A 60948-nucleotide genomic window follows, 5' to 3' on the forward strand; every position below is an offset into this window, starting at 1 on the left:
TGATGAAATTGTTAATTATTAAATCAAAATTACGATTGAATCTAATGTTTTAATCGTAAAAACAAATTTTTACAATTAAAATTTTCACATGTAGATTTTTCATATTAATAAACTCACTCACAAGTCACAACGATAATAATATTATAAAGTAGTAATCATAGAGAGTTAGAGCATGAAAGATAGCAACATGTCCTTACCTCTGCATTTACTATAAGCTACTCCATGGATACAATATTACAAACGTTGCAAATTTGAGTGAGTATGAAAGGTTTCGACCTTGGCAGGAGTTTATATTTGTTGAAATTTTTGTTATAGAATTTTCAAGCTGAAGTAAAATTTTCAAGCTCTTGTAAGTTGAGCTGGATGCATAAGTGGCCAAATTATTCCATAATTGAGTTTTTAGCCTTTATTATTTTATCTTTGTATTCTATGCTATTCTTCAAAATATTAAGGGGTGTTTGGTTGAGTAGTTTGAGATGAGATTTTTGTAGTTTTTTGAAATTTGTGTGGATGAAAAAGTATGTGAAAATGTGTGTAAAACTGTTTAAAATGTAAAAATGTGAGTTTGGGATGGGGTACCAAACAGACCCTTATTTATTAATACAATAAGCGAAAGTTTCTCAAAAAAAAAAAAAAAAAATATATATATATATATATATATATAATACGTGAAAAAAATACTTAAATAAAAAGAGTAGAAGTTTATATTTTTTGAAATTTTCGTTATAGAATTTTAGTTGAAGTAGAATTTTCAAGCTCTTAAAACATATATCTAATAGAATTTTACTTAAACTAAATTATTGTAACACTTGATAAGATAATTACACGTTGAAGAGAAATAACAAATATATAAAATATAAAACCTAAAATAAAAAGAAAAAAATAGTGGTGACGTGAAAAATTGTGGGAGTTCTCGAGGCTTCAGTTATATATATATATATATATATATATATATATATATATATATATATATATATAAATGAGTGAGTATGAAGGGTTTCGACCTTGGCAGAAATTTATATTTGTTGAAATTTTTGTTATAGAAGTTTAACTGAAGTAAAATTTTCAAGCTCTTGAAACATATTGACATTAATTAGCATTTGGATGTTTGTGAATTGTAAGTTGAGCTGGGTGCATAAGTGGCCAAAATATTCCATAATTGAGTTTTTAGCCTTTATTATTTTATCTTTGTATTCTATGCTATTCTTCCGAATATTATTTACTAATATAATACGTGAAAGTTTCTAAAAAATATATATATATATAATATGTGAAAAAATACTTAAATAAAAAGAGTAGGGGTTTGTATTTGTTGAAATTTTCGTTATAAAATTTTAGTTGAAGTAGAATTTTTAAGCTCTTGAAATATATATCTAATAGAGTTTTACTTAAACTAAATTATTGTAACATTTGATAAGATAATTACACGTTGAAGAGAAATCATAAATATATAAGATATAAAACTTAAAATAAAAAGAATCTAAAATAAAAAGAAAAAGAAAATAGTTGCGACGTGAAAAATTGTGAGAGCTCCTAAGGCTTCGGTTATATATATATATAGATTATAATTGAGAGTTCTTATTTCTTTTAGTATTTTGTATTTCCAAAAAAATTTAGCTGACACCATTTTTGTAGCATAAATTTTGCCGTAAGTTTGATATGGTTGATTTAAGTAGTTGAAAAAAAGTGTTGAATCTATGTAAAGATGATAGATAGTTGCTTATAATTGGCTACATCAAAAAACTACAATAGCTCTTTTTTTCATGTAATTTTGGTGCACATATATAATTCCGTTTCAAAGAACTTAACTAGGGCATAATGAACCAAGAATGTTTCCTTTTGGGTTTTGGACTTGCCAATTTTTATTCAGAAAATGCTACAGCAGATAACATTTGGCTATATAGAACTGTATAATTTATTTTAAAAATATATATATATTTTTTTTTATACCTTCCAACAGGTGTACGTGGGAGGTGCATCGACCACATGGTACAATTCATGGAAGAAGCTAGTGCATCTGGTACCAAAGCCATCGACGTTGGGAGGTTTTTCTTCTTGATGGGTTTCAATCTTATAGGAAATCTTATGTTTTCAAAAGATTTGTTGGGTCCCAAATCGGAGAGAGGGGCAAAGTTTTTCTACCATGCAGGCAAGGTGATGGAGTATGCTGGGAAGCCGAACTTGGCTGATTACTTGCCAATTCTAAGGTGGTTTGATCCACAAGGTTTAAGGAGGAAGACCCAATTCCATGTCGAAAGCGCCTTTGAGATCGCGGGAGTGTTTGTCAAAGAGAGGATGGAAGGCATGGAATGTGGAATTACGGAAGAGAAGAGGAATAAGGACTATCTAGATGTGCTTTTGGAGTTTCATGGTGATGGTGTGGAAGAGCCCTCAAGTTTTTCTTCAAGAACCATCAACGTCATAGTCTTCGTAAGCCTTCTTCTTCTTCTTCTTCTTCTTCTTCTTCTTATTATTATTTAACAGTTAAAAGAAATTTATATTATTTCTAACTTAAGATATCATTTTCAAAATCTTTTGTAGGATCTAATTTCCATGTAATAGCCACAAATATTGCGTACGTATCTAGGTTGGTTTTGGGGTGGGTTGGAAATGTTTACTAATTCTAATGAAATTGCTCCAATTTTAATGAGATAAAAATAAAATATAAAGAAAGATGATAACTATGAGAGTACTAAGAGAGAAATAAATACTAGTGTAAATTTTACTTTATAACTATAAATAAGTGAAATATAAATTTTAAAAAATACATTAGGCATGAGATGGGGCTGGGTAAGCTGAGACAGTGGAGCAAAACTCATCCCTATCTCTGCCAACGCCACATCATCTCTTTAAGGCAGGGAAAAACCGCACAAGACGAAATAGGTTAAGACCGGTCATGATGTGCAAGTCATTTTGGCCATCCCTAACTATGAGAATATATGTAAAATTTTTAGGGCATGTGGCAAGGGTCTTCATACTTGGATGCTACGTCGCAAATCCAACTAAGGGCATTTGCTTGTTTGTTCGTTTATTTATTGATAATCAAGTAAAATTTTAATATAACACAAGCTGAAAACCAGCACAATTACAAAATTCACACAGCCCATAAGACTTGAGATGCAACCACAAGCCCCAAGAAGAGACTAACAACAGATAGCAATATCAAAACTTGAGGAAAAAAACAAAAAACACTAAATAACTAGAAGCAACCGATGGCATATTATAGGCTTTTGCTTGTTTGTTTTCGTGTATGTATAGCTGTTGCGGTTATGCAGACATGCACAAAATACTCATTAAAATTACTACGTTTTCAGGAGATGTTCACTGCGGGGACTGACACAACGACAAGCACTCTGGAGTGGGCAATGGCAGAGCTCTTCCACAACCCTGAAACGTTGAAGAAAGTCCAAGCAGAGCTGAGAAGCACCATAGATCCTGATAAGAAGCTCCAAGAGAATGACATTGAAAACCTCCCATACCTAAAAGCTGTCATAAAGGAAACACTAAGGCTACACCCACCTCTCCCTTTCCTAGTACCACACATGGCCATGGACTCTTGCAAGATGCTAGGCTATAATATTCCAAAAGAAACACAAATCCTAGTCAATGTTTGGGCAATTGGACGAGACCCCAAGACGTGGGATGAGCCTTTGGTTTTCAAGCCAGAGAGGTTCATGGAACCAAATATGGTGGATTACAAGGGGCACCATTTTGAGTTCATACCCTTTGGATCTGGGAGACGAATATGTCCAGCTATGCCACTTGCCTCTCGTGTGCTTCCACTGGCTCTAGGGACTCTCTTGCACTCATTTGATTGGGTTTTGGCAGATGGGCTTAAGCCTGAGGAGATGGACATGACCGAAAGGATGGGAATAACACTCAAGAAAGCTGTCCCATTGAAGGCTATACCAATTCCATACCAATGTGATTGTTCAAAAGTAGATGATCTGTTAAATGAGAAATTATTATTTACATTAGAGGACGGTTGATGTGGTCATTCTTGACCGATGAGATGATGTCATTTATGTAAATGTATGTGTGAGCTCCCTAATTAGTACAAAGAATAAAAAATAAAAATTACTAGATGATGTCACATTTGCATAAATAACATCATTTTATTAGTTGGGAGGTCAAAAAAGACTACGTCAGCCGTCCTCTTGATGGACCTAATAATTTCTTGTGTTAAATAGGTTTTTGGGCTGAAAAATCGCAACAAGCTAGCTACTTGCATTTTTCTTATATTGGTTGTTTGTGTTGCAGTGTGAATGGTGAAAAACTGAAAAATCATAACTATATATATATATGATGAAAGTTGTATTTCTGCCTACACTTGTTTGATTTTATCATGTTAATGTAGGAAAAATTGGTTTTGCATCTCATACAAAACTCACAGCAAAAGCAACACAAGGTTTTACTTCATTCATGAGAGATAACATGTAACCTTGAATTCTAGAATAAAAGACAGAAAGTGTACCTTAATACAGTAAAATTAAAAAACAAGACTTGAGAATATTTTCAATTTTCATCCCAATTCTACATGGTGCCCAAGGTGGGTGGTCTCTCAATCAATTCTTAAGTATGTTGATTTTCCAAAAGAAAAGTGTTCTTAAAGATCACGTACATTTTAATTGACTTGGCAGTTATTTTATTTAATAACTCTTATGAAATAAACAACTGAGACTCTAATTGAGTTAGTCTTTTAGGCTAGCCCAATTGGGCTTTAGTATGTGGCTTGAGATGGGACCAAAGGGACAAATAAGACTAAATCGTACAGTTTTATGAAACCATGTGCTATGGCTCGAATCCGTAGTCAATCCTATTTTCGATAGGAATAGTTGACAATTGAATCCAATTTTTCCTATTATTTTCGTATTCGTAATAGTGCGAAAAGAAGGAAGGCCTGACGCCAAGCTCTAATGGGTCTCGGGCTTATCCGTCAACTTTTGACAAGCCCAAAGTTACCATTAATTATATAACATGTACCACTATGAAAATATGATTGCACTCTAGGCCTTATTAATAAATTATATCTCAAGACTCTAATATGATATCATTTGAGCCGTAAACGAAATATCCATAGTGAACAAAGTCATAATAAATTGTCACTTTGTAAACAACTATTTTATTCCTTGAGTCCCCCGTTTAATCTTTTAGTAATTCATATTTATGAAATCTAATTTCATTAAATATAAGATTTAGTAACTCCTGACTAAAGTAGCTGGCTCTGAATAACCAGTTCCTATTAAACTTATCTCAAGGGGATATTTGGTGTCTCTATAAAAGACATTAAGGATTCCATCATAAGAATGTATTCCCTCAACACTACGTGCGGTTACCTAATATATTGAGGTTTTGACTGTTAAATTAAATCTCACTCCTGATAAATCAAAGTAACTTACATTTCATGATCGGGTTCACCATACTCTCAGGATTGAGAGTCTATGAAATCAAAAATTGTGAGATTAATTATTCAGGTGACAATTGTTAATTGAATAATTAATCTTACAACGGTCCAGTTCAATATGTCTTACACACTTAAAACACATCAACACATCAACTAGAAGTCTCTATTTTCATGATCAACACAAACCATCTTAGTTGATGTGTTATAGTTTTCGCAGATGAAAAACCTAATTTCATCACCGACTACGAATTACTTTTTGAATTTACAAGGAACTTGTGATTTATATCTTCTGTAACTAAATCACATACAATGCATCTCAAGGACTATAATAATGTCCAATTAGTTCACTTACAAATAGTCTCATATAATTAAACAATTTAATTATTTATAACATGCTAATAAATTAGATTTTCGGGCATAAACTCTAACAGTTAAGTTGGAAATGTCCTCTCTCTCTCTCTCTCTCTCTCTCTCTCATAACTTATGCCAGATATCAATTTTTATATCTTATGTAAAGTAAAAACATTAACTATGTTATAAGAAACATCTTTATTGAATATTTGTGTGTGTGTGTCTATATATATATATATATATATATATGTGTGTGTGTGTGTGTGTGTGTGTTCATCCAAGACACAAACTTCAAACCCAATTTGGCTATCAACCTCACATTGCATAATTCAATTACCACATATTTTCTAGAACTAAATCATTTACTTTATAATTCAATCAAAGTAAACAACAAAAACCCAATTTGGGCATTAATGCATAGAGCCATAGACTACAAAGACAAATAAAAAATAGTCCCAGATCTAACACAATTCAAGAACTTAAACTAAATTCCCACATAAACATAAATACAAAGCAAAATTCAAGCTTTATCACAATGACCCATCAAATCTAAGTCAAACAGAACGACACAAAAGTAACAAATTTCAGATTTAAAACAGAATCAATTGCCACAAAAAAAAAAAAAAGTGATCCAAAGGACCATAACATAACCAAAGCATTTTAATACACTACTGCAAATGATTGAATCAAACCATTATTAAAATTAGCTAATTAAAACACATGTTGAGGAAAACGTTGGAATTTACAAGCCAACTCACTCAACAAAGGTTTCAAGTAAATTCCACAAAATTCCAACATACTCGTCATACTTTCAGATTCACTACATAACAAGTCAGCCCTTTTGTAAAAATCGTTTTGGTCCATGAAAAGTTATCTAATTAACTTGAAATTAAATAGGGATAAGCTCTTATATCTGTAGTACGTACCATTAAAAATTCAGCACAAAATAATTTTTCTATAATTTATTAAAAATCACTTATTGTAGCTGATTCAAATTTCCCCTTGATAGATTTAGGTTCCCAAAAGAAAATTGCTATAGTTTTAAAACTAGCCCAAATGCTTTGAGACTTTATTCACATTAGAACTACATGTTAAAGAATATTAAAAACATGGAATGAAACCCTTTATCTCATATAAACAAATACCACAACAAAAAATCAAGAAACCAAAACTCATAAATCATAGAGACAAATAATCAAGGAACCTTGGAATCATGTTGGGAGAAGGCAAAAGTTTTGTAAGGCAGGTTGATAGCAGAATATCCCATTGCAAGAAACCAAAAGGCCAAGAGAAAGAAGAGACACTACAAGGCACTTAAACTTTCATGGTTAACACTTCATTACAAATTTGTTTTAAAACAAGTTTATAGCACCCAAACCATCAAAGTATCACATACTCACCTCTAGAGCAAAATAATTTAAACAAAATTTTAGATTTCACAAACTTTATATACATACATACACACATACGTACATACATACATACATACATTCATACATACATATATATATATATATATATATATATATATATATATATATATATATATATATATATATATATCACCTAGTTCAACTTCAAATTAAATAATCAACAACAAACAATTAAACCCAACTTCATAACTCATTGAGGTAATATATCAAACACTTTATGTGCAAAAAGCAAAACCTCAAAGCACTTAAACTTTCATGGTTAACACTTTATTACCCATTTGTTTTAAAATAGGTTTATAGCACCCAAACTAGCAAATTATCATATACTCACCCCTCCACACCACCAAGACCTCCAAATGCTTCAAGTATTGAAAAAAAAAGGTAATCAACAAATATAACTCAATCAAAACCTAAGGCCCTAAAGCCTGACTTTACCATCCTAAGACGAATACCCCTACCCAAATGGGAACCAAGCAAGCATACAAGAAACATATAGGCTTTAATACAACCAAAACCTTTTATTTCCCTACCACAAACAATACGCATTTACTAACTTAATACAAAGCATGTCATTACCAAACCATGATAAAATTAGCCAAAGTAAAACACTTGTCAAAGAAAGCACATATGAACTTACAAGATAGACCACACAACAAAAGCTTGTAGGAAATTCCTTATAGTCTCAACATTCTAATCATACTTTCTGATTAAATTTGCAATAGGTAAGCTCTTTTTAAAAATTTGTTTTGTCCACTTAGTTTTATCCAAAAAGCTTAAAATTAAATAGGGAGAAGCCCTTATATGTCTAGTATGTACCATCAAAAATTTAGCTCAAAATAAATTTTCTATAATTTATTAAAAATCATATAGTGCATCTGACTCAAATCTATATAAAGTCACAAAAGAAAAATACTATAATTTTAACCCTATGCCAAAATATTTGAGACTTGATTAAACCTTAAAGCTACATGTGTTAGTACATATAAAAAACTAGGATTACAACCCATAACCTTATATAACAATCATCACAATACAAGTCAAGAAATTCAATCTCATAACTCATATAGACAATTTATCAAACATTTGGTAAGCAAAAGACACATGCTCATATTACTTGCACAAATTTATAGTTAACACCACAATCACAACCACATATGCCAAAAACATTTCAAAATGCAAGGAAACCCTTTTTCTAAAATTAACCCAATCTCCCATATAAATCAAAAACCCAAATGATTTCTCAAGAAACCCAACTCACATGGTTGCCAAACAACAAAATCCATTTCATAACTCATATAGGCAATTTGTCAAACACTTGGTAAGCAAAAGACACATGCTCATATTACTTGCACAAATTTATAGTTAACACCACAATCACAACCACATATGCCAAAGACATTTCAAAATGCAAGGAAACCATTTTTCTAAAATTAACCCAATCTCCCATACAAGTCAAAAACCCAAATGATTTCTTAAGAAACCCAACACACATAGTTTCCAAACAACAAAATCCATTTCACTTCATTAAATTAAAAACCTCCAATAAGATTTTAAATGTACCAACAAACACAACAAACTACTTCTAAAACAAAACCCACAACATAAAGAGCAATTCTAACAATATAGGATAAAAACCCAAAGATATTAGAAGGTGGGTCATGGAGATTTTACCTTAGATTCATGTTAGGAGAAGTCAAACCATGGATAAGAATTTGATGACTAAAAATCTAGTAGAAGCTAACCAAGAGACCAAGAGGGAAGAGAGACTTGGTAGAGAGAGAGATAGAGGGATGTGTGTATTTGTGTTTGTATTTGAGTTTGTGTTTGTGTTAGGGAGTGAGTGATAACGAAAGAGGGAGGGCTGAAATTTTTTTAAGTGAGTGGGTGGGAGAAGTGAAATTTTATGTGGGAAAGGAAAAATGTTTTGCTGAAATTTAAGCTGTATTCTTTAGCGACGAATATAATTTTGTCACTATAACATACTTTTAGCCAGATTTTGTTACGATATTTAGCGACGAATATAATTTTGTCACTATAACATACTTTTAGCCAGATTTTGTTACGATATTTAGCGACGAATATAATTTCATCGCTATAGCATACTTCTAGTGACGAATTATGATTTTGTCGCTAAAAATATGAAATGAAAAACCTATTTTGCGTGAATATTTTTAGTGACAAAATTCAGATTTCGTTGCTATAGCATACTTTTAGTAACGAATTATGATTTCACCGCTAAAACTATGAAATGAAAAACCTATTTTGTGTGAATATTTTTAGCGATGATAGTTTTTTGTCGCTCATGCTCCCTTTTAGCGACGAAATGATTTTCGTCGCTAATACTATTCATAGCAACACCTACAGTGACAAAATCTTTCGTTACTAAAAATTTCAACTTTTAGTGACAAAATATTTCGTCGCTATAGATTAATTAAGTTCCTGCCACAATTTTCCCCTTTGGCACTCATATTTTAGATCATCAATAGTGACGAAAATTACTATTCGTTGCTAAATGTTATAACTTTTTTCATTATTAGCGACGAAAAATATTTTTAGTGACAAAATATTTCCTCACTAATTTTTGTTTCTAAAAATACATTTTGTTGTAGTGTATACTTCCTATTGCAAATAGAATTCACAAAAATAAACAAAAGCCAAGTCTTCAACTTATGGTGAAAAAATTAATTATACGAAAAAAAAGGGAAAAAATTTATATTAATTTATAGCATCTTTTTGTTAAAGACTTTAAAAGCATGAAATCTTAGCTTTACAAATTTGATCTTACAGCTAAGGCTTTATAATTCACAGAGGCACTCTTTTTTTTTTCTTTTCTTTTTTTATTGAGAGAGAGAGAGAGAGAGATGGACCAAATGGACCGAAAGTGGAGCAAATGGCTGCAATGGATTGAATTGACTAAATTAGACCAAAGTGGACCAAAAAGGACTGAAGTGGATCAAAATATGCTGATGTGGCTTAACAAAAGCGTAACAATAATAAACGGCATACTTTAAGTTTGGTAGTCCTTTATATATATACGTGTGTGTGTGTGCGTGCGCGCACACACACTTATGGCCTACAAATGCCAATTAAAATTGTAATTTATCTATAAATAAAATTATTTGGTTAAATTATAATGTTTATAGGAATGTCTAATGTGTTACTTGAATATGGTCATCATCCTACTAGTGATGAGTTGTCTTTTATATGTTAATCATACAATAACCTCCACTTGGTGGATGGTGTTGCTTCACTAACCTATAATAATAATAATAATAATAATAATAATAATAATAATAATAATAATTAATATTAGTTAGTTATATGCTAAAGAGTTGTGCCATTTGACTAAATCTTATCTATTAGCGAAGATACCTATCTTTTACCAAGAGATCTGAGTAAGTCTATAAATATAAGGACTCCTCATTTGTGTCGTCTCTAATCTTTCTCTCCCTGCAAATGCATTGGTGGTCACCACTTTAACAAGACTACCATCCATATTATGGACCAATAACATATAATAATTACTTAAATTAATTTGGTATTCATATTATGGCTTTTAGTTAGCTCGATTGGTAAAGTTTTTGATGGTTGAACCCCGCTTATACCAAAAACCGATTGGTGTCTTGGTATGATGATAAAGAGTAATCATTAGGAATAGACGTAATAGTTTAAAACTCTCTAAAAACAATTACAATTTCATTCTATGAGTTTTCATATTTTAAAATTATTACAGGATAGTTCATTCCCAATTGTCATTATTTATAGCAATGTGGGTAGGTGTGACCATTTTATTTTGTTAAATTTGTATAAAATTTTTATTTTTATGCAATTGTCACTATATATGTGTGTGTGTGTGTATATATATATATTTTTTTTTAATAAAAAAATTATACTAAATGACAAAACTCAACCCATTGTCACTGTATTAAATTGACCCACACAACCATACTCATCCACATATAAATAATACACTAAATGTTTACTTAATCAATCAAATGCTTGAACAATACACACACTTTACTATTTTTTTTTTGAATCACTAATTTTATAACAAAAAATTATTATAACATAATAACAACACACACACACACATATAACAAACATTATGTATTTTCTAATTATTAAATTATATAAAGTTATATTATATTCATAATATATACGCACACATTCACACACATAACAATTCACACAAATAACATTATAACAAAAATAAATTAATAATTAATAATGCACATAATTAGTATCAAACTCATTCCTATAAATTTATACTCCGTAGTAAAAAGAGAGATAGTCACAACTCACGAACACTCGCTTTTTACTCTTAGGGATAAAGATGCCGAGATAGTCAGATATAGAAGCTATTCATGAGAGAGAGAGAGAGAGAGAGAGAGAGAGAGAGAGAGAGAATATGTGACCTATGTTGTTGTAAGGACACAATTTGCAGCATAGCCCAAATGGCATAGACAATGGCTTAAAGAGCCCAAAACAATGAATTTGTTAGAGAGTGGGCCTGATATTGAACGTTCAATGAGTTAGATGATGGGTTAGTTACTGCTAGAATAAGCAAGACAAGCAGTTTGGACAAAGAAGGATTACTCATCCCAGCCTTCCACTTGTAGTTCAGATTACTAATCCTCTTGATACTTGTCCTATCAACACCTTCTTGAAGTATCTGTGGGTAGCTGTAACGCTAGAAACTATTGTTCAGGTATCATTTTCACATTTTTGCGGCCAGGAGGTTAGATGCAGAGCATTCAATGCGGTGGTAGTAGCCTTATGCCCAGATATTTCTCATCTCTCTGGTGACTCACCTCTCAATTTTGTATCGCACCCCGATTTTCTTCTTTCTCTTTCCCACCCATGACATAGCTACACACTGGAGAAGCCAAGGGGGGACCCATCAGATGGTAAATCGTTCAATCCGTGGCCCTCTAAATCTAAATACTAACACACAAAAAACCCCACATAATATATTCTAAATCATCCTAAATCATTATTAATAAAATAAGAAAAAACAAACCACCTAAGGGTCAGAACATAACAACTTTAAATACAATTTTCATAGCATTAATTTTCCCTCTTTCTGTCTCTTCTTTTCCCCTCTGTCTCTTTCACTTGAGTTTACCAAGCTACTGTGCAAACAAAGAAGAAGAAGAAGAAGAAGAAGAAGAAGAAGAAGAAGAAGAAGGAGGAGGAGGAGGAGAAGAAGAAGAGAGTTACAACAAGTGTGGAGAGAATCTACAAAACATCAAGAAACGAAATTAAGCAAAGTTAGTAGTTAACATACCACCATTCAACTCAAGACTACCGCTACCCTCACCACTTCCACAAGGCCTCTTCGTCGCTACATTGTTGTTATCAAAAGCCATAACTGTCACACCATCAGTTCGAGCCTTCCTTGAGATCTATTAGTTTTTCACAATCCTTTCATGAAACAGACGCTACAAATCTCTTCTTTGGCCTTTGATTTGCAGTCCCAAGAGTTCGATCTCCATTTTCAGAGGCATGCACCGCCACACGTGGTGGCCGTCGACCCACGTGCCATCACATATTTCTCGTCGACTGGTGGTTCACGAAACCAACGCCACAGATCTCTTCTTCGGCCTCCGATGTGTAAAACCTGAGAAGTCGATGTCCATCTTTAGCCTCACGCGCCTCCATGCGTGGCCTGAAGTTTTGCTGTCGACCCACACGCTGTCGAAGACCGCCATTGACCGTGTTGCTCCGATTCCGGAGAACCCATGCCTTCTTCCTGCACTTTTATCTCAAAAAAGGTTTGCTTTTGCTTCAATTTTTGAAAACACAAATTGCTAGTTTCCTAACCATTGGATCATTATTTTTACACATGTCACTCATCTATTTTAAAATGGGAGGACACAGGAGGTTTTGAAATTGAAGTTGATCCTTTCCCATAAATACCCAATACAGTCAAACAAACTTTATTAAATTAAATGAAATAATAATCAATACAACCAAACATGCCCCCGAACAAAGCTCAAAATTTAGCATAATAAGACAAATGCAACACTATTAAAAAAAATGTCAAATTAAAGTAATATAATAACAATAATAATAAGGTTATTACTGACTCACATATTGGTAAAACATGTAATCATCACAGAAAAAGGTGACCCTTTTCAAAGAGTTATGCTTGTGCCACAGTTCACCCACATGGTAAGTTGTGAGTGGTAGGAGGTGATAGTGGGTCCATGTGGGGACACTCCTCTATCACTCACAACTCGCCACGTGTGTGAGTTGTGGCACAAGTTATGCCACTTTATGTGGCACTAGCATAGCTTCTTTTCAAATCCAAGGTCAGAGTTTTATTGAGATCATTCAATGAGAGCTTGAAGCTCAACAACTTCTCCACTCACCACCACACCATTCACCATAGCTTCCACATTCTTCCTTGCCTCTAAGATCAGATTATCCCTAGAATCGCAAATTGCAACCCCAGCACTAGCCACATTCACCACTATTCCCCTAACCCTCTCTTCATTCGCCAAGCCCTTGAAATACAGCTTGAAACACTCCGAGTCAACCAAAGACTTTGAAGATGAAGACAAAGACGTGGTCGTATGGTACGGGCGGTGGTAATTGTCGATGTATTTTTCCCATTGTTGGTCCAGGATGTTGTGGATATCAGCGGCAAGTATTAGATTGTGGATTCGATGGTCGAGATCCTCCTTCAATTTCCTCATCTTTTCCTCGCTTTGCTCGCAGTCCTCAAGTTCTTGCACAAACCTGTTCATGTCTTTGAGCATGAGTGTTATGGTTATGTCCAAAACGTTGTCATTCAGGGATTGTGGTATGAATACGACATCGTCGTCGTCGTTGTTGGGTTGTGGATGTGGATGTGGAGGAGTGCGTGAAGAGCCTACAGTTGCAGGGTAGTGAAGAGCAAGAGAGGCTTTCATGGCCTCTTGCATTTGGAGTTGATAGGCCAAGTTGAGGTTGGAGTCTAGGGTTTTCACCGCCACGAGCTCTCAGCATTGCTCTGAGAGTGTGGTGTACAGGTTGTCCATGTTTAATGCTCTCTCTCTCTCTCTCTCTGTTTTTCTTTTGCTTTGGAGGGAAAGTGTATAAGTGAGGAAAATGTTTGGAAACTATTTGATTTTAGTTCTTTCAATGCAAAGAAGTATCCTTGCCAAAGAAGGTTTTTTTATTTTATTTATTTATTAAATGATTTGAACTTGGTAAAGAAGATTAGAAAAAGAAGGAAGTGAAAATGATACGATACGAAGAAGAGTTTGAAAACTAATGTGAGTGTGGTCCTATTTTGTAGATAGTGTTTTACGTGGGAGTTAAACAGTGAGAGTTAAGAAAGCATTTTTAACAAGTTTTACCCATATTTAAACGTAGGTTATAAGGGTATTTTGGAACCAAAAAAATGTTTGGTCCAAATAGGAGAAGCCCTTGACATAAAGTAGCGTCGCCCTGACTAAGGTTGAGCTAGTATAATGCTTAATTACTTGTATAATTGCAAAAACATGTGCTTGAAATAGTGAAGAAAGTATCAAGAATAAAAAGACCTATGTATTACCCATGTATTAATTCATTGATAAACAACAAGTGCTTAAGTACCTGCGCACTTAGATTTAGAGAGAGAGAGTTACAATAATGACATAAGTGTGATCGATCATGTAGTTATCAAAACTAACATAACAACCACCACGCACCCTTAGTGCGGTGGTCACTCCACAAGTATAAGTGCTTGTGGGGTGTGGGAAGTAAAGGCTGGGGTTCAAGTCTCCAAAAAGGAGTTTCACACACATATACACTTAGACTAGATTAGAGTAGAGATTCTATCTTATTATTAAAAAAAAAAAAAAAAACTAACATAACAAATTAACAATGATTGACGACACAAAAAATTCATTTTCTAAAACTTTTCAAAACCTATTGCTAGTAATCTCGTAGCTTATGTTGATAAGAATTAAGAACACACACCCACAAAAAACCAAAAACCTTATATTGCTCCCACAAAAATAAAAAGAAAAACCTCACACAAAAAAAAGAGAGCGGTAAAGTATAAAGCAAAAATTGTTACCAAATAAGAATATCTCAATAAAAGCCAAAATTGGATAAGAAGGAAAGATCCCTATATTAAAAATGTTAATAAAAAATTAATGGTAAAAGAAAAAACAATAAGCACTTTATTAAGGTAGAAAAGTAACAAAAGTTAATATCAACAATTAAGCTTTTGTGCCTATCAAAAAATTGATAAAGTAGTAGAGAAAAAATTGATAAGAATAATTAAGTTGTTTATATTTAAAAAATTGTTGCAATTTGGTGCAACCACTTGGCAATTAAACAGGATAGTCACTTACTACAACCACGGCTTCAAAGCCCTGCTATTATTATATAGTATATAATGTAAATGTATCCGTTGTGCATGTGCATAATGTGTGTATATATACATATGTCTATAGATGTGTATAAATGTACATAACTTTATATATGTTAGTTCATGTATCCAACATTAGATGAAGATAAATTAATTTATTTCATGCAATTCCTCAAATATTCAGGTTAAATACAATTTTTGGGATTTTTAAAGCTTAAACTGGAATTTCGTACATAAATTTATGTCATAAATCAAATGATGTTCAACTTATTCGCATTAGAATTTAAGCATTTACAAGTGATTTCAAATAATAAAAGTACTAACTTGCATTCAATTATTTGAAAATTCATAAATTTAATGAACATTTTCTAAACAGGACAATATGTTTATACATTAAACATGTTGTTAAACATGAACGCAGTAACGCATGAAAGAAATTAAACAAGTTAGGTTCATTCCATGCGCATTTTTCCTCTTTGGCTTAACAATTACCAAATATACATGCCACTATTGGATGCTCATAGTAGTAAGACTTGTATTTGTCATTTTGTATTGTACATATTGACATCAATGTTATTATTTGTTTCAAAATTCTCACTGCCTGAAATTCAATGTTTTTTAATTAATCTTAGCATATTAGGACCATTTGTACACCCTTGATTATTATGAACTCTCTCTCTTTCTCTCTCTCTTATTCATTTTTTTAAATGAACTCTGTTAGTTTTAATGAACTTCAATTTAAATCTCTATTAAATGTTTGAGACTTGAATTTTCCTACTATCTTGACTCTTTTTAATGAAATCATTAAAAAAATAGGTATGATTGTCTAATATTTTTATATTGCCGAGGTTGCTGGGCTATGGCATAGTAATAAGTTGTTGTGAATATATTGTATAGTTTTTCAAAATCTTGCCTTGGGACTAGCATTAACAGTTGCGCCACTTTATTTGAAGGAGTCCGCTTCTATACATATCAGAGAAACGGTGGTTCGTTCATATGGCATTATGGCAAGCCTAGGCCAACTGGTTTCATACATTATGCATGTACAATTCAAAAAGGTGATTACTTCTTCTTGATTGAATTTTGTGTATATTTGTTCGTTTCATTTTTTTATTTGTTTAACTACTCAATTTTATTATTTTAGGTTGTCATGACAGCATGCCGACATGACTAATTCAACATATGAGCATCTAATTGGTATAAATTATTAATCTCTAATTACATTATTTATATCATCTTCGTCCATTAACAAAATTGAAATTTTTTAAATTAAAATGATTAGTGTAAACTGTATTTTAGTAATTTCCTATTTTAATGATATTTCATTCGATTTTAAGCATGATCTTTTGCCTATGAACAATCAAATTGACATGAATTTCATGATTTTTAATATAGGATCAAAATTAATCTGATCAAATGGTCATAGTTTATTTAAAACTGATCACCCAGATTTAGTAAATCCTATTAAAATTAATGAAAATAATAAGCCATTATAACCATGTAAACAATTAATTTAAATTCCATCAAAATCCAGTTGTAGACAAAATTTTGTAAACATCTTAATACCTAATATGCACTAAATATGTCACTTTTTTTTTAAGTCTCAATTAAATGAAAAATTGTTAACTACTCTTTTAGATATTGACACAAATATTATATCAAATGATTGTCAATTTATACTCTACATAATTTAAACTTTTACAAATAAGATCAAACAATAAATTAAAGTACCAACTTGCATTTAGTTATTTTTAAAAGTTTAACAAATTTAACCAAGATTGTTCTGAACAGGAATATATGTTCATACATAAACATGTTAAATATAAACGTGTAATGCGTGAAAGAAATTAAACAATTTTGTTACGTTCACTCCCTATGCACATTTTTAGATGCATTTTTATACCGTATTTGTTTTAAGGCTTTTCAAGTGTCATCTTAGCCCTAAAAATAGCTTTTTTCAAGGGTTTTGACCCTCGAAGAAAACCAACATTTTTGAGGTTATGTCCCACCTAAAGTTAAATTATGGCTTTACCATAGAGTGAGATGTTGGGAGCCAAATATGGGTCATAAATAATGTCCTTGATCAACTAAATCTTTTCGTCGCTGGGCGTCTGGCTATATAACAAGTAATTGCATCACAAATAATTATTCAAAACAAAAGCATATCCTAATATCACAAATAATCAATCACAACAACTATTAAGTTTATACACCTAGGATTTGGAGGATATATTAGTAAAATTTCATTTATTTAAACAGGTCAGATGGGTCAAATGGATTCCATGTGTTAAATCCTAACCCAACCCGTTTATTAAACGGGTAATCATGTTGACCCGAATATGACACAAACCCATTAAACCTCAATCCATAACCTGCTAATATCATGTCGTGTCATGTCGAGTTTGCGGGTCATGTCCAATTTTGCCACTCTTAACTATAACATTATTGAGCTAAACAAATTGACAAGCTACCATCTTAATATGTAAATTTCATAATGACGGTGTTCCTTCAACTACAAGAGAAGCTTATTGTCCCTTTCCTTGAACATGTTCTATGCAACCCAGTGACCCCAATAGGTTACACATGGCTTATGTTAGTTGATTCTCAAATAAAAAGGCTTATGTTAGTTATATAAAATTCTCCAACAATTTTTTTTAAATAAAATCGTGGTTTTGTACTATTTAAGAGGCTTCTCTTGTTTGTTTGTTTGTTTTGTTTATATATATATATATATATATATATATATATATATATATATATATATATATATATATATATATATATATATAGGAAACTGAAATTTCATCAATTTGAATTAAAATAAATTACATCATTTGAGAAACCTGTTTTAAAAAACAAATGCTCTCTTTTAATCCAAGTAACAATTTGCTAAATACCGTGAACATGTCTTGCTAATAAGTGGGCTACTTGATTACTATTCTTACGAACATATGAAACAGAAAACTACGTACAATTGAGCTTCCCCTATTTAAGATAGACATTTAAGTGGTTCAAAAACACGCCTAAATTCTAAGTTTAAGCAGTGACAGAACTGGAGGATAACCCAATAAAAGTACATCTCTAACTCTCTTGTAAAACATTATCTACGAAATTGGACCACTCTCCCGTTGGTTTTAAAATTGAGTTTTTAGAGATTTGAATTGCTCCAACTCTCCTACATTCCTTCATCACTACAAAAAAATCATCTTATTGCAGTGTTTTTTTCCTGGCGCTTTTAAAAATCGCCTTAATAGAGAAGCCTGTACCAGCTCTTTTTGAAACCGCTGGTATAGGAAACCCTATTACGGCAACTCAAAATCGGTACTTTATAAATCACTGCAATAGGAGGTCTATAAAGGCGGTTTCCAAAAACGCTGGTATAGGATGCCCTATTGCAGCGTTTTATAACTGCTGCTATAGGTTAGGTTTATCGTTTTTTTTTTAAATTAAATTAATTTTTGAAACTATCCTATCTTAGCGCTTCAAAAGCGCTGGAATGTGGTTGTTCTATCCCAGCGCTCTAAAAGCGCTGGAATAGGGTTACTAATTTCCCTTATGGGAAAGACCTATTCCGGCGCTTTTAAAAACGCTGGCACAAGGTTAACCTATCTCGGCGTTTTAGAAAAGCACTGGAACAGGGCTATCTTATTCCCTTATGATGGAGACCTATTTTGGAAGCGCTGGAATAGGATTACTCCATTCCCTTATAGAGAGTGACCTATCTCAGCGCTTTTGGAAACACTGGAATAAGGTCCACCTAAAAGCGCTGAAATAGTATTATTCCAACACTTTAAAAGCGCTGGAATAGGATTATTCCATTCCCTTATGGAGAGAGACATATCCCAGCACTTTTGAAAGCACTGTCATATGTCACCTATCTCGGCGTTTTTGGAAAAGCACTGGAATAGGTCACCTATAGGTCACTCCACGTTTTTGTATCTAATTTTGTGCTAAGTGAATTATTGCGGGGAAAGATCAAAGAGTCCAAACTCAAAATCCAATTAGATTCTAAATTGGATTTCAATTGGAGTCCAATTCTATGCCACGTGTCCCATCTAATTTTTTTAATTTTTGTGGTAAAGTAAATTATTGGATGCAAAAAAACGAAGAGTCCAAATCAAATTAGATTCTAAAATTTATATATGAGAAGCCATTACATAATTTATAAATTTATAGCTTAAAAAATGTGTAAGTTATAACTCTTATACTATATATAATTTGAACCCATATATCTGTGTGTAATTGAGATTGTTTTTAATTATGCTCGTGCATGTACACGGAGTTATACACTAGTCTCCTTTAATTTATGGACAAAGTTTCTCTTAAAACTCCTCTTATATCTTTTTATTGAATATAAATTTTGAAAATATAATAGTTGGATAGCATGTTCGTTATATGCTTGACACACATATCAACTTTTGTTCAAATCAAATGTTATTTACTATTTGATCAATAAACTTATTTTTTTATGCATAATTTTTTACCACAAAAAATTTGAAAATTTGAAACATGTCATTGACAACATAGCTATTAATATTTGATCTTTTGAAATTTTCCAAACATGGAAAATATAATAAAAACATACAACTCAAATTTTAGATTTTCAAAACTTACATAAAATAAAAAGATATAATGAACAATGGGTTTGCATACACTATACAACAACACTCAACCTTGGTGTGGCCGTGACATTATTAGTGGAGTTGTATTCTTTGTTTTGCAATGTGGGTGATATTGAACAGTGACAGAGCCAGGGGGCAAGAGGGGGCAGTTGACCCCGTAACTCCTCCTAGAAAATGTTATACTTATATATGTACAACCTTTTTTGCCCCCACTGAAAAGGAAAAATTGATAAAACGCTTTTTAAGTTCCCAGTTGAAGAAACCAGCCTCTGGGAGGAGGGGGGAAAAAAACTTCCCCCAACTACTCTTTGACATACAAAGACTTTTCCTTTTAATTTTTAGGTTAAAATACAAAATTGACTCTCTAAGTTTCAATAGATTTCATTTCAGTCATTTAATTTTGTTTTTTTGTCAATTCAGTTCTTTAAGTTTCAAAAATATTCAATCAAGACCTCCGTTAGACCTCTGTTAACTTTGCCGTTAACCCTATTCCAAAAAGCACGGTATTTCTCAAATTTAAATTAAAAAAAATGAAGCATAAGGAGAGAGAGCAAGCAAGTGATCAAGACCCTAGTAGATTCAAAAATGTTTGATAAATCAAAATCCAAGCCTAAACTTTTAAAAAGATTGAGTACCAATATTCTCTAGCAAACAAAAGTATAGTCCAGTAAAGACAGTACACGTATTGTGGCGAAACTTCTATTAATCTTGCTTGTTTTTATCCTTGTATTTGTGGATAAAACTTCCGGCAAAGAACTAGCCTGGAGCCAACAAAAATGCTTAAAAATATATCCGATTTTAGATTTCCACATCATTGACCTAGCACTTGCTCCCTCTCTCATCCTACTCTCTCTTGATCTCACAATCTCTCTCTCATTGGTTTAGGCTCATGGGTACGTTGTTACGCTTTCATCTGAGTATTTTATTTTTTAAAATTTTGAAATAAATATTAAATTTATTAATTAAATATTAAAAAACACCAAAACGGTGCAGTTTTGGGAGGAGCTAACGGCAGAGTTAACAGAGGTCTAATGGAGGCCTTGATTGAACACTTTCAAAAATTAAAGGACTAAATTGACAGAAAACAAAGTTAAAAGATTGAAATGAATTTTAGTGAAACTTAAAGGGTCAAATTTGCATTTTGGCCTAGTTCTTATTTTGTTTTCAGTTTTCACCCAAATGGCAAGATTCATGGAAATTTATTTTTCTTGTCCCAATTTTTTCTTCTTTTAGTTTTTACCATTTTCACCAAAATTGATCATGGCAATTTTTTTCTCTTATCCCAAATTTTCTTTTCTCACGGCATTATTCCATTAATGGTTCCCATATTATACACAACATAAAAAATTAAAAAATACTTGAATTTCCTTTTATGGTACTAAAGCCCCATCCAATATCTTTTTTTATTTTTTATTTAGTTCCTTTATCTCTTGCCTCTATCATAACATCAAATTCTAAATTTACTATAACCAAAATTTAAAGACCAAGAAGAAGAGAGACATAAATGTTGAATTCTACATATTTTTTAACAAGTCAGTAAAATGTGTATACAAATTTGTACATATATTACTATATTTTTAAAACTTTTAGATTTGTTTTTTTTTTTTTGTTATTTTAATGAATCAAATTAGATGTCTAAACTTTAGGTATTTAGATTAATCTCTAACTCTTCTTAAAAAAAAAAGAGATTAATCTCTTACTTTGGTTGTTAGAATATTCGGAATAAAAAAATAATATAAAGATTTTAAAATATGAAAAAACATCTATGATTGAAGGGTCATTAGGCCCAGGAATTTATGTGGGGTGGCCCAAGAGTATTCTTCGGGCTAGAAGCCCAGTCCGAGGACATTGAATGGTCCGAGAGTATATGAATGTTAACTCATAAGAAAATACTAAATAAAGAAGAGATAATGTCTGAATAAATATGTCCAATAAGTTAGTCCAAAAAAGATTATATCCTCGGCTATGTGAAGCTGAGGTAGGAGAAGGGTTGGTTAACATCCACATGCTATGTTCTCGAAAATCCTACAGATAAGGGTAGATACGGTAAACGTGTAGGATAAGAAGATGGGCGGTGGAATATCTGAGATAAAACTGTTACCACCGCCCCCGCATTGAATGCTCTGCAACTGCTATTCTGGCCGCATTAATGGGGAAGTGAGACCTAAACATCAAAGTTTAACTTTTCTCCTATCTCCAAAGACTTGAGGGGAGGTGGATGGGACAAGTATCTAAACCAGCAATCTGACCCTGACGTGGAGGATGAAGAGGAGAAGAAGGTGGGAGTATAAAGGAAAGAAGGGACCTTCAGCAATGGGGACCTAAGGGAGGAGAGAAAAAACACGGTAGACCTCACTATCCATAATTGTAATCTATCTTGGGAAGAAGTAATATAAGTCATCTTCGGCTTGTGTTTGAGGAGAGGATTCCTTTCATACTCATATAACTAGTTCCTTATGTGTACCATTGTGATCGAAGCCTATCATTTTTATGTTAACTAAACATCATAGAACCAAGATTTCAAGCCCACTCTTTACAAATTCTATTGTAAAAAGGTCTTTCAGGCCAATCCCTTTTTGACTGTGGGTTCGAGCTCGAATTGTGTCCTTACAATTGCCGCCGTTTGTGGAAAATCTTTTGTTTTTAAGAGGTTTAACATTATGGTAGGCTCAAGACCACAACACCGTGCGGAGTCTGTGGGGTCCCAGCATGAGGATCATTCCTTGCATCTTGAGCACGAAGAAGACCGGGAGGGTAGTGTACATATTACGCACACTAGCAGAAGTAGGAGTCATTCACAATGAGGAAGCAGAGTTCCTCACGAGGAAAATGCTAAGGCCATGCAGAAGGAAATTGACCACCTAAAAAAGAAGTTACGTGACGAGAGGCGAAGGCGAAATCCTTCTTTCTCCGATCCCTCTTCTGAGGGCTCGGGGGATGACAATTACAGGCAGAGGTCAAGGACTCCCCCGGATGAATCTTTCTCCTACGAAGAAGACAACCTGCATAGACGGAAGGGTAAAAATTCTTCTTCCAGGGGCTTAAGAAATTATGCTATGAGTATGGCATTACATCAAATCTCTAAGTCACCCTTCACACGTAGGTTGGAAGAAGGGAGGCTCCCTCGGCGCTTCACGCAACCAGCATTCACCATTTATAATGGCCGAACATATCCTGTGGAGCATGTGAGTCATTTCAGTCAGCGGATGGCTATACATTCTAAAAATGAAACTTTGATATGCAAGATCTTCCCTTCCAGCCTAGGACTTGTGGCAATGAGATGGTTTGATGGCTTGAGGGCAAGTTCTATCAATTCTTTCAAGGAACTTACTAAGGCATTTGGCTCTCATTTCATCACATGCAGTAGGGTTCCTCGGCCCTTGGATTCATTATTGTCCATGGCCATGAGAGAAGGGGAAACCCTGAGAACATACTCAAATAGATACTAGGAGATGTTTAATGAGATTGATGGGGACTTTGATGATGTGGCGATAAGGACCTTCAAGGTCGGCCTACCTGCAGAGTACGACTTGAGGAAATCTTTGACCAAAAAACCTGTCAGGAGCGTACGTCGGCTTATGGATCGCATTGATGAATAAAAAAGGGTTGAGGAAGATCAACAGCAAGGGAAGGGAAAGGCGAAGGTTATCCTTCAGGAGAGGAGGGATTTTAGGTCGGACAGATACAACAATAACAGGCCTGGGAGAGATTTTGCCAGGCAAGTTGGCCCTATCGCCCCACAAGTGGTTAATACTGTTTTTAGGGAACCAGTGCAACAGCTGTTAGAGAAAATCAAGCATAAATCATACTTCAAGTGGCCCAATAAGATGGCGGGGGGCCCCTTGAGACGCAACCAAAACCTCCATTGCCATTATCACCAAGAGAGAGGTCATACCACTGAGGATTGTCGGACGCTGTGGAACCATTTGGAGCAATTGGTTAAAAAGGGAAGGTTAAAGCAATTCTTGTATCGGGCTAATGAGCAGGGAAACTACTCAGGGGCGATGAACTAGGGTGGCACTTCATCAAGGCCTCCTATGGGTACGATCAATGTTATTTTTGCTGCACCTGGAAGAACTGGCTCTCATCCTTCCAAGGTGATGTTTGTGGCTCGAACCTCGGCCGAAGATTCTAGGGATCAGCCAAAGAGGATTAAAGCGAATATCCTACCAATTTTAGGTTTCTCAGAAGAAGACGAGATCGGGACTATCCAACCACATGATGATGTGTTGGTGGTTACCTTGAGGATAGGGGGCTACGATGTGAGGAGGGTGATGGTTGATCAGGGTAGTGGTGTAGATATCATGTACCCTGACCTGTTTAAAGGTTTAAACTTAAAGTTTGAAGATCTTACAGCTTATGATTCACCCTTAATAAGCTTTGAGGGGAAGGCTGTCGTACCAAATGGGCAAATTAGGTTGCCTATGCAATCAGGTCCAGAAGTGGTAAACGTGGATTTCATTGTGGTAGACGCCTATTCTCCCTACACAGCCATTGTGGCAAGACCTTGGTTGCAAGCTCTAGGTGTCGTTTCCTTAACCTTGCATGTCAAGATCAAATTTCCGTTTGGGGATTAGGTAGAGGAACTACTTGGAAGTCAATATATGGCTGGACAGTGCATGACGGCTACAATTCTGCATCAGCCTGAACCGGAGTCCTCAACCTCGGCTGACGGAAGGCCATAGCAATCAAAGTCTCTGGCCACAACCAGGGTACCATCGGTAGAAGAACCTGCATGTGAGGAATTGGAGAAGGTTCTTATAGACGACGACCCTGAGAAATTCTTTTAGGTGGGAGTTCAATTGTCACCTGATGAGAAAGCAGAGCTGGTTATGTTTTTGAAGAAAAATGTGGAAGTATTTGCATGGAATGCTTGCGAAGCTCCTAGGGTTGATCCGAGTTTCATTTGTCATCATTTGAATGTCAATCCAGCTGTAGTACCGAGAAGGCAACCACCTCAGCACTCCTCTAAAGAGCATTCCGAGGCTGTCAAGGAAGAGGTGCTCAAACTCAAGAAGGCTAGTGCTATCAAAGAAGTATTTTATCCTGAATGGTTAGCTCATACAGTGGTAGTAAAAAAGAAAAATGGGAAGTGGAGAGTATGCGTGGACTTCACAGATTTGAACAAAACTTGTCCTAAAGATTCTTTCCCAATGCCTCGGATAGATCAGTTGGTGGATGCTACTGTTGGGCATCCTCAGATGAGTTTTTCGGATGCTTTCCAAGGTTATCACCAAATACCTTTAGCTATGGAGGACCAAGAGAAGACTGCATTTGTCACTCCTACGGGAAATCACCATTATAAGGTAATGTCTTTCTGTTTGAAGAACGCAGGGGCTACCTATCAAAGGATGATAACTAGGATGTTTGAGCCACAGCTGGGAAAAACTATCAAAGTGTATGTGGACGGCATGGTGGTGAAAAGTAAAGCGGTTTCCACGCATCTGGAGGATTTGAGTGACACTTTTCAAACGCTGAGAAGGTACAAGTTGCGACTTAATACCTCTAAGTGTTCTTTTGGTGTGGGGTCGGGCAAATTTCTAGGCTATATGGTAACTCACCGGGGAATTGAAGTTAATCCGGCTCAAGTCAAGGCCATTAACAACTTACACCCACATCGGAATCCTAAAGAGGTTCAAAGGCTAACAGGAATGACTGCTGCCCTCAACCAGTTTATTTCTCGGTCCGCGGACAGGTGTAGGTCTTTCTTTCAGTTGTTGAATAAATGGAAGGGATTTGAATGGAACGAGGAGTGTGCTTTGGCTTTTCAACAGCTTAAGGAGTATCTCTCACGACCACCCGTTATGTCTCAACCAGAGATTGATGAAATTCTGTTTGCATATATTGCGGTGGCTAATCATCCAGTTAGTCTGGTTCTTATACGGGATAATAATAATGTACAGAGGCCAGTTTATTACGTGAGAAAGTCTCTACATGAGGCCGAGGTGCATTATTTACCGTTGGAAAAAGCAATCCTAATAGTGGTGCACGTTACACGTAGGCTTCCCCATTACTTTCAATCTCATACAGTTGTTGTTTTAACTCAACTCCCTCTTAAGTCTATACTTAGGAGTGCTGACTACATAGGAAGGATCGCCAAGTGGGGTACCATCCTAGGGGCTTTTGATATCAAGTATATGCCTCGCACCTCTATAAAGGGGCAAGTCATTGCAGATCTAGTGGCGGAGTTTGCTGAGCCCTCAGTAGAAGAGAATGTTAAGGGATCAGGCATGGATGAAAAATTAGTTGGCATGATCTCATGCAAAGAACCTTCATTATGGAAGGTCTACGTTGACGGAGAAGCGAATCAAAGAGAATCTGGTATAGGGCTAGTTTTGGTATCCCCTGAAGGAATTACTTTTGAGAAATCCCTAAGATTGGGGTTCTCAGCCACCAACAATGAGGTAGAATATGAAGCTCTACTGACCGAAATGAACATGGTTCATAAAATGGGAGGAAAAGTGGTACAAATGTTCTCGGATTCACAATTGGTAGTAGGCCAAGTGGAAGGGAAGTTAGAGGCAAGAGATCTAAGAATGCAAGGATACCTAACCCAGGTCAGATATATACAATCCAAATTTGAGTCTTTTTCTTTATTACATGTATCTAGGTGTGGGAATACCCATGCTGATTCTTTGGCCACACTCGCAACATCCTTGGTGCAAAGCCTACCTCGGATCATCCTTGTTGAAGATCTGTGGAAGCCCACTAGGACGAGTAGTGACGCCATTCGAATTCATCAAATTAGGGTGGGACCTAGTTGGATGGATCCAATAGTGGCATTCCTAAAAAATGATATATTGCCCATAGAAAAGTCCGAAGTAGATAAGGTACGCAGGAAAGCACCTCGGTTCTGGCTATCCGAGGACCAGAAATTGTATAAGTGCTCTTTTTCAGGACCATATTTGCAATGTATACACCCAGAAGCAACGGAGTTACTTTTAGAAGAATTGCATGAGGGAATTTGCGGTAGTCACACAGGAGGGAGGTCTTTAGCTCATAGAGCTCTTACCCAAGGGTATTGGTGGCCTAATATGCAACGAGCAGCACAGGATTATGTAAAGAAATGCGGCCAATGTTAGAGGTTCGCTCCCAACATCCATCAGCCAGGGAGTGTCCTTAACCCTCTGTCCAGTCCATGGCCTTTTGCTCAATGGGGATTGGACATTGTGGAGCCTTTCCCAAAAGCAGCAGGGAATAAGAGGTGGCTGCTCGTTGGAACAGATTATTTTACTAAATGGGTTGAAGCTGAGCCATTGTCAAATCAGGGATATGGAGGCGAAGAAGTTTATCTGGAAAAACATAGTCACTAGGTTTGGAATCCCTCATACTCTCATTTCAGATAACAGCCTACAATTTGATAGTAGCACATTTAGAAGATATTGTTGTGATCTGGGCATCACGAATAGATATTTCACTCTAGCTTATCCTCAAGGGAATGGATAGGCCGAGGCAGTCAATAAAGTGATAGTCAATGGGCTCAAGAAAAGGTTAGATGATGCTAAGGGAAGATGGGTGGAAGAATTGTCACATGTCTTGTAGACATATCGAACTACACTACGAAGGTCCACAAGAGAAACACCATTCTCTATGACTTATGGAGCCGAGGCTGTAATACCTCTAGAAACTGGGTTCCCAACATTAAGGACGAGCTCATTCACTTCAGGCAGTAATGACAATCTATTGGAAAAAAAGCCTAGACTTAGTTGAGGAACGGCGAGAGAATGCCATGGTTCAACTAGCTTATTATCAACACAAACTTAAGTAGGGGTATGATTCTCATGTAAAGCTACGACCACTTGCACCTGGAAACTTGTACTGAGGAAAGTTTTGGGCACTACAAAGAACCCAACATGGGGAAAGCTGGGGCCCAACTGGGAAGGACCTTATCGTATTACCTTAGTCGCGGGCATAGGGGCTTATAATCTTGAATATCTAGATGAATATGTTGTACAACGTCAATGAATATGTTGTACAACGTCCTTGAAATGTAAATAACCTACGAAGACACTATTATTAAATGAAAGGCACTTCTGCTATTTTTATTTCCATTGACACTATATTGCATTGATTATCTTCATTTTTCTAAGTATCGAACTGAAGCTTGGTCATGCCTGGCTCCTCGGACCACATACCACGTCTAAATTGATATTTTATTAAGTTTTGAACAGAACCTTAGTTATGGCTGGTCCTCGGATCATCTACTTTGGGAAAATTAACACTTCAGTTCATTTTTTCTAAGTATCAAACTGAAGCTTAGTCATGCCTGGCTCCTCGGACCACATACCTCGTCTAAATTGATATTTTATTAAGTGTTGAAAGAACCTTAGTTATGTCTGGTCCTCGGATCATCTACTTTGGGGAAATTAACACTTCAGTTCATTTTTCTAAGTATCAAACTGAAACTTGGTCATGCTTGGATCCTTAGACCACATATCTCGTCTAAATTGATATTTTATTAAGTGTTGAACAGAACCTTAGTTATGTTTGATCCTCGGATCATCTACTTTGGAAAAATTAACACTTTAGTTCATTTTTCTAAGTATCAAACTGAAGCTTGGTCATGCTTGGCTCCTCGAACCACATACCTCGTCTAAATTGATATTTTATTAAGTGTTGAACAAAATCTTAGTTATGTCTGGTCCTCGAATCATCTACTTTGGAGAAATTAACACTTCAGTTCATTTTTCTAAGTATCAAACTAAAGCTTGGTCATGCCTGGCTCCTCGGACCACATACCTCGTCTAAATTGATATTTTATTAAATGTTGGACAAAAACCTTAGTTATGTCTGGTCCCCGGATCATCTACTTTAGGAAAATTAATACCTCTTGTTATCCGTGTACCTCATACATGTTGATATTCTATTGGGCATTAATTAAAATTTAATTATGATAGATCCTCGGCCTGTTTATGTTTAACCTGAATCTAGGCCTAAGTTTGCGCTTCTGCTTGCAAAACTTGAAGACTCCCAAATATAGTGATAAATGGATAGAAGCCTATAAGCATCACTTAAAGCATTTGCAGGTATATTGAACATATTTATTGCCTAATTCATTCCAGATTGCTTCCTTAGAATTATTAATTAATTTATGAAAGGAAACAATCTATTGTTCTAAGTGTGGCAAACAAGCATCAGGCAATATAAATAAGATAACAAAACAGTCATCAAATAAAAGAAATAAACTTGCTTTTTCATTGATTCAAATTTCTTTGGAAATACAATTACTGGCAAGTCGCCAAAATTACATAGGATAAAGGTGAAAGGGAAAACTGGAGAGTGATCATGGCTTTAGCTTTATCTTTAAGGGACCTTTGGGATCTTTTGGAAGTTAAGGTTGCGCCAAGGAGTCAGCAGCTATCCCTTTACCTTTCGAATCTTCCTTCAAGGTTATTGGAATTGTCGCTAAGGTAAACTCCATTGTTTGGTCACTCTGTGTGTCCTTGGAAGATTCCTTGGGATCACTGGGAGGCTGTGTATCCTCAGATGCCACCCCTTCTGTTAGGTCAACATGCTTTGGAGGCTGATTTTCAGTAGAGACAGGATCTTCAATTACATCACTTTGTTTGTCCTCTGCTCCTTGAATGTCAGCACCATCCTTGATTTGGGGAGGGGCAGAGGCTCGGATGGCTGGGGGGTAGTAAACATTCTCTGCCTTCCAAAGGGTGGAAGAAGCATCAATCCCAGCTCGGGAAAGTGCCTTATTTCATACTTGAAGGCAGTAATGCCTACAAACCTCAGGAACTTGAGCTTTGAAAGTTTATGTGGTCTCTGTCACGCCAACCTCATAACCTTCTTGTTCAGCTCGGTCCTTTGCTTTCTCAGCCTCCTCTTTTGCTTGGATAGCCTCTTCTTTAGCTTTGATGTCCTCCTCCTTGGCCCTCTCAGACTCCTTTAAGTCTCTCTTAAAATCCTCGATCAGCTTCTTTGCGGCAGCAAAGTTCTCATCGGCTTGCCTAAGCTGCAGTCTTTGGTCCTCAGCCTGCCTCTCAGCTGTTTTTAGAGCAGCATCCAAACCGGATTTCTCACTTTCTGCTTTGCCCAGGTTGGTCGTGACCTCTTTTATTTTCTTCTCCTAAAGGTCAAGGATCTTCTAGGCATTGTTGCGCCTTAGTTCTTCAGCCTTGAAAGACTTGTACATACTAATTTTGATCTCCTTTGCCCTGTGAGCAGACTGAATGGCCTGTGCGTAGAAAATAGCAAAGTAATAAGGCAAGGTTAGAATTTTAAAAGTATAACAGAAATAGAGGTAAACAAAACTTGGGGAGGATCCTTACCGTAGCAAGTTCCTTCTTCAAAGTCATGAAGACATTTTGATCTCTCATTCTTCTAAGTTCACCCATGTCCTCGGGTAACAGTAGAACTTGTTTCAGTGCGTCTGCTACGCAGGCAGCTATTCCCTCATTAGAATTGCTGATGGATGCGTCAACAGTGATTGCATGGTCGTCCATGGTCATCTCAGGGGCCCAGATTGGGGCATGTACAGCTGCGTGAGACTCGGTCCGTCTATCTGACCTCGTCTGCACTGTGCGGGCCTGTTTTCCTCCTTTTTCAGGCTCAAGTTCCTTGGGGAGGGAGTCTTTCCCTCCCTCCATCACTTCTTTCCCTTTCTGCTAATCCCTTTTTCTTTTGTGTTCAGCTTGGTTAGTGCGTTATGATTGGGTAGGAGGAGGAGGGATCTTGGATTCAGGTGCTTTCTCAACGCCTTTATCTTTGACCTTGGTTTGAGGTACCTTAGGAAGCTCTTGGGTCCCTACTTGAGCTTCTAGTACATCCTTGAGACTTGGCTTTGGCTTGAATTAGATGCCCATAATATCAGGTTGTTGGGTGGTGCCTTGTAGGACTGAGGAGGATGCGCCGAGGACAGCAACTTGGTCTTCAGGGGAATGAGGTTGATTGAAAACCTCGAACTTGTCCTCGAAATCAGATACTTAACAATCTCTTCTTCTTCCGTTATACTGGGTTGAGAAGAGGTTGCTTCGCCAGATGTGTGTTGAGTTGGAAGAGGGACTAGGGGAATACTGTCTGGTATGGGTTGAGGGGGTTGTACGGGATGTGTGGTAAATGTGCCTTGAGGAATAGGAGTTCCCTTAGGTAGCAGAAAACCCTCGATAGCAATGCTTATCTAGGGTAAGCGCGGGTCCTTGGCTCTAATCACGCACTTCGGTGCTTGGAAAGCTTTGGAGATGGGATCGTAGCCGAGGATTAAATGAGCCGCTCAAAGTTGGCCGTCTAAGTGTACAAAAACTTCAGCCTGCAGTATCCTGTCTAATCTTGCGAAATCGACAAGATGAGGATGGCGATCCGCTGCGTGTGGGTCTGCAAAACTGTTGAGAAGAAAAAAAAATTAGAATAAGTAAACGTTTTTATAAATATAGGTTTAAAAAGAATGGTTATGAATAGTTCAACCAAATCCAGAACTTCACCTGGTTTCCCCTCCCTTGTCTGATAGGGAATGCTATCGTGCCAATCCCCTGATATGAGTAGGAAGTCATTTTTCAGACCCTTGTTGGATTTAGGGAGGCATTGAATTAACCTAACCTCTGGATATCTAGATTTTAGATAATATCCACCTTGTTTCTTTAAGTAATGAAGGTTATAAACCTAGTTCACATCATGATAGGTGAGTCCTAGGTTCATCTTTTCATTTAAGGCATCTATGGAACCCAGAATCCTAAACATGTTTGGGGCGCATTGGGTAGGAGCTAATCTAAACGCCTTAAGATAATCCCTGGTAACGGTCCCCATTGGGATTTTCATCCCTCCTTCTATGAATGCTATCATCGGGATTACTACCTCTCCCGTTTCCCTTTTCTCATACCACTCCCATTCCGAACAATATTTGACAGATACCGCCGGTGGAATTCTGTACCTAGCCTTAAATTGTTCTATTTTTTCATTTGAATCTACTAGCGATGCAAATCTGCCCATGTTTGGGAGCAAGGTGTGGGTATGAGGGAAGAACTAAGAAATTATATGAGCCGAGGAAAAATAAACACCAAAGAGAGAAAAAGAGAAATAATGAAAGATGGAGTCTGGGAAACTTACTTTAAAAACGACAGAGTCACCTCGGCCTAGTTCTTGTTAAATGTAAGGGCGCGTGTAGATTGCAAAAAATTGGCAGATATGTTGAATGGGTGTTGTAATGTGTAAAATAGTTTGAATTATTGGTTTTTATACCAGTAGAAATCATAAAGGCATGAAACTTCCCGCCTATGTCTCTATGTCATCCTCAACTGTTGGATGCGCATCACATCGCTAGGCGTGGGAGACCAAAAGACGTCGGAATTTAATTTGAAGACGCTTCGCATGCCGATACGTCAGGAATGTGCTAGGGGCAGTTCAAAAGTCATCACCCCTGTCAGCAAAGATGTATGGTGTACACAAGCTAACGGTGACAGATGTCGAGATCCTCCTTTCCTCCCGAGGTAACAAAATGAGAATCTCGAGGGGTTATTGTAGGTTCATTAGGCTCAAGAATGTATGTAGGGTAGCCTAAGAGTATTCTTCGGGCTAGAAGCTCAGTCCGAGAACATTGAATGGTTCAAGGGTATATGAATGTTAACTCATAAGAAAATACTAAATAAAGAAGAGATAATTTCTGAATAAATATGTCCAAGAAGTTAGTCTGAGAAAGATTATGTCCTCGGCTATGTGAAGCCAAGGTAGGAGAAGGGTTGGTTAACATCCATAAGCTATGTTCTCGAAAATCCTACAGATAAGGGTAGATACGGTAAACGTGTAGGATAAGAAGATGGGCGGTGGAATATCTGAGATAAAGCTGTTACCACCGCCCCCGCATTGAATGCTCTACAACTGCTATTTTGGTCGCATTAATGGGGAAGTGAGACCTAAACATCAAAGTTTAACTTTGCTCCTATCTCCAAAGACTTGAGGGGAGGTGGATGAGATAAGTATCTAAACCAGAAATCTAACCCTGGCGTGGAGGATGAAGAGGAGAAGAAGGTGGGAGTATAAAGGAAAGAAGGGACCTTCAACAATGGGGACCCGAGGGAGGAGAGAAAAAACATGGTAGACCTCACTATCCATAATTGTAATCTATCTTGGGAAGAAGTAATATAAGTCATCCTCGGCTTGTGTTCGAGGAGAGGATTCCTTTCATACTCATATAAATAGTTCCTTATGTGTACCATTGTGATCGAAGCCCCATCATTTTTATGTTATCTAAACATCATAGAATCTAGATTTCAAGTCCACTCTCTACAAATTTTATTATAAAAAGGCCTTTCAGGCCCATCTCCTTTTGACTGTGGGTTCGGGCTCGGGCTCAAATTGTGTCCTTATAATGATTGTTGAGCAAATTGACATACGTATGAAAAAATAAATTATAGCTTACATTTATATTAAAATTTGTATAATAATTACATTTGTTTGCAGTTTTTTATTTATTTTGTTATTGATATCGATTAACTTTTTAAAGTTTATTTTTAAATATTTTTTATTAGTATTGCCCCCCTTGAATAAAAATCCTAGCTCCGCCACTGATAGTGAAGGTAAGCAAAAGCTTAAAAAAATATAAGGTGACAACATGAAGTGCAATGAAAGAAGAGAGAAATTGAGAAAGATTTTTAAAAATTAATATAATAGAGGACGTGATAAAAAAAAATTGGATGTTTTTTTTAATTGGATGTTGGGTGAGAGTATATGCAAAAAAGAAAAAAAATTGTTTCATTAATTAAGATTAGGTAAAAAATTATCAAAGCCAAATGCGGATGCTCTAAGGGCGAGAGAAATATAGATATCCAAATCATAGCAAAATTTCTAAGAACGATCCAAATTTTTTTCAATCTTAACTCAAGCTTTTAATTTTTTTATTTTAGGAATACTAAGTATTTTAATACATACAACAAAAATATACATATATAATCATTGAATATCTTGAGTTACTATGTTTATTGTAATGTTTTATACTACTATACATAGCAGAAATATATATATATATATATATATATATATATAATACTTAATCTTCATATTTTTTTTTATTCAGCCCCTTAAGAACTAATTAATAAATTGTTATGAACCTTGTGATGCAGTCACTAGTAGTAAATTTGCACCACAACCAATAGGTATAACCACCGCACACCCTTGGTGCAATGGGCACTCCACAGGTTTAAGTGCTTGTGGGGTGTGGGGGGTAAGCGCCGGGGTTCAAGTCTACAGGAGGGAGCTTCACACACATATACACTTAAATTAGGCTAGAGTAGAAATTCTATCTTATATCAAAAAAAAAATCCTATATATGTATAAAATAAAATAAAATAAAAAAACAAAATCCTATGTAAATGCTTCCATAGGGTTGGTTCCATTGGATTTTAACTTTTACGAATATAATTAAAGGAAAAGTTAATGAATAGCTTAATGACGTATTATTAAATTAAGCTCATGGATACATGCATGACAGCATGCAAGCATCTTACCTACCCAATACTTCAAAAAATAAAATTCTATCATAATATTTCAGACAAATTAAAGATATGCACTACTTTTTTGTTTTTGAGAAACAAAGATATGCACTACTAATTAAGTACTGCATACCATTGTTTTAAAATATTTTTGTTAGATGATACAAAAACGACCAATTGACCCAATTTAGTGTAAAACCCATCTGCACTTAACCTTAATTGTATTAGTCTCTATATATACCATACTAGGTTCTCTGTGTAACTGTATTATACACAGAATCATATAATAAAAATATAGTTGTCTAAGGCTTTACACTGTGGACATTGACCATCAAGCTGAACAATGTAATTCTTCATATTCTCTCTTTTGTTACTTCCACATATCTACAATTTTGTTTCTATCTTAAAGCCTGCAAACTCTAAACCAAGCTAATACATCTGTCAACTAACAACGAATTGTAGTACAACTACCTAATTTTCTTTATTTAGCACATAAAATGGAGATTATTTCACAAAGCTTTTTATTCAAGAAAGAATTTATGAAGATGGCCTATTCCCCACTTGAGCCTTGACCTCCCATTTAATGGTCTTGTTATATAAAACTTGTTAGAGGCTTCACCAATTCTTCACTCATATTCCATCCCAAAAAAAAAAATCTTCACTCATAAGGTGGATTATAGTTAGCTTGTAAAATCTCTTATCATCAAATAAAATTTATGAAATTTGAACTCTGCCTACGTACACCAAAATTAATTGGTGTTTTAGTTTGATTATAAAGAGCAATTATCATAGACTAAATGTCATAATTTTTTTTTCGAGAAGGAAATAATAAATAAATCTTCACTCCTAAAACTTTGTAATATTCTTCTAGTAAACAACTAATAGTTTTCATAAAAAATAAGTCAAAGAACATACACAAACCTAAAAAAACGTTGAAAAAAAATATATCATTGGAAAACTAATTTTGATGTATAAGAGATTTTAATTTCATGACCTCAATCTGAAATCTGAATTCAGGAAATGTCACTTAAATGAAGGCTTATTGGTGTATAATTCTATAATGTTAGTGAATTCGTAGGATACCAGAACTTTAATTACCAGTATTCAACACCTTTCAGTGTTTTTTTTTTTTTTTTTCCTCGTTTTCATGTTACAGGTTACTGCTTGGAGGCTTGAAGCCACTTTCGCAGTGTCTGCTCTACATAGCCTCACCCCAAGCAATGCCATTTTTACTCATCCCTGTTGCTATACAATAGTTTACTTCAAATGAAATTATATCACTAAATTTCAGAAGGTAAAATATGACTGGATTCTATATTACAAAAAATCTAAAAGAAATTTTATTATCTATTTTAAAATTTATCATCTATCAGCTCAACATGAATGTCACATCATACAAGCTGTTCGTTTTTGGTTGAATCTAGCTTGTAACCTGGGATTCAAACATGTTAATCTTCAAATAGATTCTACCTTGGTCACACAATGACTAATACATGATGGTGCTTATGCACCACACCTTGTTTTAATTAATGATTGTAAAGTTGTGATTTACAACTGTTTTGTGTTGGCTTTAATTCCGTGCCAAATTTAAATGTAATTTTGTTCAATCTTTTATACCCTGTACTTTATGTGGGATTTTATTGTAAAGGTTGTGTGATAGAGAGAGAGAGTGTGAAGACTCAAGCATGTGAAGACAGAAGTTTTCTCGCGGGTAGCTCACGACTAAGTATCCCGCGAAATGATGCATGTGCCTTGCACATGACTGGAATGCGAAGAGTCATGACAGATGGTGACAACATTTGCGAGTGTCTCGCGAATAAGGCTTTCCCGCGAGATACCCGCGAAACAGTCTGTTCTACTATTTTGTCCTATCTGCTCCACTACATTCTTAATCACAATATATATACCATCATTACCCACATATTGAGTAGAGAGCTTTTCAGAAGAGAAAACCCTAGCCTCAACCCTTAAGAGTGTGAGATTGTCATACCCACAACTCTACACACTATCCATTGTGGTTTTCCTCTACTCCTATCTCTCCATTTCTATACCCTTAAGAGGTTGATAGCCCAAACACTTACCACACCCATACTAAGTGTCTAGTGTGTTTTGGTACTGCTAGGAAGTATTGCAAGAAGCCAAGCTTTGGCGGATGCAATCGGGCGCATTGCGGGATCCGGAAACCTAGACAAGACACGATTCCGAGAAGCCTTGTTGGAGTAGGAGCTTGAAGGGCTTAGGTGCATTGGGTAGACTAGGCTTGGAGGGTCTTTTGCTATTCGTGTATTCCAACTTATTGTCTAGTGGATCGATTTACCGCTTGAAGGGCGGCGGAGAGGTTTTTCGCCGAGTTCTTCGGTTTCTTCTTTGATAACACATCGGCGTGTTATTTTGTGTTTGCATCTCTCTTCCCTACTCTTTTAGCTTTTATTATACTGCTGTGATTTATTGAATATGGCTTAGAGTAGCGGTTTTGTTTGTTCGCTCACTCGCATTTACTCTATTCCGTACTTAGTTTAAGTTAGAGTAAAATTAACCGAGCTGTAATTTTTTAATTTAGGGTCTAAACAGCTTTTGTGTTTTTAACACAATTCCGAGCTTTCAATGATTGTAGGTCCCTTTTCAATCACGATTGAATTGTCCTTTCTATTCAAACATACCGGAAGGCTAATAAAATAGATGATGGATTGGCCAAAAAGGGGAGCTTGCAACTAGACAAAGTTTTTGTATATGAGTCATGCTCAAGTTTTGTTTATGAAAAATATTTTATGAATGTTTGTCAAGTTGGCACTGTTAATAAGTGTTATGTAACACTATATACTCTTTCTATTTGCCTATTTGATTAAATAAAACCTCCCCCTTGCACCAAAAAGAAAAATTCATACAAAATTTTTTCGCCATATAATACATTAATTATAAAAATAGTTCTCCCCAAGTGAAATTCTTTCACAAAAAAATCAAAAGTTTTTTCTTTTGAGAATACTAAGTATTTTAACACACACACACATACAAGAGGAGAGGGAAGAAGGTTTTAAAGAAACTAACAATGGTGCATATCCAAAATGGTCTAATTCTTGAATACACAGTACAAATTTTAAACCTCTATAACTAAAAAAAAAAAAATCAAAAGTTTAAAATACTACATTAACTAAAATTATTCAACAAAACAATAGTTGAATATATATCTCAGACGAAACGGAATATCTATAATGCAGGAAACCAACAAAATTCTGCTAATTGTGCCATGATCCAAAACCAAGTAAATAGGCCTTTACATTCTCAAAAAAAAAAAAAAAGTAAATAGGCCTTAATGTCGCTAGAATCCTCACATATTAGTAATTCGGCCTTTACTAATTCAGGTATAATTAACACCTTACGAAATGGGCTTTATGTAACATTAGGACACCACCTAATCCAAATGTTTAATCAAGCCCAATTAAATAATATTAATTCTTTGCTCACTGCTTAACCAACCACACCAGCTGTGTTCAAGGATGAAGATAGAGCTAGTATTGGTGTGATTGTTCGAGACAGCCAGGGCATGGTTATAGCTTCCTTATCTCAGAATATCCCACTCCCACATTCAGTTGTGAATCTGGAAACGCTGGCAGCCAGCAGAGTGCTCGAATTTTCCTTAGAGCTATTCACGAGGGAGACTCTGAGATCATTACGAATGCCCTTAAGGATGATTATTCTTCTTTGGCCTTGTATGGTCTTTTAATTGGGGATGCTCAATTGTTGGCAGGATTATTTAATTGTATTACTTTTCTACATATTGGTAGGGATGGTAACTCTGTAGCTCATAATCTAGCTAGACATACACTTCATGTCATTCTGTTTGGATTGAGGATGTTTCAGTCCATATATACTTTTGTTGTTTATCAGGCTGATTTGCTTGTTTTTTAATAATATTCAACGTTTTCCTTCTTTAAAAAAAAAAAACTAACCACACCACCTTTTCATAAATATCCCAACAAAAAAATATATATTCTTCATTCAAATTGCTTGTCTAAGGAAACAATTGTTCTCCAACATGTCCAGAGAGAGAGAATAAGAAACAATTGTCTTCCTAAAGGCACAAAATTAAAATGACTAATGCTACCTAGGAAGCATGGACACAGACACAAGTATAACATAGTGACATGAGAAATTTTTGAAAAATTATAGCATGAAATGGCTCTTACGACATTGGTAGGACACGGGTACGACACCTCAAATGAAGTGTCCATACTTCGTAGAATGCAACTTTGCTAGGATCTAATTTTATTCTATATTATGCCTAACTAATAATAAATTACAGAGAAGTGGTTTTTCCACATTTGATGACATTTTTAGGAATCGGATTTTCATCCTGTACAAGAATGGTTGATGGATCTTCCTGTCCAAGCACTGGCGGCTCTACATGTGACCACCCTGAATTGATTTTTTTTTTTTTTAAATACCTTAAAATTTTTGAATTTTAAATTAATATGGGTTGTTTACCACCCTAGAAAAAAATCTTTACCACCCTAAAAAAAATCTTGAACACCCTAAATAAAAATTTGAGTCCATTAAAAATAAAATTTGATCTCTCCAAAATTTTGGTCCATTGAAGGTTGAGCCAAAGAATAAAAAAAAAACCGCAATTTTTACAACTTTTTCACAACAGTTTCACAAGTAAATCTTAAGTAGTAAGTTGTTACTGGTTGTTATTGGTGGACAAAAAAGTGATTTCTGTGGTAGGTTCAAATTAGAAGTAGCAAAAACTGTTCATCTAGGATTTGTTGTAAAAGTTTCGTGAAAATGTTGTGAACGTAACACTTCTAAAATTGCCCAAACAAATACAATTTAGCCCAAAAGCCCAATTTAATTGTTTAAGTGTGTGTTTGGCTCCAATTAAAAAGCCAACTTATTTTCCTATTCAACTTATTCTTGCTACTATTCATGGGTCCTACTGCACTTTTTGGCAATATTCATGGATTTTACTGTACTATTTCAGCTAACTTTTACTTTTATTTATAGTATTTTCAGCAAAAAATTTTCAATTTCAATAAAATAAGCGGATTCCAAACAGATTCAAAATTGTTCCCAAACAAAACTTAGTACCCTTTTTTGTTTTTTGTGGTTATTTTTAAGAAAATGTTTTGGATCCATACGACAAAGTAACGCTTTTAATATCTATGTAGAGCATAATAATTGAAAGAAGGAAAATATTTTAAGAATCTCAGTTTGTCCATGTTGTTCAAATAATGCTAATAAGCCGTTGACTATGTATCAATAATTGTAATACAAACTACAAAAGACTTGTAATCAATATCACATCAAGTGACCAAACAATTATTTTATTTTTTTTGGAAGTGAATCTATGAGGTTTTTAATATTTTTATATCAATAATTTTAATACAAATTGAAAAAAAAAATTGTTGTTTCAAGAGGACAGACTTTGTCCACGCTTGAACCATGTATTATGGATGGATGTGCTTTGTGCCAAAATAAAATCAAGTGATAAAGTCCAATTCATTTCATTATCTATCCCAACCACCCACTGACTTTACCATTACCCATCAATTTCACATTGAAAATATTTATAATGCTACTATTTCTAGTCTTGCTAACTTGCTTGCTCTCCTATTTGCAAGGGAAGAGATTTCATATAAGTGTGCGTTTGGCTCCAAATTTAAAAGTCAGCTTATTTTGTTATTCAGTTTATTTGTACTACTATTTATGGGTTTCATTGCACTTTTTGACACTATTTATAGGTTTCACTTTACTATTTTAGCTAACTTTTTCCTTTATCTATAGTACTTTCAATAAAAAAATTTCAGTTTCAGCAAAATAAGTGAATCCCAAATAGACCCTAATTGTGATTTTTAAATTGTGTTCTCAAAAGACACACATTTTCAAATGGCTAGTCTATTAGTGTTTATTTTAGTCTTTAGCTGAATTTGTTGGATTTATGTGATATATTTTGTACATACTCATATGCACTAAATTAAGTAATGTCTGAATACTTTATTGAATATGATTAATATAACAGTTGAATGCCTAAATTGAATATATTGAATGAACTTATAGTTTACCCTTTATTATTTTGTACCATGAATAAATTTCTTATAAAGAAATCACTTGTATTGCAAGGTTAATATTCTAAGCAAAATTGTGTTGACTTTAATAATTTTCTTTCAATTCATAGGCTATGAGAAAATGTCTCATTTTTTTCATCCTAATAATCAGGTTGAAATAAGAAGAGCATATTTACAAAGAGGTTTTTGTCAACTTTTTGGCCATGATTTCCCTAAAGAAGAAATTAATGGATAATACTAATTAGTTTAAAGAATACAAAAAATTGATTGGAATAGATCATAAGAAAAGATGATGTATTCTGTTTATATTGTTACTTATTAGGCAAGATGTTTGTAATTGGATGGAATATCAGTAGTTTAATGATTGTTTGGTTATATATATTGAAAATGATGCAGTTGATAGAATTGATAACAAAACTATCATACATCAATTTTAAAATATGAAAACTTGTAGAATAAAATTTTAAAGATTTATGTATTTGCGCTTTTTCGTGATATTGATATATTCAAATTTTATTTTATTAAATTTTGTTTAATTTAAGTTTTTTAATGACCATCTTAAAAAAAATTCTTGAAACCGTCACTTAACACCTTTGACTCTATGTACAACTCTTGACCGAAATACCAATACTCTGCATTCTGTGATCTAAGATTCCAGATTCGTTGATTGTCCAACTTTACAAATATTGCTGTCCGTGCAAATGGATATACCGGCGCAATTATCACAATAAAATCAACAAAGACAGAAGAACTTATTTATGATTGTTATATCATGTCAGTTGGCAAACCTGGATTGTGGAGCGAGAAACAGCATCGACCAAGTTATATTTTATCATCTTACTCTTATCCCATGTCCCGAATTCCATGCTGCAAATTATATAAACCAATTTCACTTTAATGTTGTATAGAATCCCAATTAAGGTGATAATGATGAGAGTGTACAAAGTCATGACATCGTTTCAAACGTAATATTCAATTATATTTGACATGAAGTTATGAACCATGTATAGATCCAATTCAAATTAGAGAGGATAATTTATTGAATGGCATCACCACAAAAACCATTAGAAAAGAAGACTCACTCAGCAACGAAGAAGTTATAGCCATCAAGGTGCCATCAGCTGTGTAACGAAGCTTGTGCCCATCATACATGAAATCATTCTTTATAATGAGTGTACGTGTGATGTTGATCACACCATAGTGATAGCTTCCCTGCGTGACTGATGTCGATCCTACTATTTCCCGGCTTTGGCTGAGCAACGTCAACTTCGACCGATGAGTTCCTCCTGTCCAACCACCAGAAAAAAAATATAACTCCGTTGAGCTTGCACATAAATTTTAATAAAAATTATGTTTTAAATTCTATAATTTAGGGGCATAATAAATTAAACCAAAATAAAGATATTTTATACCACATTGGATGTTCCATTCTATGTCTATGTTTCATCAATCACAACTTGTCAAATAATTTTCTCTTGTTTAAAAAATAAAAAAGAAAATCTAGAAGTTTTAATAAAATAAACAAATTAAACCTTATAATTTTACAAGCAATAAATTAAACTTCAAGTTTAGGGTTCAAAATGTTACTCATTGAAGTTTCAAGATTTAATTTATTACTTTTGTTTGATTGAAAAACAAGTTTTTTTTTTTTTTTTTTGGGTGTTTGACATACCTGATGGATCGTGCTTGTAAAAAGGAGTAAAGATGGTCAAATTGAGTTGGTCCTGGGGAAATAGGACCCAAAGGATCTGCTACAGAGTCAGGACAAGACCAATAAGTTGTTTTTCAGTAAAGCGAGAAGATGCAATCATGTAGTAGGATGTGCCATTTGTCTGATTCTTTGCTGTGACCAGAACCAAGTAAGATTGACCAACACGGATATCGAGGCTATCAAATTCTTCTTGAACAGTATAGGACCCTTCTGTCTCAACCAGCTTTTATCAAATGGTCCTGAATTCTGAAGTTTAGGGATGTTTTCGAACCCACGTTTGAAATTCTAAACCTATATGTAGCCCCTGCAATTTGATGCCAATGCCAATATTAATTGAATGCTTACTTTCAATCAATGACTCTTGGTAATGCTTTGTAATTTTTTAAAATGCTACCAATCTTTCAATTCAGTAATGTTTAGAGGTACCAAAACAAACAAAAATTGAAAACATTCATTGATAAGACTTAATTAATTATTACGTCCAATCTGTGTTTATTTAAAATAAAAATGATAATTACCACTTACCAGTAGACATACATCATTAAAGTCTTCATTTTGATGACATATACGGAGAAAATTGAAGTGAAGGGTGATGCTAAAGGCTGTTTTGATGCTATTAAAGAAGGCTGCTCCACTTGACAGCCACTGCTGCTTGGCCTAATCAATCTATAATATGCAATGTCGTAGACTTTAGAAATTTTATTGTTAATTGTAATTTTAATTGGGTTTGGAGAGAGCTACTGTACACAGGTCTACTGTTTGTTGTAATTGGCATATGGATGCTTGAATGACGTTGCTTCTACGTTGTATTTTCTATTATCGCACTCTCTTGGTGTGATGGTCACTCCACAAGTATACACAAGTATAAGTGCTTGTAGGTGTGGAGGGTAAGGGCTGAGATTTATGTTTCTAAGACAGAACTTCACACACATACACTTAAATTAGGTTAAAGTAAAATTTTTATTTTGTATAAAAATATATATATATATATATAATATTCTCAATTTATTATGGAAAACAAAAAGATAATACACCTTATTTATCACTTTGAACTGGCCTAATTAGTAATTAAGTCTCTAGCACGACTTCAGATTAAAAAAAAATCTTAATATATATTATGATTCTTTAGTATAACGTGTAGACACCCTACCATTTTTCCTATGCGTGTATTCTCTGCAAAGTTTTCCCTAAAGTTTTCCCTAAATTCTTCCAATGACTGGCTTTTGATTATGCATTCTTGATGATCAAAAAGAAGACTCCAAAAATATACAAAGATACATATACTGATTTGGGATACTCTTAGTCCAAGAGGATTAATCTAGTATTCATGTTAAGCTGCTGTGAGGGAAAGTAAGTTGCTATACTCTTCTAGGTGAACAGTGATTTTTAAGATCCTAATCATTTTATCTATTACATCTTATCCAATTATGTCATATCTATCATATATGTAAATAAAAGGAGCTCAATGTGAAACAAAAAAGGGAGATAATTTAGTCTAACTGACTCTAATACAAGAAGTTCTAAAAAATTGAAAAATCCTACCTACTTCATTTTATTCCATTTGAAACAATCTTTTTTCCCTCCTATCAAAACTCAAAAGTATTTAATTTAATTAATTCAATAAAAGCTCGTGTAGACATGATGTTGATTACCAGAGCCCAGAGGGCTCTTCACATTGTAAAAGCTCAATGGAAGTGTTTCCATCTCTCTCTCTCTCTCTCTCTCTCTCTCTCTCTCTCTGTGCAGTTCTTTTCCAACGGCATTGACATTTGGCAGCATAAATGATGCTGGGCTGCAATGCATTATACTTGCCACATAGATAATCTTTCTATCCTTATATTTTAACACGGTTCAGTATAATAAACATATTATATCAATTAAAATTACTAAAATGGTTTACTTTAAATGAAAGGTAAAGTTAACAGATGCCTTAAGGTTAAGGGCATTAGATTAAGAAATATTTTTAGAAACATTTTATGGAAAAAGAAAAAATTCATTGATTTTTTTTTATTGCTTTTTATATTTCTTATTAAAGTAGTATTAAAACATCCTTAAAATGATACTAACAAAACTTAGGTATTGTTCCTTTTTAAAGTTTAGCTATGTGGGTATTTAATTAAAAAATGCACTTCTATAATCCATACGGCAGAATCTTAAGAGGAGAACCTAATAAACAGAATCTAAATACTGTACCTAAATCTTGTGCAAAAAATCTAAAAGAAATCCCATTTTTTATCATCTATCAGCTTAACATGAGTGTCAGATCCTACAAAATGTTTTCGCCGAATAGTGCATTGATTTATTATTAAAATAGTTCTCTCCAGGTGAAACTCTTTCACAAAAAATTCAAAAGTTAAAAAGAAAAAACTACATTGTGTAAAGCTTTGTTTGAATGAAAACCTGGTCTTACACTGTGATTCTAAACCCTTATCAAAAAGTAGAGTGCTAGTCATGTAAAAATATAGAAGTTACTTTGTGTAAAGCTATGAAACTGAGATAGGCAAGATAGCATGTACTCGTTTTATCTTTTTTGCTAGCTTGCTTTTGTCTTCTTTTAAATATTGCAAGAATTTAAGGGTAACATAAAAAGGCAAATGTGGTACTAGTTGTTTCTAAGTTGTTTCTAAGGCTCATGAGATCCTAATTTCAAAACTCCTCACCAATATTTTGGAATCACCCCCAAGAGATTTCTTCCACTAATTACCTAGTGTGAATGGAATAAAGAAATCATTAACTTAAGGGAAGAGTCAAGCACTCTAAGGTTATGTTTGATAATTGTTTTTGTTATCTATTTTCCAAAACTTGTTTTTGAAAATATAAAGAAAAAACAGTTTTCTTGTATTTTTGAAATAAAAAACATGTTTGGTTAGTTGAAATTAAAAAAAAAAAAGTTTTTTGAAAGAAAAAAATAGAAAACACTAAAATGTATTGTTATTAGGATTTAAATTCTAATGCTAACTCATTAAATAAGACAGATTCATTAAATTAAATGCGTATTTTCATTGACTTTTAACTTTTGCATGCTTTCAATTTCCTTCACAAATTGAGTTTTAAAAACAATTTTTGTTTTCTATCAATTTTGGGTTGCCAAACAAGTTTTTTAATTTCGAAAATAGAAAATTGTTTTTGAAAACAAAAAATAAGGAGAAAAAACAGTTACCAAACATACCCTAAGAATCCTCAACATACATGTTAAAAAAGAAAAAAGAAGTGAATGGCTACCATCATCTATTTTAATTTTGTTCATTATTTTAGTCCAATTTTATGGGTTTACTCTCCAAATTTCTTGGGGATGCTCTTAAAAGTATTCCAAGTGTTGAAGAATTGTATTTGGCAACCCTATATATGTATATAATTGGCCATAATTGAACTCATAATTGATGCATTGTCGATCAAAACAATAATTTTAGGCCACTCACAGTTTGTCATCATCATGAAGACTGAAATTTCAAAATTGTCATCCAGCAAAATATAAGAAATATAATTGGTTGCGTTGATAAGGTCAATATTGAATGTGCTTATGCTTCAGTTATCCTTCTTTCTAAGACAAAATCTACAAGCAGCAATACAAATGGAAGCTTTACTAGCAAATTGTTGACAAAGCAATAGTGATGTGGTGAAAGAAGACAAACAGTTACATCCTGCTTTTCCAGCACTACTGCCACAAAAGGCACAACTTCATGGGGAACCCAAAGCCCAGAAACAAACAAGTTCAGGTAAATCTATACATTCGGAAAGAACAGGGATTTTAGGGAGGAGCCATTGCCTTCAATGAAGCAGATATCAGATAAGGGAGCCTTACTAGCAGGGTGAACTTTGAGTTGATCTATGGCTTCAGAAGACAAAGTTGTGTCACCAAATATGTCATGCAAAGTAAAGCTGTGCAGCCACATCAGAATCAAAATCAAGATCCGCAACACAAGAGAGGAGGAATGGTAATTTTACTGCAAAATGTTTATAAACTAACATGACAAGAAATGTAATTGGTGCCCACTTCAACAATATAATAAATGAATATTTTAATTATTTTTGTGATTGGCTACACATCAATTTGTAAGTCTATATAGTAAAATTTGTATTATCGATAACATTGCTCATAAGGAATAGAGGAAAAATATTGATTCTGTTATCATGCAAAGGAAGATTCGTGAGAAAAAAAAAAAGAGGGGGGGGGGGGGGGGGGGGGGGTTACAAAGCAGAAGAAAGCTCTCCTTCCATTCAACAGACATTATGTTGACATCACAAACATGTTAAAAGAGCGATTTAAATATGCCTTCCCTGAGACCATGGGAGCTTGATGTTACAAATTACAATACTAAATATGCTTTACATGGAAATGGCAAACCATCCACTATATAATGTAGACATAAATAAAAGAATCTCTAAATCCCTATAGACGAACTCAATTAGCAAACAAGCTCCAATGCAGGAAAAACAGTAAGTTAATCGGAAGCTCAGAACAATACCTCAATAATTGAGGAATGCCTTTGCTGCTCTGAAAAATAAATGTAATCTCTGGGAAGTGTTGTCTGGTACAGCATCCCATTTGAACAGAACACTCCTCCATACCAATCATGTACATTTTACAACAACTACAAGAAGTCTGATGTAGTTCATAAAACATCACAAGCAATGCCATCACTTTTCAACATATAATCACTACAAGCACTGCTGCCAGAAGACTCATGCAAGTCTTTGTCATTAACTTCTCTACCAATCCTGCATATATAGTTCAGGCCTACAAGAAGTTCGGTAATTGCAGCTTCAGTTTTAGCTTGATTTGCAAAGTAAAGGGTCTGGACCAGTAGCACATTTGTTCTGCAATATGCTTGCTGCTTCTCAAAATTCCGCTCAGAATGCCACCTTACCATATTATGAGCAAGTGGAGCGAGCCAATCCAAAATCCGCACGAGCGCCAGACTCCACTCTGCTGCTAGGGCAGCATCATAGACTGTTGAAGCCATGGTTTTGGTATAGGACTTTAGCCTCGCCCTTAGAGCCTTTCTTATAGATGTGGGTAACATATTGTACAGGTCATCTCTTGTGTCAAGGCCAATTAAGTGAGGTGACACAATTAGTTTTTCAATCAATATAATCACATTTGCATAATGGAGAGCTAAAGCAGCATGGCCAAGAGTAGATGGAGGTGCAATCCACACCTTACACTTAGAGTTGAAGAAGGATAATTTACAATAGATCCTGTCACTGCAAGAGACAGATTCCATATATTTGTTATCTGTTTTGTAACCATTCTTCATACGAACTCCAGTCAACCTCATAGAACCACCACCAGTGGGCTTGCAGCTTGACAGAAAAGGAGATTCGTTTCCACCAACCATGCACCCTATGAAAGGCCCAACATGACCTAACCGTTTGGTTTCCATATTCAGGTGGTTTCCATGTATGGTTGATGACTGATGACGATCTTGTCGTTGCTTGTCCTTTCTTCTACTCTTGTCAGCATTTCCTGGCTTTGAAACTGGCCTCTCCATGGGTCCAGAATAGAACCCAAATGGATTATTCTCAGTTGGATGATTGGAATAGTGCATAAGACCAGAAGAGGAACAGCTACGAGGAAAAAATTCGATATTCCTAAGCTGAGCATCAATGCTTCCGTCTATACATGACACTGGCCAAGTTCCAAAGACATGTTTTATCCTCTCTAGTATTGTAAAAAGTGATCGCACCAGAAGCCGGACAATGTAATCATAAGTTCTATTCCATGGAGACATGTCCCTCAGATTTCTCACTTCCTGACGCTGACAGATTACCTTCTGCTGAAACTCCAGCACTTTTATCTGATTTGACTCAGAATTCTGCATTCTCCTTAGAGTTTGTTCAAGGTCTGCCAGCACCTCAAGCTCTTGTGACAATTGTGACACGGCGGCAACAAATCTCTCCATTTTCTTTACTTTCCTCTCCATCTTCTGCCATTTATATTCCCAGCCAACCCACTGAACACTATTCTGAATTGGGTCATTAACAAATTGTTCAAAACGGTGGTACACAGGATCTCTACACTTCTTCCCAAACCTGGCCACGGACCTTGCCAGAAATATGAAGTTCTCAATTATCTCATTCAATGCAAGTTCCATCAAGTAATCATCATCTTCGGATATCAGCTTTTGAAGCCCAACCAAGTTCACAATCTCTTCCCTCAACATAGGAACCTCCTTGTCATTCAAAGAATGCCATAAATTAACCACCTTTAACATCAAGCTACCAACTTCATATGCCAAAATTTCAATCGCCCCCTTGTTAGTGTCCGACGAACTCTTCCGCGAAATCCACCTCAAACTACCAAACCAAGACTCACCCACCCTCTCACCCCCCATTAAAGTGCATACACTACAAAGCTAAACCTACAAAAAAAAATCTAAATAGATCCCTCAATTCCTGTAACAAAATTAAACGCATAACCAAAATTAGAAAGTCAGAAACCACGGCCAAATAATCAAATCACACTTTAGTTACAGCATTGACTAACTATTGAGCACTTTCATGCTGCATCAAATTCTAGAAAAGAAAAAGACCCAAAAGTCAACTTCATTCAAGAATCAGAACAGCAAATGTGAAAAGTATGAAGAAAAAAAATTACACAAAAACTACCAAATTCTCAAGCTTAATCTCATACAAGAACCAAGAATCAGCACCAAAAAGCAACCCATATCCCCAAATGCTAAACTTATTAACTTAACCCTCTTTTGGTTGCCGAGAGAGCAGAAGGAAAAGAAAAACAAGATTTCAAATTTAAGCTAAAAAATTGAGTTTAAGCTCACTTGAGTGGACAATTCAGTAAGCTTAAGCCCAAAGCAATTTCAAAAACTCAAACTTTACTTCTTTTCTTATCTCTCCCTACATTTTCTCAACCCCAAATCTAGCCCCAAAAAAAAAATTCACAGATTTGAAAACCACAAAGAATAATTACTAACAGAAGCGAAATCAAGAACTTCTAGAAACAAAAAAAGAAAGAAAGACTACTTACCGTTGAGATAAAAGAAACACTGGGGCGTATATAGCATAACTATAACTCTATAAGTGTGTAACTATCCAAAGCAAAATGAAGCTGTAGAAGAAGAAGAAGAAGAAAAACGAGTAGAGGTGCACAGATTCATACAGTACGCACCACCGGCGTAAAGTTGTGGCAACACAACGGACTGAAGATTTATACAGATGAGAACAGCCGAACAGGACAAAGGGGACAGGACTGAAGTGAAGAGTAAGTCCGAGTGGAGAAAAACAGTCAATAAAAATCGGTCAAAACGAGGTAAAAGGATAGGATATTGAAGGGGATAAAAATAGTAAATGGACGGAAACAGTGAGGACGGATCAACACCATGATTGACCCAGCTGTGACGGTTAGGTGTTGCTGAATATCTGTCTTGTATAAATTAATTATGGATGCCACGTGGCGTGTCGTTTGATATATTTCAGATAAGCTTCAACTTTTCTATGACGCAAACGTGTATATTTAGGCTCGCTTGGCGCACGTTTAAGAAGACTCACATATGGAAAGGAACTTGAGAAGGAAGTATCCTCAAAGAAGGTAATTCTACCCACTATAAATAGAAACCCTAAGTATGAAGGTACGCATAATATTCTTAACTCACAGCACTCTAGGGTCAAAGAACAAGATTCTAAACGACCTTCAGAGGGTATTCGGCCGACACCACACCGGTGCTCTCTTCTAGGTCCTTCGTTTTCTTTTTGCAGGTGTTGCTTTCGTTTGAGGAGCGCTTGCAACTCATTGGTGATATTTTCGGCATCATCAGTTGGCGCCGTCTGTGGGGAATAACACTAAGGAGGAGGAAGAAAAACTTCGGATTATTTTAGCCTCGCTCTATCCCTGAGACAAAGAGTTGCATGGCACTCACCCGATCGATGGCAACGAACAACAATCAAGGCGACGAACCACGCGCCACTGTTTTGGAAAGGCAGGTCCAAACACTTGCAGCGGCGGTTGAGCGCCTCACTAAGCAAAATCATGATGCGGAAGAGCGATTGCGGCAAAATGGCACTTGCACATCGGGCGCACCACGGGGAAGATCGGAGGGTGCTAGTCCCGAAGGTAGGAACGCGGAAAGACCTGAGGGCAGCACCGCTCCGACTAGACCCGAGCGACAAGAAACCAATCAGCAGCTTGCTGGGCCACCGGTGCCAACTCACATAGCCACCGAAATGCGGAGATGAGGAACGTATGGATGCGATGATGAACGCCCTTAAGGGACGAGTATCCAACGAATACGGGACCTAGTCCATAGAACGGATTCACCATTCACAGCGTTGGTGAATTCATACCCCGTCCCTTCAAAGTTTAAAATGCCCCATGTGGAAAACTATGACGGATCCAAGGACCCGTTGGATCACCTGGAGTCGTGTAGTACACTAATGCATCTTCGGGGGTGTCTGGGACGAAATCATGTGCAGGGGCTTTCCTCACCACCTTGAAAGGGCCTGCGAGGGATTGGTACAGCAAGTTGACGCCTAATTCCATCAGCACTTTTAAGGAATTAGGTGCACAGTTCGTGTCACACTTCATTGGAAGTCATCGACACAAGAGGTCTATTGCATGTATACTGGGAATTAAACAACGAGAGGGTGAAACCTTAAGGTCTTATATAGCCCGCTTTAATAAGGAATCCCTCTCGATAGACGAGGCCGACGACAAGACACTTGTGGCAGCATTCACAAACGGGTTACAAGAGGGTAAGTTCTTATTTTTCCTATGTAAGAATGACCCAAAGACTATGTCCGATGTCTATTACAGGGCGACGAAGTATATGAACGCGGAGGATGCCTTGCTGGCCAGAGAAGACTACAAACCAAAGAAAAGGGAAAGAGAGGAAGATATGAAACCAGATAACGGACGAAAAGTGGCTAGAACCGAGAGATCGACGAGAAGGCGGGAGACCCAAACCGCCTTCGGGGAGGTTCACAAGTTTCACCCCTCACAGCCCCAATTGACCAAGTGCTAATGCAAATCAAAGATGAAGGAAGCTTGACATTCCCGGGCAAGTTGAAGGGAGATCCGAACAAGAGGCCAAGAGATAGATATTGCCGCTTTCACCGTGACCACGGCCATGATACGACGGATTGTTTTGATTTGAAACAACAGATTGAAGCCCTTATAAGGCAAGGAAGGTTGCAAAGGTTCGTGAGGAAGGAAAGAACCGATCATCCTCAGGAGCAGAATCCTAGACGGGAAAACGAGCGTCCCAGACCACCAGTAGCAGACATACGGATGATAATGGGGGGCAACGCTTCAGTAGGATCGTCCAAGAAGGCCAGAAAGACTTATTTACGGACGGTACAAAGTGTCCAGTCGACGGGACCTTCATTAGAAAGAATACGGCGAAACGGCTCCAGCATCGAGTTTTTTGAAGACGAGGCCCGGCGCCTTCACCACCCCCATGAGACGCGCTTGTGGTTAGCATCCGGGTAGGGGATTTCAACGTCCACCGAGTTCTAGTAGACAACGGGAGCTCGGCAGACATCCTTTACTATCCCTGCGTTCCGGCGGATGGGGATTACAAGAGCGCCCGTCCGGCACGCGCGCCCTCGTCGGCTTTGGGGGAACCCGGGTCCATCCCTCAGGATCCGTCACATTGGAGGTGACGGTAGGAGACTACCACGACGATAACCAAAAATGTCTCCTTTCGTGGTGGATTGTTCTTCGGACAACGCCATACTCGGACGTCCTACTCTCGATGCATGGAAAGCCATCACTTCAACCTACCATCTGATGATCAAGTTTCCCACTGAACATGGGGTTGGAGAACTACGCGGAACTCAGGTAACTGCACGGGACTGCTACGTGGCCATGATGGAGATGGATGACCATGTACGAGACAATGAGCATCGAAGAACGAGAACAGTGGCGGAACCCGTGGAGACATTGCAAGAAGTCCAACTAGATGATTCAAAGCCCGATCGAACCACCAGATAGGAACTTCGGTCGACCAAACGGTCGACATGCGATCCTACGTTCCTCCAAAAGAAAACCAAGATGTATTCGCATGGAGCCATGACGACATGCCGGGGATAGATCCGACGGTAATAGTCCATAAATTAAACGTATCACCTTCGTTCTCTCCGGTCCGACAAGAAACGCGTATTCGCCCGAAAGAGATCGAGCTCAAGCGGGAAGAAGTGCGAAGCTACGAGAAGCGGACTTCATACGAGAGGTGTACTATCCAAGCGGCAAATGTGGTAATGGTCAAAAAGTTAAATGGGAAGTGGAGAATGTGCGTTGATTTCACGGATTTAAATAAAGCGTGCCCTAAAGACAGCTACCCGCTCCCACGGATTGACGCTTTAGTCGACTCTACCGCAAAACATGAGTTGTTGAGCTTCATGGACGCCTTCTCGGGGTACAACCGCGTAAGTTAGAGAGCAGATCAAGAGAAGACATCATTTGTGACGAGTCAAGGGCTTTTTTGCTACAAGGTGATGCCATTCGGGCTTAAGAATGCAGGAGCCACGTACCAACGATTAATGAACAAGATGTTCGAGCACCAGATTGGCCGGAACGTCCAAGTCTACGTAGATGACATGTTGGTAAAAAGCGTAAAGGCGTCAGATCATCTGAGGGACCTCCGAGGAGACTTTCGACACTCTTCAAACGTACAAAATGAAGCTGAACCCAAGCAAATGCGCATTCGAGTAATGCTTCTTGGAAAGTTCTTAGGGTTCATGGTGTCCCAGCGGGGCATTGAGGTCAACCCCGAGAAAGTGAAAGCAATTATGGATCTATCCCCTCCAAGGACGGTGAAGGAAGTGCAAAGCCTGACGGGAAAGATAGCAGCCTTAAATAGGTTCGTATCAAGAGCAACCGACAAGTGTCTCCCTTTCTTTAGAACGCTAAGGAAATCTTTTGAGTGGACGGACGAATGCCAAAGGGCATTTGAAGAGTTGAAGTCATATCTGTCTGCCCCGCCATTACTTAGCCCGTCTACGCCGGGGGAGGAGTTATTCCTGTATCTTGCTGTCTCATCGGCAGCGGTAAGTGCGGCTCTCATTAGAGAGGAAGGGAAGGTCCAGAAGCCTGTGTACTTTGTGAGCCGGGCGCTACGAGGCGCTGAGGAGAGGTACCCACGGATAGAGAAGCTCGCCTTCGCACTTGTAACTACAGCTCGAAAACTGAAGCCGTATTTTCAAGCACACACAATAACAATCCTGACGGATCAGCCATTGCGGAGAGCAATGCACAATCCTGAAATCGCCGGACGAATGGCCTTGTGGGCTATCGAGCTAAGCGAGTACGATATCCAATACCAGCCACGAACAGCTGTGAAAGGACAAATATTGGCAGACTTCATTGCGAATTCACTACACATGAGGAGCGGGGCGAAGAGACGCCTACATGGAGAATTCACATAGACGGATCCTCCAATAAGCATGCGGGAGGAATCGGGGTTGTACTCCATACCCCGGAAGGAGATAAGATTGAATGTATGATCCGTCTGGAGTTCCCTGCTACGAATAATGAAGCGGAGTATGAGGCCCTGGTGGCGGGATTGGAGCTTGCAATAGGCAGGGCCAGGAAGGCAATGGTCTACTCCGATTCCCAAATCGTAGCTAGCCAAGTTAATGGGAGTTATGATTGTAGGAATGGACGAATGAGAAGGTACCTCGAAGAAGTGAAGGGTCGGACGAGTGACCTCAAATTCACGATAACTCAGATACCGAGAGAAGAGAATCAAGAAGCGGATCAACTCGCAAAGGCTGCTTCGGCCGAACCCATGGTCGTCCCAGAGCAGGTATTGTCCTTCGTCCAATATTCATCGTTACTAGATAATGTTCAGGTGCAGGAACTAATCACTAGAGATGATTGGACGGTTCCAATTGTGGCGTACCTCAAGGACGGTAAGCTTCCAGACGGGAAGGAAGACGCAAGAAAATTGAAGGTTAGGGCTGCCCGATTCATACTGATCAAAGGCATCCTCTACAAAAGAGGATTCTCACGCCCTTATCTAAGATGCCTGGGCCATGATGAAGCGGACTACGTAATGAGGGAAGTTCATGAAGGGATCTGTGGAAACCACTCGGGATCAAGGTCTCTGGTACACAAGCTACTCAGAGCTGGGTATTACTGGCCGACAATGCAGAAGGATGCCCATATATACGTGAGAGCCTGCGATAAGTGTCAACGCTTCGGCAATCTTATTAGGCTGCCAACGGAGGAACTCACACCCATGACGGCTCCATGGCCGTTCGCACAATGGGGATTGGACATCATGGGTCCATTTCCAATGGCGGCAAGACAACTGAAGTTCTTGGTAGTTGGAATCGACTACTTCACCAAGTGGGTGGAAGCAGAAGCTCTTGCCACTATCACAGAGAAAAATATTCGCAACTTTGTATGGAGAAATATCATTTGCCGATATGGGATCCCGAGAGTACTTGTGTCAGACAACGGGAAGCAATTCGACAACGATGCGTTCCGAGACTTTTGTTCTCAGCTAGGAATCAAGAATCACTATTCGTCGCCCGCTCATCCACAGGCCAACGGACAAGTCGAAGTCACGAACCGGTCCTTGTTAAAGATCATCAAGACCCGGCTCGAGGGGGCAAAAGGCATATGGCCGGAGGAACTACCAAGTGTCTTGTGGGCGTACAGAACAACGGCAAGAACGCCAACAGGAGAGACACCGTTTCGATTGGCTTTTGGTGCCGAAGCCCTCATACCGGCAGAAGTGGGGTTGACGAGCTACCGCGTGGAAAGCTATGACGAGAGTAAGAACGCTGAAGCATTACGTCTAGATCTTGACCTTGTTGACGAAGTCAGGGCAACAGCGGCCCAAAGACTGGCGCGGTACCAGGATATGATGGCAAAACACTACAACTCTAAGGTTCGGCACCGAGACTTCAAAGTTGGAGACCTAGTGTTACGAAAAGTGCTTGGCGCTACGAAAGATGCATCCCTGGGAAAGCTGGGTCCCAACTGGGAAGGCCCGTACCGAATCATCTCCTGGCGCAGGAAGGGGACATACTACTTGGAGACATTAGACGGAAAGAAGTTGAGCCATCCCTGGAACACGGAGCACCTGAAGAAGTACTACCAATAGTGCAGCAGTCACAATACCTAAGGCTGCCTTACTTTTTAGTTTAATCTTAGACAGTTATAGCTTTTACTCTTAAGAACTCACAGCTTTTCTTTTTTATGAACAATTTGGTTTATTGAACTTATGGGAGGAATTTTTTAAAAAAATACATGGTGGTGAAAATCTACAAGTCCAAAAGTGGACGGTCAATCAAAATCGAAGAAAATCTACGAGTCCACAAAGTGGACGGATCACCCAAAGGGTGAAAAAATCTGAGTCCATAAAGTGGACGGATCACCCACAGGGTGAGAAACCTACAAGTCCACAAAGTGGACGGATCACCCACAGGGTGAGAAACCTACGTCCACAAAGTGGACGGATCACCCACAGGGTAAGAAATCTACGAGTCCATAATGAGGACGGATCACCCACAGGGTAAGAAATCTACGAGTCCATAATGAGGACGGATCACCCACAGGGTAAGAAATCTACGAGTCCATAATGAGGACGGATCACCCAAAGGGTGAGAAACCTACAAGTCCGCAAAGTGGACGGATCACCCACAGGGTGAAAAACCTACTAGTCCACAAAGTGGACGGATCACCCAAAGGGTGAAAAACCTACTAGTCCACAAAGTGGACGGATCACCCAAAGGGTGAGAAACCTACTAGTCCACAAAGTGGACGGATCACCCAAAGGGTAAAAACCTAGTCCACATAGTGGACGGATCATCCCATGGATGAATGTTTGCATGGTGGACGGTTAGCAAAAATACGTTTGAAAGTCCATTCAAAAGTGGACGGGTTAACTGGATACATGACGGTTAATGAGCAAGCAACATGCAATAAAAAGATTTGATAAATTCAAGTTTAAAAATTACAAATGACGGTTCAAACAAAAGTTCACTAAACAGTGATAAATTTTTACAAAAGGAAAAGTGTTCTATTCGTTCTTCGGAGATGAGTTCCCGTCCAATGGACCGTCGTCTTGCTGAGTAGGAGGTTGAACTTCACCTTCATTGGCTGGAGCAGTGACGGCGAACACTTCATCTGTACTCGCCGGACGGATTGCGCGAGTGTTTGCCCTAGAGAATGACTGTTGATGTGATTTACGTCCATCTCAGGGTTCGACGAATTAACCTGACTGATATCGTCGTCGAACCCGTCTGGAGAGTTTCAAGCTCCGTTATAAGATTCTCAGAATCACGGTATTCTTGGACGGCTATCTCCTTGGCATTGTCAAGCTTCGACACCGTCTCCGTGAGCTGCTTATCTTTATTATTCAAAAGTTCACGTAGATGCCCATTCTCTTTCTCCACTTCGCCTCTAACTTGCTCCGAGCACTTGAGCTTTCTGTCCATATTAATCTTATTGGTCTTCAGCTCATGTAACTCCTCCTCCATCGTCTTGTTTTTCTGTCTCAGACGGTCCATGGATGTCTCATGATTAAGGCAACGGCCAAAAAGCCCCTTCATCATCACCATAGCCTGGAAGCAAAAGAAAAACGATGTCATGATAATGACGGACGTAAAGGAGCTTAGCAACAATACTAGACGGATCCAAAATTACCTGAGCAAGGGTGAAGAGTCCCGTTTCACCCATCGCCTCCGTCGAGTGGTTTCCAAGGTCTGCGTAGTCGTCGAGCGGCATGGACGACATCTTCTCGAGCATAGCTCGAGTCTTCCCGAAAGAGGACGGGTGGTTTCTCCCACGGAGGTGTTGGACCCTTCATTAAACCTTTGCCTTTCCCGTGTTTGACGGGCGTTTTCTCAGCTTGTAAGGCCACGAAGGGTTCGACGGTAGTCCTCAGTTTCTTCAGAGGACGGTCCGTCTTCTCATGTTGGATTCGTTTTGACGGTACCGTATGGGTCGTCCCTTTTGCTTGACCCCCGTCCTGCTTTTTCTTTGCTGCTTGCTGTTTGATAAGGGCTCTCCTCCTGGCGGCGTCCATTTCTGCAAATCATAGACGGATGAGAGAGGAAAGGTAAAGTAAAGCAAAAGAAAAAATGAAAGACGGGTATAGTTTTGACGAACTTACGTTTTCGAACTTTGTTATCGTATTGACGGGCGGATGAAGGTTCGGATCCGTCACAAATACCAATTCGAGTATCAAAGCGTGACGAGTTGAGCCCAGTTCTTTCCTGCAGTTTTGTCTTGTTAAAAATTCTCTCCAAAAAACTCCACTTGCTCAAGTCAACCTGAGGACGGTCCCGAGCTGCAATAAAGGACGGTTAGACCTAGAAAATAAATTAAATTGACTTCAAAGATCGGACGGAAGCAAAAAAGGGTACACATACCCGACGGAGGCATTATGCCCCATGTTGTGTCGACGGGCATGTTAGTTACATCTCTGGACGGCACATCCATTCGTCCCCTTCTAAAAAGAAGTAACGACTCTTCCAGTCTCTATTTGAGTCCGGGTGTCAGCGACGAGCCTCGATAAGGGACTTCTAGCTACAAAGCTATACATCCCCTTGGACTTGACGATCTCTCGTTGGACGGTAACAATGGAAAAATTCTTCCACCGTCAACCTTCGCACCTTCAGACATCGCCCCGTACAAAACCTCAACCCCAATGAACACTCTCGAGCATTTGGGGAGATTTGGGTAGGGAAGACCAAGGTATTGGAGAAGTCGACGGTGAAGAGAACTCGGGAAATCTTCGAGCCCCGCCTTTAAAGCTTGCTCGTAGATCCCAACACCGTCTACCCCCTTGTAGTAGCATTTCTCGGATTTGTTGGGAGACGTAGACGGATGTTGTCGGTATTTGGTACTTTGTCCTAAGTGTGTTGAGTTGAGATTCGGTCATGGACGACCTAAAATCGTTTTACCGTCCGGAGAGGCAGCATGGACGAACCCTAAGGCCATACGGGCCAATTATTGATTGGACGGGAGGATCCACACCGTCCAAGCTACTGCGGGACGATTCTGAACTCTCCGTCTCTAGACCACCATCAAGGGAAGAAGAGGTACTTGACGGATCCCTCTCTTCGACTTGAAGTGTCGAGATCTCTTGGACTCGACGGAAACTTTCATCGTAGCCGCCCCTCGCGGACAAACGGCGGTTACTTGACGCACTAGACATTACCTACATTTATGACGGTACAACCTAAGACAGAACGGTTCTAAAGAAAACACTTAAAAACGTGAAATTCAAAGAAAGACGGAGAAAGGTTTGGAATACGTACCGAATCGAAATGATTTACGACGAGAATCGACGGACGGATATCTGCGAAATGACGGGAAGGCACGATAGTTGTGACGGTTGTGCTCGCTCACAAGTTTTTCATATGAAGGTAAAATAAGGAGAAAAATTTGGCTTTTTATAGAGTAGAGGGCGCGGAATACGAAGCGACGCCTCGGTTTGGGTAAACGGCCAATCCATGAGGGCCACGTGCTCTTCGCCGGAAATGTAGGCCACGTGTCATCCGTCATGGTATGCCGAAGACCGTCCCCATTTAATACATTGCTTTTAGTCATTCCATGGATCGTCGGATTATAAGGACGGATCCAAAAGGAATGAAGGGGGCAATGAAGGGGATAAAAATAGTAAATGGACGGAAACGGTGAGGACGGATCGACACCATGATTGACCAAGCTATGACGGTTAGGTGTTGTGAATATCCGTCTTGTATAAATTAATTATGGATGCCACGTGGCGTGTCGTTTGATATATTTCAGATAAGCACCTTCGCTTTATCCCCACGCAAACGTGTATATTTAGACTCCTTGCGGCACACGTTTAAGAAGACTCCTATATGGAAAGGAACTTGAGAAGGAAGTTGTATCCTCAAAGAAAGGTAATTCTACCCACTATAAATACCCCAGAAACCCTAAGTATGAAGGTACGCATAATATTCTTAACTCTAGCACTCTAGGGTCAAAAGAACAAGATTCTAACTTGACCTTCGGAGGGTATTCGGCCGACACCACACCGGTGCTCTCTTCTAGGTCCTTCGTTTTCTTTTTGCAGGTGTTGCTTTCGTTTGAGGAGCGCTTGCAACTCATTGGTGATATTTTCGGCATCATCAGATATTATTTTTTTTCTTGGATATAACTAAAAACTAATGCAATGTTTTATTGGGTCGACTAGTTTTTGAACTGTAATGTTTAGTGTTTGGTAGTAAAAGGAGTCTCTCTCAGTCTCTTAGTCCAGCATTCAGACTATGTTTGGGCCTTTTGGAAAGTGTGAAGGGCCAAATTTAGCTGTGTTTTGCTTTGTTGAGCTTGTGTTGTTAGTCTTGTCTGTTTGCTGGGTCGTTTGGTGGTTCTAATTGGTGGATAATGGATAAGCTTTGTTTGAAGTTTGAACCCAAAACACCTAAAGCATATGCTTCTCATTCAACTATGTTAGTCCAAGGATTGTACAAAGTACAACTGTATTCACTATTCAACCACAATAAGTTAAGATTATAGATTTTATAAATATATATGATTAGTATCTTGCATGAATGTATTTGGTAGAAAATGACCAAGGACAAAAAAAAAAAAAAAAAGCAGGAATTTCCTTCGGTTTGTGCTTGAGAACCTCAGTCTAGAAACGAAACTAAAAACAACCAAACAACAGCCTGTTTTACTAAGCAAATGGTTTAGCTCAAAATTGAAAACATGTTCTAAACATTTGCTAGATAGAATTCCAATATTGTTTTTCTCTTATTCTTGTTTCTTGGAGTTTCCCCTTTTGCCTCTAAAGTGGCCCAACGGTGTTCTTTGAACACATTTTCTTTTGTTTCTTGCATATGGATGTCAGAACTTCTAGAATCTAGACAAGTCCTTTGCAATCCTCCTCTTCTAAGGCCTTATTATGAAAGTAAATTTTGATGTAGCAATTCATATTTCTTCTATTACACTTTGATCTGTTTGTCGCAACTATAAAACTAAAATTTTATTCTTATGGATTTTTTTGTGCTGACACGTAACTCTTAATGGTGCAGAAGCTAAAACAACCCTTTTTGTTGTGGTTAAGAATGCTTTATGAGGGCTTTTGCAATTTCGTTTCGGAAGGCAATACTTTAATAAATGTTATGAATCTTATTGCCTTCTCCATCATTCTTCTCCATTGTTTGTAGCTTCTATTATTGTAAATATACGAACTTTATTATCTTTTGTTTCTTTTTGATCTATAAATCATGTTGATAGAGAAGCTAACTCTTTGACTTATGATATTGCTCGTTGGCCTTTTATGTCTATATGCTAGGGTAAAATTTCCGTCTTCTCAATCTCATTTTCTTTCTTATCTTTATTGGATGGTGAAGTAGTCAAGTAGATAATATTTATTCCTCAAACGCTTTTATTGGTTTTCATTAATAAATTAGTGTATTATCTACCATTTGGAGAGGTGGTTTAGTGGTAGGAAACTCTTGTGACTCATCACACCTATAAGTCTAGAAATTGAGTTCGAGTAAGGACAAAACTCGTTAGGGCTCAAGTGGTTTTACATCATAATATAATGCAGGAGTTTAAGTGGTGTGGAAACAATACCCACACAAGCCCCTTTTTTTTTCTTAATAATATTAATTTTAATAAATTAATGTTATTAAAAAAAAAAAA

The 60948-nt window shown here is 36.9% G+C and overlaps 2 protein-coding genes and 1 pseudogene across 6 annotated transcripts in view; 1 reads left to right on the plus strand and 2 right to left on the minus strand.

The window, feature by feature from the left end:
- Window positions 1-4252, plus strand: part of LOC142611259 (iridoid oxidase-like) — a 5757-nt gene extending 1505 nt beyond the window's left edge. The window contains exons 2-3 of the mRNA XM_075783334.1: window positions 1961-2430; window positions 3315-4252. Of these exons, the coding sequence (XP_075639449.1) occupies window positions 1961-2430; window positions 3315-3989 (1145 nt within the window). The 3' untranslated portion in view covers window positions 3990-4252. The remainder of the gene's footprint in view (window positions 1-1960; window positions 2431-3314) is intronic.
- A 34625-nt stretch (window positions 4253-38877) lies between these two features.
- LOC142608711 (monocopper oxidase-like protein SKS2) lies at window positions 38878-46938 on the minus strand (annotated as a pseudogene).
- On the minus strand, window positions 45829-49635 carry LOC142609446 (protein PSK SIMULATOR 1-like). Of its 5 annotated transcripts, none has more exons than XR_012839604.1 (3): window positions 49342-49635; window positions 46823-48718; window positions 45829-46235 (listed from the first exon to the last, which is right to left on the minus strand). XR_012839604.1 is itself a non-coding variant. In XM_075781030.1 (2 exons), the coding sequence occupies exon 2, from the start codon at window positions 48689-48691 to the stop codon at window positions 46970-46972; it is 1722 nt and encodes a 573-aa protein (XP_075637145.1). In that variant the 5' UTR covers window positions 48692-48752; window positions 49342-49635; the 3' UTR covers window positions 46562-46969. The 5 variants fall into 5 exon arrangements, 1 of the variants encoding a protein (XP_075637145.1); XR_012839606.1 differs by having other exon boundaries at window positions 45829-46188; window positions 46823-48752; XR_012839603.1 differs by having other exon boundaries at window positions 46823-48752.
- Window positions 49636-60948: the final 11313 nt, after the last annotated feature.

The sequence above is a fragment of the Castanea sativa genome, chromosome 9 (assembly GCF_040712315.1).
Source record: "Castanea sativa cultivar Marrone di Chiusa Pesio chromosome 9, ASM4071231v1".
Taxonomy (NCBI): Eukaryota; Viridiplantae; Streptophyta; class Magnoliopsida; order Fagales; family Fagaceae; genus Castanea; species Castanea sativa.

Coding starts and splice junctions, on each gene's coding strand:
- LOC142609446 (XM_075781030.1), bottom strand. CDS start 48,691: ATGGGGGGTGAGAGGGTGGGTGAGTCTTGGTTTGGTAGTTTGAGGTGG.